The sequence below is a fragment of the Andrena cerasifolii genome, chromosome 10 (genome assembly GCF_050908995.1).
Source record: "Andrena cerasifolii isolate SP2316 chromosome 10, iyAndCera1_principal, whole genome shotgun sequence".
In the NCBI taxonomy this organism is placed as follows: Eukaryota; Metazoa; Arthropoda; class Insecta; order Hymenoptera; family Andrenidae; genus Andrena; species Andrena cerasifolii.
In genome coordinates this window covers 216,012-271,601 of record NC_135127.1, presented here as the reverse complement: position 1 = coordinate 271,601, position 55,590 = coordinate 216,012, and the positions used below count along the sequence as shown (strand labels likewise).

The 55,590-nt window shown below is 33.2% G+C and overlaps 1 protein-coding gene across 1 annotated transcript; it reads left to right on the top strand.

Moving 5' to 3' along the window:
• Positions 1 to 14,710: 14,710 nt before the first annotated feature.
• On the top strand, positions 14,711 to 18,375 carry LOC143374166 (uncharacterized). The gene is made up of 7 exons (XM_076822096.1): positions 14,711 to 14,759; positions 14,852 to 15,171; positions 15,599 to 15,745; positions 15,822 to 16,221; positions 16,401 to 16,904; positions 17,123 to 17,653; positions 18,305 to 18,375. Exons 1-7 carry the CDS (start codon positions 14,711 to 14,713, stop codon positions 18,373 to 18,375), a joined length of 2,022 nt encoding a protein of 673 aa, XP_076678211.1.
• Positions 18,376 to 55,590: the final 37,215 nt, after the last annotated feature.

Genomic DNA, 55,590 nt, shown 5'->3' with positions numbered 1-55,590 from the left:
CCACTTTTTCTAAAAAGTGGCCGGGCGACGCGCCGCTTGCCGCAGAGACCGTTGTGAGTCGCAAGCGCGAACATCGGAATTTATACTACTCTCCATTCTTCACTTACCTCATTCAATAAATATACATATACACCTTGCTATTAAACCAGTGATTATTATTCCTCCTACAAATGTTTATATTACTTTTGCTAGCTATCACTATTCTTCCACCTGTTCTATTTCTACTCCTATCCTTTCTCAATATATTATACCCATCGATATTAAAGCCGTCTTTAGTTGTTAGCCATGTTTCAGTAATTCAGATTAGATCATATGCCTTGATTTTTTCTTTCAATTCTATTATTTTCCCTTTAATACTTCTAGCATTCCATGTCGCAAATACACTTGAATCGTTTTTATCCCCCATCCCCGATTTTGGTCTTGACCGTTTTATCTCCTATATCTAAATAACGCTATACAGGGTGTCCCAAAAATGTCGGAGTTCCTTGAAAGGGGTGACTCAGGGGGTGATTTGAAACAACTTTTTCCTTAGCGAAAATATTGTCCGAAGCTTCGTTAACGAGATATTAACAAAAAACCCCGACCAATCAGAGCGCGCGCCTTCCGCCCGAGCTCCCGTTGTAGCGTTGGCTACACGGTAGGCAGCTGCGCTTGTACTACGAAGGTACGAACAAGCAAGTCGGCATGCATCGAAGGAAACCGCGTTACACAGTTTTTATAAAAGCAGAATGTTAAATAATAATTGTTTGAAGTGAGAGAACAAGAAATACGTAAATTTCATTTTCAAATAAGGCATAAACGAAAAGGTAATGTAACAGAAAATGTACGACAAGTGATCGTAATTCGTTACTGAGGTAAAAATCCGTAGTTTAATTACGGCCAACATAACTAAATTTAAAAAATAATATTAGGTGTATGAATAAAGTCTTTCCGATTGGATTTACATAGTCTGTATAAAGCAACTGAATTTCTATCGCAGTGATATTCGTAAGCTACCAGAAAAATGGCAAAAGGTAATTAACAATAATGGAAATTATTTCGATGGTTGAGTTGTTTTCATATTTTTTAAATCAAACTGTTATTGAACCCTAAAATCGAACAGAATTTATTTCTACACCTAATAATCACTTTCCTTCTTTTTCGGAAACCTGTGTCACTATGTAGGTCACTGTGTCGATCCTGGTCATCGGTGGACGAAAAGATTTATGGTAGGGTTGCGCCCAGTGCTCAGCTGATCGCAGGTATACGACACCACGCGAAGGTAAGGATCGCAACGTCAAGTGCGTCCGGGTTAATGTACCGAATATTCACTCCACTGCACGACCACTAACACTGATCACTTAATTTAGTTTTCATGGAACGTGTTGTTCCTACGTTACAAAATTGGTGACCCCGAAAGGGGCCGATTACTGTTAGTTGAGTAGTTGCTCGATGTGACCACTCTCAGCGTCTATGCACGCCTTGCGGCATCATTGACTCCGTTGAGAATAATCTTGACGCCAAACGCCGAATCGTACCCTCGCTGGGGGGTTTGGATGTGCAGGTATTCCCGTGCAAACGCTCGCACAGTAGCAATTGCGTTCCCGTTGTTCCCGGCATATACCCAGAACATCGCGTAATATTCTTGAGCGATGAACATTTCTGGGACGAGATTGCTAGCTGACTGACAGGATTTTTTCCAACCAACTTCCTCTACCTCCAAGTAGTTTCTCTCGTTCCATTATGAGTTAACTCCCACCAGGACAAGAGGCTTTAGGTAAGAAGAAGCCAGCACATTTTCGAAACACACGTGCTTTGCAGAAGTGCAACGAACGACCCATCCTACACTTTCACAAAAGCCCACGCTCCGTCCTTTTACTGCCAATGCTTGAAGAACATTTCGCTCACTCTAGAGGCGCGAAGGTTGAATCGGATGTCAGAAAATGACATTGATTGGTTGATTCTTATAGACCTATCTTCGTTTCTATCAGAAACAACCAATCCAATTCATTTTCTGGCACCAGTGCGGAGTCAGTGCGAGATACCGAATTCACTATAAGAACATTTGGGAATGTTTAGAGACAAATTGGGGTTATGTGACGCGTGCAAAGAACAGTTATGCTCTCCACCAATTAGAAGCGATCACGAAAAATCACGGATCACTGTGAAAAATTACCATGATTGAGAACGAACGTGACCGAATTTACCATCGTGCCCAACGTTTGTAGGAAATGAGTTACCGCGTGTAAGCCAAATAATACTAAAACAAAAAAAAACAGAAAACTGCCAAATATGTTTGAAAAATATTCATAGTAATTAAATCACAATAAAAGTTCGAGATCCAGATTCACTTCGCTGCAATGATAAACATTTTTCGTCGTTAAATTTTGAAGCGTTTGTTGACATACACTTTTTAGTGTAAAATATCCTACACTTGGCTACACTGCAGTCTGCTCTGACTGCACTGCCAAAATTGCAGTGCCATAAAGGTTGCACTTGTGCAATTCATTCCGTTGATACGAATGCGAAGTTTGCACTACACCAGGGCAATTCTTGGTCGCTGTTTGGGACGCGACCAATCTGAGCACGTGCGCACTGCCGCGAGGAGCGCGTAGTTTGAACGCGCTACCGTCACCGGTACCGCGGCTGGGCGATCGCGGCGATGGCCTGGTCGGGCCATCTTGGGGCTGACACCTAAATTAATTCGCATTGTTTCGCGACATCTACACCGAGACTAATTAGCTTGTCTCGTGACACCGACGTGGACCGCGTGGATTGGCTGGGTGACGTCGGTGCCCGAATCAGTGGCCCGGCTCGTGCCATTTCCGCAATCGCTCTCTTGCTTGTGAACCGCGTAACGGTAAACACCTCTATTGTTCACGACGCGAAAACAAAGAGCTATCGGTGCTCCGATAAGACAAAAAATTAAGTACGTTCTCGTCCTTTTTCTACAATGCGTACTCGCGAGCATATTTCTTAGTTAAATATGTGTATGTGACTTTAGCCTTTAGTATAAACTTGTTCGTTTCGTTATCGGTGTGCTCTTTTATTGTGAATGTATTTCTTTACATATTAAAACTACTAATAACCGTTAACTACATTGCGCCGCGTGAGTTAATCTTCTCGCGTGTTAAAAACAAGAACGTAGGTGCTCCAAGTTCTTGTGCGAACAGTCGCCGAATAAAATACAAGATTGCTCGCATGTAAATCCAATGTAATAGGTGCTAGACAAATCTAGAGAACATGCTGCACTGGTACTGTGCTGGGGAAGCACCGGCATAGCACCAAACGGCGCCAGTGCAGTGCCAGTGCGTGTCTGCTGAATCCGTTATTAGTGGACACGAGATAGCCGCTACTCTGGAGAACTGCCAACGTGAAATAATAGCAAAACTGAAGCGTCAGCTTGATACTGTTACGCGATCTCGTGTGGATTTTTATAGCGAATTCGGCACCGTGCACTAGTGCGCACTGAGTGTGTTGCGTGACCACGCGAACGTAGCCACAGAAATGTATACAATCGATAGGTAAATCAGGGGCGAAATTTAAAAGCAGATGTTTGCATGTGATTGAGAAAGTTGTTGCGCTATTCACTGGTTAAATTTGTGTATTGAGAGAAGTTAGCTATAAGACATCGAGATATTATTATTCGATGCAGGGCGATATTTGAAACGGGTATCTGCGTATGTCCTGCGAGTATGTAGGATTCTCTAGGCCAAACGACCCGGGTGACACGTGCAGAAGAGGTTTTGGGTGAAACTCGAAAACAGAAGCCGATAACTGTTATTTTCCCCATAAATTTCTTCGGGAGAGGACTTTATTTATATTAGCAGGCCTCTTCTCGGAACCCCCAACCGTTACTTCCCCGTTCGGGACACGTGCATCGACCACCTGCAACCGCCAACAACCACTATCCCAAAAGTAGAGGGGGGATGGCTAAGGTACAGCCCCAAAGACGTAGAGGGAAGCGCGAGAGACCAACCACCGACGAGGATAGGAGACCATCACCATCTTGATTGAAAATCAAGGGATATAAAAGGGGCACGCGCGGCGTCCCAGGGCATAAGACATTGTGACGAGTCAATTAGTAAAGCGGTCAACTTTACCCTTGTAAAAAATATATATTTATATATCCAGCATTTTCAGTATATTTCAATCCTTTGAAATCCCAGCGCTACTTCGCGAGCAGAGCGGTTCTGCGATCCACGGGCACCAACCCGCGTTCGCAAAATCCCCGCTAAAATACGCAACAAGTGCGAACTTTTTCGGTGCTAAGATCACTAGCGCATTCGGCAGGCACGCATTGACTCTGTGCTTTTCGGGTGCTGCCCCTGCGTGCATTGAGTGTATGGACTGCGGGCAATACACTGCACGCATTCATACCGTTCCGTTTTGTTACTGCGGTTCATGCACTGTTGGAAACGGAACAGTTTTCGATGCGTTTGATGCTTGTGAGTTTGCACGGGAATGTTCAAACTTACTTAGGATTTGCTATGTAGCTATGGATTACTTTAAATTTAATTCGTAGACTTTTGGACGTTGGTCGAAGCACGCGTCCTAACTACATCGGTTACTTCGTTCTTAGGATCGGGAACCGACTCCTAACGAAATTTTATAGTTTTATTGGTTCCTGGATTCTCTGCACCCGAATTTTTCTATTCTCCTTGAGCAGTGGCAATTATTAAAAGCGAAGACCATATTTTATGAGTTTTATAGAATGAACTGCTGCTTACTCAGCGCAATTTGGTAAGCAAATGTGTAAAGAGAAATTAAGTGTTAAAATGCACTATTGTGGTTAAATATAAATACTGAGAAAACGAATCTTTCTTCTGCCAATAAAAAATAAACTCAATATTGAATGATTGATTAGAAAATTCACAGATTAGAAAATGCATGTAACTGAACACACTTTGAAACTAACTCGCATGGACACCGGAAACGTAATGACAACCGCCGATGTAAAACCGTCCGTCAGTAATGCAGGTACGTTTATGTAAAACGATTCTCAACACTCCCTCTCGTAACGACGAGACGAGTGATGAGAATCGATGTAAAGACATAACACACTGGCAATTCGCATACTCTCTGTAACAAAAAAACATTTTACATATTTTGCAGTATTGATACATTCCATAGCATAAACGGAAACCCTGGAATTTAGCTCTTTCCAGTTTAGTCAACGTATCAGCCAGTTGCTCATTCGTAAAAACATACTTCACATCCACTTCTCCAAATTCTTGTTTTTCACACGTAAAGTAAAATTGCACTTCTATGTGCTTCGTAGCTTTCATTGACTCAGGTGTAACGATTCCACGAATAGAGCGGTTTATCCGTGGAATTGTGGGGTTGGTTCCGGTGGCGTGCGATAAAGAAATGAATTTCACGAAACGAGAGTCCTTCTTTTAACAATAAATAACAAATAGTTTATTCAAAAATAGGTTTTTGACTCTAGGTCGAAATTGAACATATAATACGACACTGAGTCTTGTGAACTATGACGATAAATTAATATAATTGAACATAAGATAATTACGTAATTCCGTATCGGTCAGTAAAAAAGTATATCGATTTGGTTTCGACGCTAAGTCGGTACTAAAGAATATCGTTTAGTTTCGGTTTCTACGCTAGTTCGGTAATTAAGGATATCGTTTTGATTTCGGTTTAGAATAAGTATAACGAAACATAAAACTAACTACGAAAATAACGCGTTCGTTGATAGGATTTTTAATATAACGCTTAATTGAAGAAACGAACTTAGAATTACGACGCTTGATCGAGAGAATAGTATTTTGATGCTAGGTTGGTACGAAGAAAGTAGTTCAACGCTTTCAGTTGGTAACATAAATTGGATTTGATACTTTGATCGATATAGAAATTATACTAATGAGTTATATCTCCAGATTAATTGATTAAATATAAGGGTGCCACGCTAAGTCGGTTGTGACGGCCATCTGCGTGGGCGTCACTCGAGATCGGGGAGACTCGGCCGGTAGTTCAGTCGAGTCGCAGGGTTCGGTTCTTCTCGAGTCTCTATCTCGACTTGTAGTTTCGAAAGCCTTTATTCCCCCTTATGTACAGTTTCACTTATCCTAGGTTTATGTACTGTTACATGGGCCCTTCAGGTCCAGCCCGTGCTTGCTGTTGACGCGTCGCTTTTGTTTCGCAAAAGGCGATCCAGCGGAATCGCCTCGCGTGTAGCAATCGCGTGGTGCTGAGCCCGTGGCAGCAGCGATAGGGACAACGACCGCGCTCGGCCCGGGCCCCCGATTATTTCTCAATAATCGGGGAATTAGTGAAGCAAGCGACAGCTGCCGACGAGGCAGTTTTCCCCATTCGTGGGGATCGTTCGAGGTTCGGCCCGCGATCGAGAGCCGCGAAAACGGGATTCTTATTCGGGAGCTCGAGCTAGGAAGTCGCGACGGACCAGAGGACCGTCTAGATACCGCGATCACGTCTCCGCGTAGATTCCGCGAAGCGCGCTCGGCCGATAGTAATTCGTAAGAAGGGTAAGTCCGACATACTGGAAACGGCCTCGCCGGGAGAGCCCTTGCGCGTCAATCGAGACCGACGTAGGACCGTGTAGAAATACAACGTTTAGAGATAGTGCGGTACGACGGGCACTAGGCCACCGACATCCGAGAGTACAGCGAGCGACCACGACCGACCCTCGGGTCAGCGACACTGCGAGCGACCGAAACGCGAGACGGCAAGCGTGCCGCGCGACACCCGAGCGACACAGCGAGCGACAGCCGAGACGAAGCGCTGTCTCGAGGTAGAGTAATCTTATTTCTGTAACAATATATTTAGCCTTATCGTTTCTCCATTATATCCCCTGAACTTTATTCTTTCAACCCCTTATCACCTTCCATATTCCCGGTAAGTCAAGGTGGGCCTCAGCCCTTCGATAGAGCAAGAACCCGGTAAATCATTCCAACCGCTCGGGGTGATTTACAGGAAGTCCTATTGGGACGTAACAGTACATTGGTTATTAAATCTATTCGTTCGTATATACAGTTATGAGTAATTTCCGACGCGGGCATCCAACGATGCGTCGTTGTCGACGGAGCGGGGTATCTGATTATAAGAGGGGAGAGGTTGCGTGTCTCCAGATAGCCCGGGCAATGTCCAGCCGCTCTACGGGAGGCAGTACGGAGGTACGGTCGACCGAGGCCTGCGCAATATCCAGCCAGCTCGCCTACAGTACGGGAAGGTCGGAGTGCTTCTCGGAGAGTCCGGGCAGTGTCCAGTCGCTCTGCTGAGAAGCGGTGTGGAGGCACGGTCAGCCAAGGTCCGGGCAATATTCAGCTACCTGGACTACGGTACGGGACGTATTCGGAGAGCCTGGGCAATGTCCAGCCACTCTAGCGATACGTTATGGTCCATAGGAGTCACGCCGAAGCGTCCACAATGGTTTGAATCCGGGCAATTTCCAGTTATTCGCTCCTGTGGTGAGAGGGCTCCTTAATTCCCAATCAACTGCCCCTCTTCGGCTGCCGCGGGGCTTATATGCTACTCCGCGGTAATTGTAACTGCGGAAAGAGACCCGATCTAGGGGGACGGCGCGTACTAGTTTTCGGAATCGTGGGTCGCGGGGTGGGGGATCCGCTGCGGCGCATCGTGCCTCGGCCCGGCTCGGATCGGATCGGCGCGCCTCGTGACGCTTCGTCACACGGTGTTATATATAATACAGGAATTGACGTCCTGGTTGATTTAAAATGTTAAGTTGAGAAATTAAGAGGATTCCTTCTCTTGGAGTTGAATGGCTTCCTGTTGCCTATAAGCTGGTCCACGCTTTCTAGGATGGAAACCAAGGTGCCTGTTTAAGCTGCCTCAGTTGTAGATACCGCGTTGCCTAGGTGCTGGTTAAAGCGGCCCAGGATGGAAGCCAAGGTGCTTGTTTGAGCGGCCTTAGATGAGAGCCAGGTACCCGGTTTAATGGTGTACCCAGATGGGAGCCGTGGTGCCTGCTTGAGCGGCCTCAGATGAAAGGCGAGGTCCCTGTTCGGATACCTCGGAGTTGGTAGAAACGACTGACTGAATGTAGAGTGAGAGTCAAATATGAATTTAATGTTGAGGTGAATTAGTCGAGGTGTGTGTTCAAGCGCCTCGGGGAGAATGTGATTTGGAATGTCGAATGATCTCTCAATGATCTCCGAATATTCTCTGGGCAAGGTGCCGGTTCAAGCGCCTTGGAGAAAGTCCACTTGTCTCTGCTGGTGGCCTTATATTTATATCCATTGGCGGTACTTGGCCCGCGCCAGTCGCACTTTACGCGCACCAATCGGATTTTATATCCGGTTCCCGCCACTCACGCACTACACTCGGTTTATTCAGCGTCCGGTTGATCGTGCGGTCTGCGCACGCGCGCTCGAATCGTTCGCGGCACTGAGTTCGCAGTTTGAATGGGCGGTTATGCGCATGCGTTTGGGTCACTTGGTTCTCTCACTCGCCGACGGATCGCACTCCGTTCGTACGTAAGCTTGAGTGTATTTATACTAACTTATTGCTAACACTTGAACCATATTAGTATATTACTTCCTTAGTTACAGAATAGAGTGCAATAAATTCTGCTTCAGTGGTCGATATCGCTGTTACAGTCCGCCTTTTCGAACTCCATGAAACAGGTCCATCGTTCAAAAAACATACCCAACCAATCGTACTCAGTCTTTTGTCAATGTCCACGGCAAAATCAGCATCACTGCACGCTTTGAGTGTCACGTTTTGCGACTCCATACTGTAACTAAGTCCATAATTGTTTGTGACTTTCAAATATTTGAGCACTTTTAACACACCCTGCCAATGTTCTATGCACGGATTTTCCATAAATCTGCTCAAAGTCACTACACTAAAAGCGATGTCTGGTTTGGTTCCAACCACTAGGTACATGAGAGAACCTATCGCTGGTCTATACTGATATCTATTCTGATCACATTTATCATTTTCACTAAATTTTGAAAATTTGACTCCTGGATCAGCAGCGATAGAGACTGGAAAGCAATTGTCGTGATTACTTTAAGTTTTCCTTCATCTCTATCTTTCTCGATTTGGAGTCCCACGTAAAACTCTGCAGGTGAGTAAGTAATTTTAAAATTTTCATGCAGTGCACTCAACAATAAGTAAGCAGGCAGTCACGCATCATTTTGATTGTACGGAGTTTTCACTGTAAGTGCAGTATTCGGAGCCGGGTAACGTCGCATGCAGTGTTTAACATTTTATTGTTCAGTGCGGCTACATCTGTGCTAATATTCGTGTGGCGCGGTGTTGCGTCTGGCCTATTTAGCCCAATTCTGCGAAATTCCTAATTGCAGAAGTTAGGATATATTTGGGTGTTGTTACGGCGCATGTAATCATAAGGCCATCTATTGACATTCTTGCGTAAGTATATTTATTATCCAAACATTGTGGAAGATGCCGCCAAAGTCTGTATGTTCTGGCTGTGGGAGTCTAGTCGTGCATTCACTGACTTGCCCTGGGTGTGATATCATCTCGCATCCAAGCAAAACCTGTCTCGCTCGCTCTAAGCATCCTTGGTGCCTTGGTAAATTGCTAGAGTGCCGTTCTGATTTCTCGAGTTTGTCACAAGGGGACTTCGCGAGTTCACTATCTGATGCTTTCATAAACTCGCTAACGGACGCTACTCAACATATGGCAATTCAGAAAATTGTTTCTGACGCGATCGAAGTCGAATTCACAAAATTTAGCAAAATTCTGCTTGGTAAGTGTAGGAATGGTTGTTGAATTACTGAACACAGAGTCACTACTAGTAATAAAACAAAGTAAAATATTGTTGCGCCGGGGCGTTTTCACCGCAGGCCACCCCGACGCAAAGGAGTAGAATAATAGACACGGACGCACACACGACTGAACTATATTGTTACATAGACCAATAGTTTACAAAGGTGCGACCCGTACGTCCGAACGCAATGGCGTTCGGTACAAGATCTCCTTCTCGTCGGCCTCTCCGATCGTCCTCTTGAAGGGGGGCCGACCTTTTTCTATCTTCAGCTGCGAGCACCAGCAGGCTATGCACGGGCCTGTACCCGGTGCTCGCAACAATATATTAGAGCAAAAGCCTAATAGGCAATACGTTCGATATCGTTACAGTCTTGTGTATATGAATAGTCGCTCTCAACTAAATTCAGGTCGCTGTACAAATTCGCTGTCGAACAATAGATGGAGCGACAAGTATCAAGATTATAGTTACTTACTATATTACAACACGCCTCCTTAAGTTTATAATCTTTACATTAATATTGTTAATAAATTTGCTTTACTTAGTAGACAATAGTTTTCATTATTTTTAAATCAGTCTTAATGCTTTTCTGTTTTTAAAAAATTTAGTCTTATTTAGACTTTTAGTTAACATGTCTGCTAAATTTAATTTAGAATCTATTTTTGTAATATCAATTATTCCATTTTCATAATTTTCATTTATATAATGATATTGTACTTCAATGTGCCTTGAGTTTTTAGTAAAGTTACCATATTTCGCAATCGCAATCGCACCTGAATTATCTTCATACATTTTTATTGCCTTTTCGAAGTTTACATCAAAAGATTCGCATAATAAATCTTTAATAAACAATATTTCTGTCACTGCTTCTGACATGGCAGTATATTCTGCAAAGGTTGAACATTTAGTTACTGTACTTTGTTTGCGTGTTTTCCAAAAGATTAAATTACCATAGAGTCTTATTAGAAAGCCTGTTGTAGATTTTCTATCTACAGTATCTCCTGCAAAGTCAGAATCTACCATACAGTCTAGTGTTTCACTATTTATAGTATCGTAGTATGTTAGTTTTAAGTCTTTAGTCTTATACAAGTACTTTAGAATTCTCATGGCATATTTATAATGCGTTTGGTCATAGCAACTTTGGTATCGACTTAAATAGTTTACGCTATACGCTATATCTGGCCTAGTGCCTGTGCTTATATATAGTAATTCGCCAATCAAATTTTTATATTTTATATTCTCATCTGTTTCACTAGCTTGTTCTAGTTTTAGTTTGGACTCCATTGGGGTATCGTACAGTTTTGCATTTTCTAGATTATATTTTGCAGCTAACGATTCAATATACTTTGTTTGACTTAAGGTCATTTTCTTTCTATCATCATTATATTCGATATCAATTCCAATATACTAACTAATCTTGCCTAAATCTTTCATTACAAATCTTTCGGTTAGACTAGCTTTTACTTCGTTTATTTTATTTTTGTCTTTGCAACAAATTAAAAGATCATCAACGAACACTAATATATATATTGGATCGTTGCTTTCATTATTCACATAAAGACAGCAATCGTAGTTACTTCTGACAAAGTTCAAACTTTCAATAAACTTGTTGAAACAATCGTACCAAGCTCTACGACTTTCTTTTAGACCATACAGTGCTTTTAGCAATTTGCAAACTTTATTGTCTCCAGTTTCATAACCTTTCGATTAATTAATGTATACTTCAGTTCTAACCTCGCCGTTTAAGAAAGCTGTCTCAACGTCCATTTGTTCGATAAGTAAATTATTTTTACAACTGTAGGACAATAAAATTTTCAAGGTTTGCATTTTCCTTACTGGTGAATAAACATTTTCGATATATTCTTTCTGTTGAAATCCTCTTACAACTAGTCTACCCTTATAAACATTATTATTTTTCCTTTTATAGACCCACTTGACATCGATGACCCTTTTATCTTTTGGCCTATCCACTATTTGCCATGTATTATTTTTCTTTAAACTATTAATCTCTGAGTCCATGGCAGTTTTCCATTATTTACATTCGTTGGAGTTTATCGCCTCCTCGAATGTATTTGGTGTATTCGCATCAATGTAGTTTATATAGATAAAATGAGATATAGGATTTCCGAATCTATTTACTGGATTTTTCTTTCTTTCCGAGGTTTTTTTTTTGTCATTGGACTGTCTTTATTTTCATTTTCTTCATTATTCGAATCATTATTATTTTCATGATTGTTTACAGTATTATCAGAAGCAATTTCTTTATCTCTACTTGATTCGAAAATCGAAGTAGATGATAATTGATCAGTTTTATTTTCATATAACTCATTTTCATCATTTCTTTCTAAACAAATCAGTTGAGTATTATCTTCAACTACCTGTACATGTCTAGCGTTAATTACTCTACCATTGACTAAAACTCTATAACCGTTCTCAACATAACCTACTAATACACCTATTCGTGCTTTATCATCCCATTTGCTTTTTCTTAAAACTTCTGGAACTCTAACAAAGACTCGACTTCCATAAATTTTTAAATGATTTACATTTGGTTTTTTACCAAAAAATATTTCATAAGGAGTTTTATTTTCTGCTGCGTTCGCAATTGTACGGTTCTTTAAGTACGCTACTGTTTTCATGATTTCAGGCCAATAGCGTCTGTGAATTTTGGCTTCTCGCATTAAACATCTACCTATGTCCATTGCAGACCTGTTGTATCTCTCCGCTACTCCATTTAATTCATGCACGTAGGGTGGACATGGCAATAATTCAATTCCTTTAGATTTTACAAAATCATACATTTCGCGATTTAAGTATTCTTTACCATTATCGCATCGCAATTTCTTTACTCTTTTGGTGAATTTAGTTTCAACCAAATTTACAAATTCTTTGAAGCAACTCGAAGTTTCAGCTTTACTTTTAATGCAAAAAATTCTTGCACATTTACTATAATCATCGACAAATGTTAGGAAATATTTTTCTCCACCATAACCAGTTGTGCTTGTGGTCCATTCAAATCAGTATGAATTAATTCTAGAATTTCAGTAGTTTTTTATCTATTGTTTTCAAAAGGTACATTAGCCATTTTACTCTCTATACAATTTGCACATTTCATGTCAATGCTTTCGATATTTTCTGGTAATCCTTCTACTAATCTATTTTTTACTAACCTATATAAATATTGGAAGTTTATGTGACCAAGCGCTCTACGCCACTTTTCTTTTTTAGTCAATTTCATTGAATTTATATACATCTCTTTACAATCCTTTTCTAACATGAAACTTTGCATAGTGTACAGGTTATCTACTTGATTTGCAACAGCTAATAACTCTCTGTCCTGATTATAGATTTTTGCATTTCCTTGTTTTGCTATTATAGTACAATTTTTAGTTATCTTTGAAAAACTCAATAGATTTTGTCTAATGCCTGCAACATAATAAACATTTTTTAACTCGACGTGTTTCTGGCTGTAATAGTTATTGAAATAGATTTTTACCTTACCGATTTTTGTAGCTTTCAAAGTTTTGCCATCCGGCAATTTCACATCGACAGGAATTTTTAAATTTACATACTCATCGTAATACTTATCGCTTTTTATAATGTGGTCTGTACACCCACTATCCAATAACCAATTAATCTCATTCTGTTTTTCGCTATTTTCGGTACACCCCGTTACCTGATTTGCCCTCGGATTGCACACCTGTGTTGTCCACGACGCGGTGTTGTTTTGTTGATCAGCGGAAGATTCTCCTTTCTGAGGGCCTGAATTTCGTCCTCGCCCTCTGCCTCTGTAGACTCCTCCTCTGCTGTAGCCTCGCTGGTGACCTCGTTGACCGTGTGTAGGATGAGCCTCTGCCACGCCTGCTCTGTTGTTGTGGCCTCGTGCATTCATTTTTGTAATGTCCAGCTTTTCCGCAGTTGAAACATTGCCCCTTCGTTTGTGACGCAAAGGTACTGACATTGCTTTTATTTTGTGATTCTTCTTTAGTCATATTTTTTTCTTTAATTTTTTACTCTACGTAATCAACTGTTCTTTGATCTTCTGGGATGACATCTATGAAATCTCCGATGTAACTGTAGCTTGGTGGCAAAGCTCTGAGTAAATATCTCACCCTTTCGGTTTCATCCAGCTTTCCACCTGCTTCTTTGAAATCATTCGTACTTTTTTCAAATTCAGCGAAAAATTCTTCTACTGTATTGTAGTTTGTTAATTTTGTTTCTTCAATTTTCCCTCTGCATATTATTTGCAGGGCCGTAGACTTAATCTTATACATCGTATCGAATTTTGTTATCATCTACAAGGCTGTTGTGCATTCATTAACGTATTCTAATTGTTTATCAGAAATTGAGCTCATGATCATGATTCTAGCCTTCAGGTCCATTTTCTTCCAATCTGTTTCTCTGTTTCTATAAGCTTCAGTTATTTTACTGACTGCTGGCTCATTACATTCTTTGTATTCTAATAAAGTCATTAATCTTATTCTCCAACTGGAATAATTTACTCCATCAAAAATAGGCATCATGATATCTTCTATCTTCGCTTGTTTAGCCATGTTAGCTTCTTCAGTCCTTATATTTTCGAATATTGGAGTCTTGAGTACAATAGATTTCTTAAATTCTTATTCAATTTATCTTCTTTAGTTACAATTGTATTAATTTATTTAACTTATTCTCATCACACATCTGAACATGTGCTTAACTTAAAAAATTGTCACGTGCTCTGTACTAGCACGTTATCACGTGTTTCATTTGCCGACCTCAATCCGTTAACATCGCACAAATATTTTTTAATATATTACGAAATCTTCTGATTCTTCAGTAACTTACAATTTTATCTTCGTCTTAGAATATATATTTTTCAACTTGACTATTCTTCTTCACCCTTTCTTCAACTCTGTCTTGCGACGAATTCAGTGACCAAAACTTAAACCGGTTTACTTGTAAAACCAACAAATTAATTAACCAATTAATTAATCAACCACGCTCTGCTACCATGTAGGAATGGTTGTTGAATTACTGAACACAGAGTCACTAGTAGTAATAAAACAAAGTAAAATATATTAGAGCAAAAGCCTAATAGGCAATACGTTCGATATCGTTACAGTCTTGTGTATATGAATAGTCGCTCTCAACTAAATTCAGGTCGCTGTACAAATTCGCTGTCGAACAATAGATGGAGCGACAAGTATCAAGATTATAGTTACTTACTATATTACAACAGTAAGCTTTCGTCGGAATTGCAGCAAGTCAAAAATGCAGTCAGTAAGCTGGATGATCGAGTCAGGTTATTAGAAAACAATACGCAGTCAACTAACGCTGGGAGCGTGAGCACCCAGCTCTATGACATAATCAATGAGACTGAAGAATTGAAGAAAAAGGCCAAAACATTATTCTATTTGGCGTTGAAGAAGACCCTGAGCATTCCAGCTCCTCTACTCGGGCTAGTGAGCATGCAACGAATGGTAATCGTACGAAAGCTCATTCTATTTTGTCCAACATCACGCCGTTGAGTTCCGTTGACATCACTGTCCGCAGGATTGGACCCAAAGTTCTTAACAAATGCAGGCCTCTTAGAGTTACCCTCCCTACGTCAGAGGATGTAATTAAGATTTTCAAAAATAAAGGCAAATATTGCGGGGCAATCACATTTGCGCGAGATCGTACCTTGAATGAACGCAAACATCTTAATACTTTTAGGGAACAGTTAAAGTCTATTGATCCCGAGGGCACGTCCAACACGATTAAATATATTAATGGTATTCCACGTATTGTCAGTATAAAGCAAAAATCGGGAAACGTGCAAAGTACCCTTTAGTATACTTTCAAAATGTACGTGACCTGCGCACGAAGCTTAATGATTTATTACTATCTTTGTTAACTATTTCTCAGTGCTATGACATCATAATACTTGTCCAAACGTGGTTAACCGGGGATATTGGTACAGCTGAACTCAACCTTCATGGTTATAATGTTTATCGCAAAGATCGGAATCCTACCACTAGCCTACACCTCAGAGGAGGAGGTGTTTTAATTGCAGTAAGCAATAAGTAGGTCAGCTATGTTAGTCAATATTCCGGATACTATTGTTGAGGAAGTGATTGTTGTTGTGAAGTCTCAAGATCACCAGATACTAATGGGTGCGGTATATTTCGCGCCTAGCTCTTCTATTGCAAGTTACGAGGAGTATTCACATAATCTTCTCGAAGTTTTAAATACTTTACAGCCGAATGGTATTGTGTTAACTGGTGATTTCAATTTGCCGCATATTGAATGGACGAATCGTGCCGATATGCCTTTCTTATCACACGTCGGAGCGTCTACCAACGAGATTTCAGCTGCTACAGCGATCGCAGATGCCATTTCTCATCTTGGTCTTATTCAATACAATCAAGAAAGGAACTACCGTGGATCTTTACTCGATCTGGTTTTTACAGATCGTTATGAAATCTCTGTCACATGCGCAGAGGAAATACTCTTGAATGCCGACGTATATCATCCTGTTATCACATTTAGTATTAACTATAATGTAAAGTTTAATTGTCTATCTCATGATGAATATCGTTACAACTTTAGAAGAGGAGACTACGCAAGCATTAACTCATACTTGGGCGCGATTAACTGGGACTTATTTTGGATTTACTGTATTATCACGTCAACTACGCCATTTCTATGTGGATTCCATTGTTCAAAGCCAAAAGCTCCAAATTTCCGGTATGGTTCTTACATGAGCTTGAACTGCTAATAAGGCGCAAGAAGTCTGTGCACCGCAATTTCAAACTATCTAATATGCTAGAAGACTATCTGGCGTTCTCTCACCTGAGAAGAGCATGCAAGTCTCTTGCTGCCCGCTGCTACACTAAGTACATCAACAACACCGAGAACCTTATTACGCTCGACAGCAAGGCATTCTGGAAGTTTATTAAATCAAAAAATGGTGACCTCAACATGCCTGCTACAATGATGCTGAACGGGCGGACAGTTTCAGGAGAGTCCAATATAGCCAATTCCTTTGCGAACGTTTTTGCTTCGACTACCACGCTGCCGTTGCGTACTACACCTACTTCGTCTCAGTCTACTAACAATAGGCTCAAAATTAATGGCTCTTTATTTCCATGTACTGACATAGTCATTACCCAGGGTGAAATTTTCAACCTCATAAATGAATTACCTATCAACAAAGGGCCTGGTGAGGATGGTATACCGCCTCTGTTTTTTAAATCATGCACCTATGCTTTAACTCGGCCTCTTCGGCTGATATTTAACCATTCGCTTGTCTCAGGATGCTTTCCTGCTAGATTGAAGTACGGCCTAATTACGCCTATTCCGAAAAAAGGTTCGGCGGCAGACATGTCAAATTATAGGCCGATCACCATCCTTAATACCATCTCAAAATTTTCGAGCGTATTGTTGCAGACAGACTATCGGCTGCCTTTTGTAACCTAATAGTTGAGCAACAACATGGTTTTATGCCAAAACGGTCAACGGTCACCAATTTATGTGCGTTCACTCAGTTTGTTGCGAAGTCGCTCGAGGACTCTATTCAAGTTGATGTAGTGTATCTGGACTTTCATGAAGCCTTCGACTCGATTGATCATGGCATATTATGCAATAAACTTAGGGAACTAGGCATGAGCGATAATCTTCTACGCTGGATGAGCAGCTATTTGCACCGGCGCTTTTATTCAGTAAAAGTTGGCAGTTCGACTTCAACTAGTTTCTGCTCTACATCCGGGGTTCCACAAGGATCTCACCTCGGTCCACTGTTATTTTTACTTTTTGTTAACGACATCGCTAATGTTATTCTAAATGCCAAATTTTTACTCTACGCCGATGATATTAAATTATTTATAGCTGTTTCATCTTTGCATGATGCGCAGAACTTGCAGGCGGATTTGAGTCGCATTGAAAGCTGGTGTATAGGTAACAATTTAGGTCTTAACACCAGTAAGTGTTATGTCATGCGCTATTATCGTGGCTCTCGTCCACTTGTTGTTGATTACAGTCTTAGTAACTTAACTTTGCAATCGGTAGACACTATCGACGATTTAGGTGTCCGCTTCGATAGAAAATTAACCTTCTCTTCACACGTCTCATACGCTTGTGCCAAAGCATCAAGAGCTCCTTACTTTATTAAACGCGCAGCTTCCGATTTCAAGCGTATTTTCACGCTTAAAACATTGTATCAGACTATTGTACTACCGCATCTAACCTACTGTTCCGTAATATTCTATCCCTTATATGCGAAAAATTTCAGGCATCTAGAAAGGATTCATCATCTATTTCTACGTTTTGTTGCATTTAAAAGGGGTACTCCTATGAGCCGTGCTGAGCATGATTACGGGGCTATACGCGCTGAGCTTGGGTTGCTTAACATTTGTGATCATTTTAAGTTAGCTGACATCTGTTTTCTATACAACGTCTTAAATTGCCGAATCGATTGTAAGGATTTATTGGGGTCTATCAATTTGTGTGCGATGTCGCGTAACATACGTCGCAAGTTATATTTTCGGATAGGCTGCCCCAAGTATCATTACGGTGCGCGTGATCCCATTCATAAATGCTGCGAAACGGCGAACTCTTTCTTCTCTTGTTTAGACCTTTTTAATGGGTCGCCTCAACAACTCAAGGCGCAAGTTATTTCTGAGCTAGAGCGTAGAATACCATAGTGTTATTGTTATCTTTACCTTTGCGATTACTATTATTTTTGCTTTCTCTTTTTCTGAATCTGTGTATATATGTTTTTTGTCCGGTATACAGGCTAACTATAGCTGACTGTCTCTTACTTAGTTATAAGCTTCTTTGTGTCAAAAGGGTACGTCCCGTTAAATTAATAAATAAATAAACAATGAATTCATTTCACACTTATTCTTTCCACACATTATCCCATCGTCCACATATATCGCTATGTAAATCTGTATTTTGATTTCCATGTACGCGCACGGCTCTCGACTGCACAAAACCATGATTCAGTAGAAATGTCTTCAATTTCTTATTCCACTCCCTAGAGGCTTGTTTTAACCTGTACAAACCGTTTAGTAAATGGCACACTTTATCACCTCGCTAATAACCTATTGGTTGTTCCATGTAGATTTCTTCTCTCAAGTTGCCGCGTAGAAACGCCGTTTTGACATAAAATTGAAGAATTTCCAGATCCTTGACTGCTGCGATTGCTAACATGTTGCGGACTCAACTTTTCTTACCACTGGTGCGTAGGTATCGTGGTAATCTATGCCCTGCTGCTGCGAGCATCTTCTGGCCACCAAACGTGCCTTATATTTATCAATTTCTCCATTTGCCTTTAGTTTCCTTTCTTCCAATGCTCTGCGTCATCAGCTGTCAATGCCTCAGTTAAATTTCCTGGTTCCGTGTTGGCCATGAAGGTTTCAGCAATCACTATTTGTGCTTCTTCTTCATCAACATTGGTGTTGAGTCTCCTTCTACTCGGATGAGGCGCATTTTGATCTGTGGATTGGGCATCTTTGTTACTTGCCCCTCTTCGAATGGGGTACGGTGATCTTGGTATCGGTATTCGTGGATTTCTGTACTTTATATTTGTTGTCTCAGGTTCTGACTCGTCTTGGGTCTCAAAATCCCTCACAGATTCATCTTGTTCAACGTCTCGTTCTGGAGTTTCATTGGTCCTGTTCATTACTGGTTCTGTCACGATTTGTATGTTGGGCTTCTCTCTGAATTTCACATCTCGTCGAATCAGAACCTTTCTTGTTTTCCTGTTGTACACTTTGTATGCTTTATTTTCTTCACTATAACCAATCATGATGCACATGACTGAGTTGTACTCCCACTTTGTTCGTTGGTCTTTGGGCACATGGACGAAACAGTCGCTGCCAAAAACCTTAAGATGTTCCACCGATGGTTTCACGTCAAACCATATTTCAAATGGTGTTCTGCCTCCTAGTGTCTCCGATGATGTCCTGTTCTTCAAGTACACGGCTACATTTGCCGCCTCAGTCCAGAGATTGCGTGGTAGATTTTTTGCATGTAACATTGACTTGGCACATTCTATAACTATGCGATTCTGACGTTCAATGAAGCCATTTTGTTCTGGAGCCCTTGGCGTCGATTTTTGATGTATTATTCTTTTTTTTGTAGCAGGAACCTCTTTACTGCTTCATTACAAAATTCCTTGCCGCAATCTGTTCTCAACCGTTTTATTTGGTGTCCATCGGTTTGGACCTCAGCACACAATTTTTGCAGGGATTCTAAACTACCAGTCTTTTGTTTAAAAAAAAAGTAAATAAAACAATACCTTGAACAATCGTCATCTAACAATAGGAAATAGTTAGAACCATCAAGTTACGATTGGCTCATTTTCCCACACAGATCGGGGTGAATAATCTCACCTGGTGAGGTTGATCGGGTACCTGTGCTTGTGAACGGTTGTCGATGTTGCTTGCCATAGATGCAGTCTTCACAAAATGGATTATCTTCTTTTGGATCGAAATTGAGTCCGTCCACAGCCCCTCTGTCGTGCATTTGTCACAGCGTTTTGAAGTTCAGGTGTCCTAACCGCCCATGCCAAAGCTGGATTGACTCAGTCGTTGCTACGTGCGCTTCTCCCGCTGTCAAAGTTTATATATTTAACTTATAAAGATTGTTGCATTTCACGCCATGAGGTGATTGTTTTTCTCGAAGGTGACATGATTTCCACCTTCTTCAAAAATAATCCTTGTTCCCCTCTCTGATGATTGAAAAATGGAGAACAAATTCTTCTCTATTTCAAGCACGTATAATACGTCCTTCATGTTATAGATAATCTTCTTATTGGGCACATGGGTAACTGCAATATCGACGCCGCCTCTCCCTCTGTCATCAATTCGCGTTCCTTCACCAACTCAGACTGTAGAGCAGTTTGCAGGATATGCAATAAAATTTCTAAATCATTCCTTTCTAAACGATATATGCTGCGTCGCCCCGGAATCGGCAAACCACGTGTCCTCTACTGGAGCAATCATTGCTTCAGCATTTTCTGCAACGAGTAAGTCATTCTTATTAGTGATGACCTTGTTATCGGATTGCTCAAGCAGGTACGAGCTCTTTTGAGGTTGCTTTCTTGCGACACTCTCGTGCCCAATGTCTTGGAAGTTTACAAAAATTGCACTTTCCAGGTTTTCGTGCAGTCTGAAACTTTTATTTTATATTTGCGTTGTGGTTACGCTTACGTGCTGTCCTATGAACGCTTAATGCCTCTGAAGACTGTCCTTGACTTCCACTGGATCTGAGATTTAATAGGGCTTCCTCATTCACAAGGTGTCCCGTAAGTCTTTCTACCATCTGCTCCGCTATTGGCACCGCTTACCATGCCGCTCTAATATTGTCGTATTTTGGTGGTAGACTTCCCATTATCTTTGTCACGATTACAGCCTCTTTCTGTTGCAGATCCATCTCTTTTAGCCGCTGGGTCAGTGACGTCATTCTAGCTATGAAATCTGACACATTTTCTTCATTTTCCATTTTGGTATTTATAAATCGGTCCAATAATACTTGTGTGGATTGATCCGTTTTTTTCTGCGTGAACCGTCTTCAGCCTCGACCACATGATTGTCGCGGTCGTACAGTCTGACATATATTTCAACTGTTCTAATTCTAGAGCACGCATTAAGAAGGCTTTAGCCTCTCTATCCTTTTTGTCCCAGGCTGCTGAGTTTGCTGCTGGTCGTGGAATTGTACCAAGAACATACGATTAGAGTTCATTCTCACCCATGAAAATTTCCATTTGCATTCTCCATAACTGAGAGTTTTGTCTATTAAATTTATGTATATGATAAGTTTTTATTTCTGCCATTTCTACTGCAGGACCTTCACCCTGTGATGCAACAAGTTGTCCTTCAACCACGTGGCAAACTAGGTTAGGTTGCTGAATCCCTTGATCGCGTACACTCTCTTCAATATCTGGACCGTTGCTATCCAAGGTCTCTTTAAGAGCATAATCGTCCAGGCGAATTAATGGGACGTTTTTCGCATGTTCCACTAACACCTTTATTAATTTTCAAGCATACACGATGCAACGCGGTCTGGGCCCATAACCTGTTAAAATGCACTATTGTGGTTGAATATAAATACCTTTATTGTAACAGAGAAGACGAATCTTTCTTCTGACAATAAAAAATAAACTCAATATTGACTAATTGATTCGAAAATTCACAGATTAGAAAATGCATGCAACTGAACACACTTTGAAACTAACTCTCATGGACACCGGAAACGTAATGACAACCGCGAATGTAAAACTAATTGAAAACATAAATAATACCGTCCGTCGGTAATGCAGGTACGCTTATGTAAAACGATTCTCAACACTAAGGGGGTAGACACGTCACGTGACCTGGTCGATTTGGCAGGTCGGTATTACAGCAGGTTTTTTCTGCACTGAAATGGTATTACCCATAGATACGCCGCTACCTGGTGCACGCGAGAGGGAACTGTTTGCTATTTCCGTATTTTATTCTGAATAAGGAAATAAATTCTCAACTGTTGCGTTGTACTTATAAAAATTTAAACGGATAGTCGGCTGGTACTGCAAACGTAGAAAATTCATTGTACATTTTAATTACTTAAAATGTGCTTATGCTACAATATTCTACGTTAGCAGTAAGGAATTATAAGTGAAAAGGAAAAATAGATGAGGAGATGTCCCCAGAAAATGAAGTTTGTTAGTTTAGACATTTTTTTATTAGTAAAGCATCGAAACAAAACATGAAATACACTTATTACACGCCCTATGCAGAAAGCAGTTATGAACAAACATTATATATAAAATATGTTGGATGTTGAATTGGACTAGTGAAAATGCGCTGGCTGGATGCGCGTGATTATTATGTGGTCGGCTCCTCGAAATGACAGAAAATATAACCTAACTATAAGCTATATGACAACAAATGTTTAGTGACTATTTCGTTCCTTTACGAAACATTTGTGAACTTTTTAGCATCCTTCCAAAACATTATTATTACGCCGCAACAGCATCTTTAAGAAAACCAGTATAGCATATATTCAAAAACCGATATTGGAGAACAAATATTGAAAAACTGATATTGAAAAATCGATATTGAAAAACCGATATTGAATCCGATATTAGAACCGATATTCAAAAACCAATATTGGAGAACAAATATTGAAAAACTGATATTGAAAAAACCGATATTGAAAAACAAATATTGAAAAACCGATATTGAAAAACCGATATTGAAAAACCGATATTGAAAAACCGATATTGAAAAACCGATATTGAAAAACTTATATCGAAAAACTGATATTGCAAAACCGATATTGAAAAACCGATATTGAAAAACAAATATTGAAAAACTGATATCGAAAAACTGATATTGAGAAACTGATATTGCAAAACCGATATTGTTCTAAACCGATATTGAAAAACCGATATTGTAAAGCAAATATTGAAAAACTGATATCGAAAAACTGATATTGAAAAACCGATATTGAAAAACCGATATTGAAAAACCGATATTGAAACCGATATTAGAACCGATATTGAAAAACCGATATTGAAAAACAAATATTGAAAAACTGATATCGAAAAACTGATATTGATAAACCGATATTGAAAAACCGATATTGCAAAACCGATATTGAAACCGATATTAGAACCGATATTGAAAAACCGATATTGAAAAACTTATATCGAAAAACTGATATTGCAAAACCGATATTGAAACCGATATTAGAACCGATATTGAAAAACCGATATTGAAAAACAAATATTGAAAAACTGATATCGAAAAACTGATATTGAAAAACCGATATTGAAACCGATATTAGAACCGATATTGCAAAACCGATATTGAAAAACCGATATTGAATCCGATATTAGAACCGCTATTGAAAAACCGATATTGAAAAACCTATATCGAAAAACTGATATTGCAAAACCGATATTGAAAAACCGATATTGAATCCGATATTCAAAAACCGATATTGGAGAACAAATATTGAAAAACTGGTATTGATAAACCGATATTGAAAAACCGATATTGAAAAACCTATATAGAAAAACTGATATTGAAAAACCGATATTTAAACCGATATTAGAACCGATATTGAAAAACCGATATTGAAAAACAAATATTGAAAAACTGATATCGAAAAACTAATATTGAAAAACCGATATTGCAAAACCGATATTGAAAAACCGATATTGAATCCGATATTAGAACCGATATTCAAAAACCAATATTGGAGAACAAATATTGAAAAACTGATATTGAAAAAACCGATATTGAAAAACAAATATTGAAAAACCGATATTGAAAAACCGATATTGAAAAACCGATATTGAAAAACTTATATCGAAAAACTGATATTGCAAAACCGACATTGAAACCGATATTAGAACCGATATTGAAAAACCAATATTGGAGAACAAATATTGAAAAACTGATATTGAAAAAACCGATATTGAAAAACAAATATTGAAAAACCGATATTGAAAAACCGATATTGAAAAACCGATATTGAAAAACCGATATTGAAAAACTTATATCGAAAAACTGATATTGAAAAACCGATATTGAAAAACCGATATTGAAAAACCGATATTGAAACCGATATTAGAACCGATATTGAAAAACCGATATTGAAAAACAATTATTGAAAAACTGATATTGAAAAACCGATATTGAAAAACCGATATTGAATCCGATATTAGAACCGATATTCAAAAACCGATATTGGAGAACAAATATTGAAAAACTGATATTGAAAAACCGATATTGAAAAACCGATATTGAAAAACCGATATTGTAAAGCAAATATTGAAAAACTGATATCGAAAAACTGATATTGAAAAACCGATATTGAAAAACCGATATTGAAAAACCGATATTGAATCCGATATTAGAACCGATATTCAAAAACCGATATTGGAGAACAAATATTGAAAAACTGGTATTGATAAACCGATATTGAAAAACCGATATTGAAAAATCTATATCGAAAAACTGATATTGAAAAACCGATATTTAAACCGATATTAGAACCGATATTGAAAAACCGATATTGAAAAACAAATATTGAAAAACTGATATCGAAAAACTGATATTGAAAAACCGATATTGCAAAACCGATATTGAAAAACCGATATTGAATCCTATATTAGAACCGATATTCAAAAACCGATATTGGAGAACAAATATTGAAAAACTGATATTGAAAAATCGATATTGAAAAACCGATATTGAATCCGATATTAGAACCGATATTCAAAAACCAATATTGGAGAACAAATATTGAAAAACTGATATTGAAAAAACCGATATTGAAAAACAAATATTGAAAAACCGATATTGAAAAACCGATATTGAAAAACCGATATTGAAAAACTTATATCGAAAAACTGATATTGCAAAACCGATATTGAAACCGATATTAGAACCGATATTGAAAAACCGATATTGAAAAACAAATATTGAAAAACTGATATCGAAAAACTGATATTGAAAAACCGATATTGAAACCGATATTAGAACCGATATTGAAAAACCGATATTGAAAAACCGATATTGAAAAACTGATATTGAAACCGATATTAGAACCGATATTGAAAAACCGATATTGAAAAACCGATATTGAAAAACAAATATTGAAAAACTGATATCGAAAAACTGATATTGAGAAACTGATATTGCAAAACCGATATTGTTCTAAACCGATATTGAAAAACCGATATTGTAAAGCAAATATTGAAAAACTGATATTGAAAAACCGATATTGAAAAACTTATATCGAAAAACTGATATTGCAAAACCGATATTGAAAAACAATTATTGAAAAACTGATATCGAAAAACTGATATTGAAAAACCGATATTGAAAAACCGATATTGAATCCGATATTAGAACCGATATTCAAAAACCGATATTGGAGAACAAACATTGAAAAACTGATATTGAAAAACCGATATTGAAAAACCGATATTGAAAAACCGATATTGAAAAACCGATATTGTAAAGCAAATATTGAAAAACTGATATCGAAAAACTGATATTGAAAACCCGATATTGAAAAACCGATATTGAAACCGATATTAGAACCGATATTGAAAAACCGATATTGAAAAACCGATATTGAAAAACAAATATTGAAAAACTGATATCGAATAACTGATATTGAAAAACCGATATTGAAACCGATATTAGAACCGATATTGAAAACCCGATATTGAAAAACCGATATTGAAAAACTGATATTGAAAAACTGATATTGAAACCGATATTGAAAAACCGATATTGAAAAACCGATATTGAAAAACAAATATTGAAAAACTGATATCGAAAAACTGATATCGAGAAACTGATATTGCAAAACCGATATTGTTCTAAACCGATATTGAAAAACCGATATTGTAAAGCAAATATTGAAAAACTGATATTGAAAAACCGATATTGAAAAACCGATATTGAATCCGATATTAGGAACCGATATTCAAAAACCGATATTGGAGAACAAATATTGAAAAACTGATATTGAAAAACCGATATTGAAAAACAAATATTGAAAAACCGATTTTGAAAAACCGATATTGAAAAACCGATATTGAAAAACCGATATTGAAAAACCGATATTGAAAAACCGATATTGAAAAACTTATATCGAAAAACTGATATTGCAAAACCGATATTGAAACCGATATTAGAACCGATATTGAAAAACCGATATTGAAAAACAAATATTGAAAAACTGATATCGAAAAACTGATATTGAAAAACCGATATTGAAACCGATATTAGAACCGATATTGCAAAACCGATATTGAAAAACCGATATTGAATCCGATGTTAGAACCGCTATTGAAAAACCGATATTGAAAAACCTATATCGAAAAACTGATATTGCAAAACCGATATTGAAAAACCGATATTGAATCCGATATTCAAAAACCGACATTGGAGAACAAATATTGAAAAACTGGTATTGATAAACCGATATTGAAAAACCGATATTGAAAAACCTATATCGAAAAACTGATATTGAAAAACCGATATTTAAACCGATATTAGAACCGATATTGAAAAACAAATATTGAAAAACTGATATCGAAAAACTGATATTGAAAAACCGATATTGCAAAACCGATATTGAAAAACCGATATTGAATCCGATATTAGAACCGATATTCAAAAACCGATATTGGAGAACAAATATTGAAAAACTGATATTGAAAAATCGATATTGAAAAACCGATATTGAATCCGATATTAGAACCGATATTCAAAAACCAATATTGGAGAACAAATATTGAAAAACCGATATTGAAAAACTGATATTGAAACTGATATTAGAACCGATATTGAAAAACCGATATTGAAAAACCTATATCGAAAAACTGATATTGCAAAACCGATATTGAAAAACCGATATTGAATCCGATATTAGAACCGATATTCAAAAACCGATATTGGAGAACAAATATTGAAAAACTGGTATTGATAAACCGATATTGAAAAACCGATATTGAAAAACCTATATCGAAAAACTGATATTGAAAAACCGATATTTAAACCGATATTAGAACCGATATTGAAAAACCGATATTGAAAAACAAATATTGAAAAACTGATATCGAAAAACTGATATTGAAAAACCGATATTGCAAAACCGATATTGAAAAACCGATATTGAATCCGATATTAGAACCGATATTCAAAAACCGATATTGGAGAACAAATATTGAAAAACTGATATTGAAAAATCGATATTGAAAAACCGATATTGAATCCGATATTAGAACCGATATTCAAAAACCAATATTGGAGAACAAATATTGAAAAACTGATATTGAAAAAACCGATATTGAAAAACAAATATTGAAAAACCGATATTGAAAAACCGATATTGAAAAACCGATATTGAAAAACCGATATTGAAAAACTTATATCGAAAAACTGATATTGCAAAACCGATATTGAAAAACCGATATTGAAAAACAAATATTGAAAAACTGATATCGAAAAACTGATATTGAGAAACTGATATTGCAAAACCGATATTGTTCTAAACCGATATTGAAAAACCGATATTGAAAAACCGATATTGAAAAACAAATATTGAAAAACTGATATCGAAAAACTGATATTGAGAAACTGATATTGCAAAACCGATATTGTTCTAAACCGATATTGAAAAACCGATATTGTAAAGCAAATATTGAAAAACTGATATCGAAAAACTGATATTGAAAAACCGATATTGAAAAACCGATATTGAAAAACCGATATTGAAACCGATATTAGAACCGATATTGAAAAACCGATATTGAAAAACAAATATTGAAAAACTGATATCGAAAAACTGATATTGAAAAACCGATATTGAAAAACCGATATTGCAAAACCGATATTGAAACCGATATTAGAACCGATATTGAAAAACCGATATTGAAAAACTTATATCGAAAAACTGATATTGCAAAACCGATATTGAAACCGATATTAGAACCGATATTGAAAAACCGATATTGAAAAACAAATATTGAAAAACTGATATCGAAAAACTGATATTGAAAAACCGATATTGAAACCGATATTAGAACCGATATTGCAAAACCGATATTGAAAAACCGATATTGAATCCGATATTAGAACCGCTATTGAAAAACCGATATTGAAAAACCTATATCGAAAAACTGATATTGCAAAACCGATATTGAAAAACCGATATTGAATCCGATATTCAAAAACCGATATTGGAGAACAAATATTGAAAAACTGGTATTGATAAACCGATATTGAAAAACCGATATTGAAAAACTGATATTGAAAAACTGATATTGAAACCGATATTGAAAAACCGATATTGAAAAACCGATATTGAAAAACAAATATTGAAAAACTGATATCGAAAAACTGATATCGAGAAACTGATATTGCAAAACCGATATTGTTCTAAACCGATATTGAAAAACCGATATTGTAAAGCAAATATTGAAAAACTGATATTGAAAAACCGATATTGAAAAACCGATATTGAATCCGATATTAGGAACCGATATTCAAAAACCGATATTGGAGAACAAATATTGAAAAACTGATATTGAAAAACCGATATTGAAAAACAAATATTGAAAAACCGATTTTGAAAAACCGATATTGAAAAACCGATATTGAAAAACCGATATTGAAAAACCGATATTGAAAAACCGATATTGAAAAACTTATATCGAAAAACTGATATTGCAAAACCGATATTGAAACCGATATTAGAACCGATATTGAAAAACCGATATTGAAAAACAAATATTGAAAAACTGATATCGAAAAACTGATATTGAAAAACCGATATTGAAACCGATATTAGAACCGATATTGCAAAACCGATATTGAAAAACCGATATTGAATCCGATGTTAGAACCGCTATTGAAAAACCGATATTGAAAAACCTATATCGAAAAACTGATATTGCAAAACCGATATTGAAAAACCGATATTGAATCCGATATTCAAAAACCGACATTGGAGAACAAATATTGAAAAACTGGTATTGATAAACCGATATTGAAAAACCGATATTGAAAAACCTATATCGAAAAACTGATATTGAAAAACCGATATTTAAACCGATATTAGAACCGATATTGAAAAACAAATATTGAAAAACTGATATCGAAAAACTGATATTGAAAAACCGATATTGCAAAACCGATATTGAAAAACCGATATTGAATCCGATATTAGAACCGATATTCAAAAACCGATATTGGAGAACAAATATTGAAAAACTGATATTGAAAAATCGATATTGAAAAACCGATATTGAATCCGATATTAGAACCGATATTCAAAAACCAATATTGGAGAACAAATATTGAAAAACCGATATTGAAAAACTGATATTGAAACTGATATTAGAACCGATATTGAAAAACCGATATTGAAAAACCTATATCGAAAAACTGATATTGCAAAACCGATATTGAAAAACCGATATTGAATCCGATATTAGAACCGATATTCAAAAACCGATATTGGAGAACAAATATTGAAAAACTGGTATTGATAAACCGATATTGAAAAACCGATATTGAAAAACCTATATCGAAAAACTGATATTGAAAAACCGATATTTAAACCGATATTAGAACCGATATTGAAAAACCGATATTGAAAAACAAATATTGAAAAACTGATATCGAAAAACTGATATTGAAAAACCGATATTGCAAAACCGATATTGAAAAACCGATATTGAATCCGATATTAGAACCGATATTCAAAAACCGATATTGGAGAACAAATATTGAAAAACTGATATTGAAAAATCGATATTGAAAAACCGATATTGAATCCGATATTAGAACCGATATTCAAAAACCAATATTGGAGAACAAATATTGAAAAACTGATATTGAAAAAACCGATATTGAAAAACAAATATTGAAAAACCGATATTGAAAAACCGATATTGAAAAACCGATATTGAAAAACTTATATCGAAAAACTGATATTGCAAAACCGATATTGAAACCGATATTAGAACCGATATTGAAAAACCGATATTGAAAAACAAATATTGAAAACTGATATCGAAAAACTGATATTGAAAAACCGATATTGAAACCGATATTAGAACCGATATTGAAAAACCGATATTGAAAAACCGATATTGAAAAACTGATATTGAAACCGATATTAGAACCGATATTGAAAAACCGATATTGAAAAACCGATATTGAAAAACAAATATTGAAAAACTGATATCGAAAAACTGATATTGAGAAACTGATATTGCAAAACCGATATTGTTCTAAACCGATATTGAAAAACCGATATTGTAAAGCAAATATTGAAAAACTGATATTGAAAAACCGATATTGAAAAACTTATATCGAAAAACTGATATTGCAAAACCGATATTGAAAAACAATTATTGAAAAACTGATATCGAAAAACTGATATTGAAAAACCGATATTGAAAAACCGATATTGAATCCGATATTAGAACCGATATTCAAAAACCGATATTGGAGAACAAACATTGAAAAACTGATATTGAAAAACCGATATTGAAAAACCGATAATGAAAAACCGATATTGAAAAACCGATATTGTAAAGCAAATATTGAAAAACTGATATCGAAAAACTGATATTGAAAACCCGATATTGAAAAACCGATATTGAAACCGATATTAGAACCGATATTGAAAAACCGATATTGAAAAACAAATATTGAAAAACTGATATCGAAAAACTGATATTGAAAAACCGATATTGAAACCGATATTAGAACCGATATTGAAAACCCGATATTGAAAAACCGATATTGAAAAACTGATATTGAAAAACTGATATTGAAACCGATATTGAAAAACCGATATTGAAAAACCGATATTGAAAAACAAATATTGAAAAACTGATATCGAAAAACTGATATCGAGAAACTGATATTGCAAAACCGATATTGTTCTAAACCGATATTGAAAAACCGATATTGTAAAGCAAATATTGAAAAACTGATATTGAAAAACCGATATTGAAAAACCGATATTGAATCCGATATTAGGAACCGATATTCAAAAACCGATATTGGAGAACAAATATTGAAAAACTGATATTGAAAAACCGATATTGAAAAACCGATATTGAATCCGATATTAGGAACCGATATTCAAAAACCGATATTGGAGAACAAATATCGAAAAACTGATATTGCAAAACCGATATTAAAACCGATATTAGAACCGCTATTGAAAAACCGATATTGAAAAACCTATATCGAAAAACTGATATTGCAAAACCGATATTGAAAAACCGATATTGAATCCGATATTCAAAAACCGATATTGAAAAACCGATATTGTAAAGCAAATATTGAAAAACTGATATCGAAAAACTGATATTGAAAAACCGATATTGAAAAACCGATATTGAAAAACCGATATTGAATCCGATATTAGAACCGATATTCAAAAACCGATATTGGAGAACAAATATTGAAAAACTGGTATTGATAAACCGATATTGAAAAACCGATATTGAAAAACCTATATCGAAAAACTGATATTGAAAAACCGATATTTAAACCGATATTAGAACCGATATTGAAAAACCGATATTGAAAAACAAATATTGAAAAACTGATATCGAAAAACTGATATTGAGAAACTGATATTGCAAAACCGATATTGTTCGAAACCGATATTGAAAAACCGATATTGTAAAGCAAATATTGAAAAACTGATATCGAAAAACTGATATTGAAAAACCGATATTGAAAAACCGATATTGAAAAACCGATATTGAAACCGATATTAGAACCGATATTGAAAAACCGATATTGAAAAACAATTATTGAAAAACTGATATCGAAAAACTGATATTGAAAAACCGATATTGAAAAACCGATATTGAATCCGATATTACAACCGATATTCAAAAACCGATATTGGAGAACAAATATTGAAAAACTGATATTGAAAAACCGATATTGAAAAACCGATATTGAAAAACCGATATTGTAAAGCAAATATTGAAAAACTGATATCGAAAAACTGATATTGAAAAACCGATATTGAAAAACCGATATTGAAAAACCGATATTGAATCCGATATTAGAACCGATATTCAAAAACCGATATTGGAGAACAAATATTGAAAAACTGGTATTGATAAACCGATATTGAAAAACCGATATTGAAAAACCTATATCGAAAAACTGATATTGAAAAACCGATATTTAAACCGATATTAGAACCGATATTGAAAAACCGATATTGAAAAACAAATATTGAAAAACTGATATCGAAAAACTGATATTGAAAAACCGATATTGCAAAACCGATATTGAAAAACCGATATTGAATCCTATATTAGAACCGATATTCAAAAACCGATATTGGAGAACAAATATTGAAAAACTGATATTGAAAAATCGATATTGAAAAACCGATATTGAATCCGATATTAGAACCGATATTCAAAAACCAATATTGGAGAACAAATATTGAAAAACTGATATTGAAAAAACCGATATTGAAAAACAAATATTGAAAAACCGATATTGAAAAACCGATATTGAAAAACCGATATTGAAAAACTTATATCGAAAAACTGATATTGCAAAACCGATATTCAAACCGATATTAGAACCGATATTGAAAAACCGATATTGAAAAACAAATATTGAAAAACTGATATCGAAAAACTGATATTGAGAAACTGATATTGCAAAACCGATATTGTTCTAAACCGATATTGAAAAACCGATATTGTAAAGCAAATATTGAAAAACTGATAATGAAAAACTGATATTGAAAAACCGATATTGAAAAACCGATATTGAAAAACCGATATTGAAACCGATATTAGAACCGATATTGAAGAACCGATATTGAAAAACAATTATTGAAAAACTGATATCGAAAAACTGATATTGAAAAACCGATATTGAAAAACCGATATTGAATCCGATATTAGAACCGATATTCAAAAACCGATATTGGAGAACAAATATTGAAAAACTGATATTGAAAAACCGATATTGAAAAACCGATATTGAAAAACCGATATTGAAACCGATATTAGAACCGATATTGAAAAACCGATATTGAAAAACAAATATTGAAAAATTGATATCGAAAAACTGATATTGAAAAACCGATATTGAAACCGATATTAGAACCGATATTGAAAAACCGATATTGAAAAACCGATATTGAAAAACTGATATTGAAACCGATATTAGAACCGATATTGAAAAACCGATATTGAAAAACCGATATTGAAAACAAATATTAAAAAACTGATATCGAAAAACTGATTTTGAGAAACTGATATTGCAAAACCGATATTGTTCTAAACCGATATTGAAAAACCGATATTGTAAAGCAAATATTGAAAAACTGATATTGAAAAACCGATATTGAAAAACCGATATTGAATCCGATATTAGGAACCGATATTCAAAAACCGATATTGGAGAACAAATATTGAAAAACTGATATTGAAAAACCGATATTGAAAAACAAATATTGAAAAACCGATTTTGAAAAACCGATACTGAAAAACCGATATTGAAAAACAAATATTGAAAAACCGATATTGAAAAACTGATATTGAAACTGATATTAGAACCGATATTGAAAAACCGATATTGAAAAACCTATATCGAAAAACTGATATTGCAAAACCGATATTGAAAAACCGATATTGAATCCGATATTAGAACCGATATTGAAAAACCTATATCGAAAAACTGATATTGCAAAACCGATATTCAAAAACCGATATTGAAAAACCGATATTGAAACCGATATTAGAACCGATATTGAAAAACCGATATTGAAAAACAAATATTGAAAAACTGATATCGAAAAACTGATATTGAATCCGATATTAGAACCGATATTCAAAAACCGATATTGGAGAACAAATATTGAAAAACTGATATTGAAAAACCGATATTGAAAAACAAATATTGAAAAACCGATTTTGAAAAACCGATACTGAAAAACCGATATTGAAAAACAAATATTGAAAAACCGATATTGAAAAACTGATATTGAAACTGATATTAGAACCGATATTGAAAAACCGATATTGAAAAACCTATATCGAAAAACTGATATTGCAAAACCGATATTGAAAAACCGATATTGAATCCGATATTAGAACCGATATTGAAAAACCTATATCGAAAAACAAATATTGAAAAACTGATATCGAAAAACTGATATTGAAAAACCGATATTGAAAAACCGATATTGCAAAACCGATATTGAAACCGATATTAGAACCGATATTGAAAAACCGATATTGAAAAACTTATATCGAAAAACTGATATTGCAAAACCGATATTGAAACCGATATTAGAACCGATATTGAAAAACCGATATTGAAAAACAAATATTGAAAAACTGATATCGAAAAACTGATATTGAAAAACCGATATTGAAACCGATATTAGAACCGATATTGCAAAACCGATATTGAAAAACCGATATTGAATCCGATATTAGAACCGCTATTGAAAAACCGATATTGAAAAACCTATATCGAAAAACTGATATTGCAAAACCAATATTGAAAAACCGATATTGAATCCGATATTCAAAAACCGATATTGGAGAACAAATATTGAAAAACTGGTATTGATAAACCGATATTGAAAAACCGATATTGAAAAACCTATATCGAAAAACTGATATTGAAAAACCGATATTTAAACCGATATTAGAACCGATATTGAAAAACCGATATTGAAAAACAAATATTGAAAAACTGATATCGAAAAACTGATATTGAAAAACCGATATTGCAAAACCGATATTGAAAAACCGATATTGAATCCGATATTAGAACCGATATTCAAAAACCGATATTAGAGAACAAATATTGAAAAACTGATATTGAAAAATCGATATTGAAAAACCGATATTGAATCCGATATTAGAACCGATATTCAAAAACCATTATTGGAGAACAAATATTGAAAAACCGATATTGAAAAACCGATATTGAAAAACCGATATTGAAAAACTTATATCGAAAAACTGATATTGCAAAACCGATATTGAAACCGATATTAGAACCGATATTGAAAAACCGATATTGAAAAACAAATATTGAAAAACTGATATCGAAAAACTGATATTGAGAAACTGATATTGCAAAACCGATATTGTTCTAAACCGATATTGAAAAACCGATATTGTAAAGCAAATATTGAAAAACTGATATCGAAAAACTGATATTGAAAAACCGATATTGAAAAACCGATATTGAAAAACCGATATTGAAACCGATATTAGAACCGATATTGAAAAACCGATATTGAAAAACAATTATTGAAAAACTGATATCGAAAAACTGATATTGAAAAACCGATATTGAAAAACCGATATTGAATCCGATATTACAACCGATATTCAAAAACCGATATTGGAGAACAAATATTGAAAAACTGATATTGAAAAACCGATATTGAAAAACCGATATTGAAAAACCGATATTGTAAAGCAAATATTGAAAAACTGATATCGAAAAACTGATATTGAAAAACCGATATTGAAAAACCGATATTGAAAAACCGATATTGAATCCGATATTAGAACCGATATTCAAAAACCGATATTGGAGAACAAATATTGAAAAACTGGTATTGATAAACCGATATTGAAAAACCGATATTGAAAAACCTATATCGAAATACTGATATTGAAAAACCGATATTTAAACCGATATTAGAACCGATATTGAAAAACAGATATTGAAAAACAAATATTGAAAAACTGATATCGAAAAACTGATATTGAAAAACCGATATTGCAAAACCGATATTGAAAAACCGATATTGAATCCTATATTAGAACCGATATTCAAAAACCGATATTGGAGAACAAATATTGAAAAACTGATATTGAAAAACCGATATTGAAAAACCGATATTGAATCCGATATTAGAACCGATATTCAAAAACCAATATTGGAGAACAAATATTGAAAAACTGATATTGAAAAAACCGATATTGAAAAACAAATATTGAAAAACCGATATTGAAAAACCGATATTGAAAAACCGATATTGAAAAACTTATATCGAAAAACTGATATTGCAAAACCGATATTCAAACCGATATTAGAACCGATATTGAAAAACCGATATTGAAAAACAAATATTGAAAAACTGATATCGAAAAACTGATATTGAGAAACTGATATTGCAAAACCGATATTGTTCTAAACCGATATTGAAAAACCGATATTGTAAAGCAAATATTGAAAAACTGATATCGAAAAACTGATATTGAAAAACCGATATTGAAAAACCGATATTGAAAAACCGATATTGAAACCGATATTAGAACCGATATTGAAGAACCGATATTGAAAAACAATTATTGAAAAACTGATATCGAAAAACTGATATTGAAAAACCGATATTGAAAAACCGATATTGAATCCGATATTAGAACCGATATTCAAAAACCGATATTGGAGAACAAATATTGAAAAACTGATATTGAAAAACCGATATTGAAAAACTGATATTGAAAAACCGATATTGAAAAACCGATATTGAAAAACCGATATTGAAACCGATATTAGAACCGATATTGAAGAACCGATATTGAAAAACAATTATTGAAAAACTGATATCGAAAAACTGATATTGAAAAACCGATATTGAAAAACCGATATTGAATCCGATATTAGAACCGATATTCAAAAACCGATATTGGAGAACAAATATTGAAAAACTGATATTGAAAAACCGATATTGAAAAACCGATATTGAAACACCGATATTGAAACCGATATTAGAACCGATATTGAAAAACCGATATTGAAAAACAAATATTGAAAAATTGATATCGAAAAACTGATATTGAAAAACCGATATTGAAACCGATATTAGAACCGATATTGAAAAACCGATATTGTAAAACCGATATTGAAAAACTGATATTGAAACCGATATTAGAACCGATATTGAAAAACCGATATTGAAAAACCGATATTGAAAAACAAATATTAAAAAACTGATATCGAAAAACTGATATTGAGAAACTGATATTGCAAAACCGATATTGTTCTAAACCGATATTGAAAAACCGATATTGTAAAGCAAATATTGAAAAACTGATATTGAAAAACCGATATTGAAAAACCGATATTGAATCCGATATTAGGAACCGATATTCAAAAACCGATATTGGAGAACAAATATTGAAAAACTGATATTGAAAAACCGATATTGAAAAACAAATATTGAAAAACCGATTTTGAAAAACCGATACTGAAAAACCGATATTGAAAAACAAATATTGAAAAACCGATATTGAAAAACTGATATTGAAACTGATATTAGAACCGATATTGAAAAACCGATATTGAAAAACCTATATCGAAAAACTGATATTGCAAAACCGATATTGAAAAACCGATATTGAATCCGATATTAGAACCGATATTGAAAAACCTATATCGAAAAACTGATATTGCAAAACCGATATTCAAAAACCGATATTGAAAAACCGATATTGAAACCGATATTAGAACCGATATTGAAAAACCGATATTGAAAAACAAATATTGAAAAACTGATATCGAAAAACTGATATTGAATCCGATATTAGAACCGATATTCAAAAACCGATATTGGAGAACAAATATTGAAAAACTGATATTGAAAAACCGATATTGAAAAACCGATATTGAAAAACCGATATTGAAATCAATATTAGAACCGATATTGAAAAACCGATATTGAAAAACAAATATTGAAAAACTGATATCGAAAAACTGATATTGAAAAACCGATATTGGATAACCGATATTGAATCCGATATTAGAACCGATATTCAAAAACCGATATTGGAGAACAAATATTGAAAAACTGATATTGAAAAAACCGATATTGAAAAACAAATATTGAAAAACCGATATTGAAAAACCGATATTGAAACCGATATTAGAACCGATATTGAAAAACAAATATTGAAAAACTGATATCGAAAAACTGATATTGAGAAACTGATATTGCAAAACCGATATTGTTATAAACCGATATTGAAAAACCGATATTGTAAAGCAAATATTGAAAATCTGATATCGAAAAACTGATATTGAAAAACCGATATTGAAAAACCGATATTGAAAAACCGATATTGAAAAACCGATATTGAAACCGATATTAGAACCGATATTGAAAAACCGATATTGAAAAACAAATATTGAAAAACTGATATCGAAAAACTGATATCGAAAAACTGATATTGAAAAACCGATATTGCAAAACCGATATTGAAAAACCGATATTGAATCCGATATTAGAACCGATATTGAAAAACCGATATTGAAAAACAAATATTGAAAAACCGATTTTGAAAAACCGATATTGAAAAACCGATATTGAAAAACAAATATTGAAAAACCGATATTGAAAAACTGATATTGAAACTGATATTAGAACCGATATTGAAAAACCGATATTGAAACACCTATATCGAAAAACTGATATTGCAAAACCGATATTGAAAAACCGATATTGAATCCGATATTAGAACCGATATTGAAAAACCGATATTGAAAAACAAATATTGAAAAACTGATATCGAAAAACTGATATTGAGAAACTGATATTGCAAAACCGATATTGTTCTAAACCGATATTGAAAAACCGATATTGTAAAGCAAATATTGAAAATCTGATATCGAAAAACTGATATTGAAAAACCGATATTGAAAAACCGATATTGAAAAACCGATATTGAAACCGATATTAGAACCGATATTGAAAAACCGATATTGAAAAACAAATATTGAAAAACTGATATCGAAAAACTGATATCGAAAAACTGATATTGAAAAACCGATATTGCAAAACCGATATTGAAACCGATATTAGAACCGATATTGAAAAACCGATATTGAAAAACCGATATTGAAAAACTGATATTGAAACCGATATTAGAACCGATATTGAAAAACCGATATTGAAAAACAAATATTGAAAAACTGATATCGAAAAACTGATATTGAGAAACTGATATTGAAAAACCGATATTGAAAAACAAATATTGAAAAACTGATATCGAAAAACTGATATTGAAAAACCGATATTGCAAAACCGATATTGAAAAACCGATATTGAATCCTATATTAGAACCGATATTCAAAAACCGATATTGGAGAACAAATATTGAAAAACTGATATTGAAAAATCGATATTGAAAAACCGATATTGAATCCGATATTAGAACCGATATTCAAAAACCAATATTGGAGAACAAATATTGAAAAACTGATATTGAAAAAACCGATATTGAAAAACAAATATTGAAAAACCGATATTGAAAAACCGATATTGAAAAACCGATATTGAAAAACTTATTTCGAAAAACTGATATTGCAAAACCGATATTCAAACCGATATTAGAACCGATATTGAAAAACCGATATTGAAAAACAAATATTGAAAAACTGATATCGAAAAACTGATATTGAGAAACTGATATTGCAAAACCGATATTGTTCTAAACCGATATTGAAAAACCGATATTGTAAAGCAAATATTGAAAAACTGATATCGAAAAACTGATATTGAAAAACCGATATTGAAAAACCGATATTGAAAAACCGATATTGAAACCGATATTAGAACCGATATTGAAGAACCGATATTGATAAACAATTATTGAAAAACTGATATCGAAAAACTGATATTGCAAAACCGATATTGAAACCGATATTAGAACCGATATTGAAAAACCGATATTGAAAAACAAATATTGAAAAACTGATATCGAAAAACTGATATTGAGAAACTGATATTGCAAAACCGATATTGTTCTAAACCGATATTGAAAAACCGATATTGTAAAGCAAATATTGAAAATCTGATATCGAAAAACTGATATTGAAAAACCGATATTGAAAAACCGATATTGAAAAACCGATATTGAAAAACCGATATTGAAACCGATATTAGAACCGATATTGAAAAACCGATATTGAAAAACAAATATTGAAAAACTGATATCGAAAAACTGATATCGAAAAACTGATATTGAAAAACCGATATTGCAAAACCGATATTGAAAAACCGATATTGAATCCGATATTAGAACCGATATTGAAAAACAAATATTGAAAAACCGATTTTGAAAAACCGATATTGAAAAACAAATATTGAAAAACCGATATTGAAAAACTGATATTGAAACTGATATTAGAACCGATATTGAAAAACCGATATTGAAAAACCTATATCGAAAAACTGATATTGCAAAACCGATATTGAAAAACCGATATTGAATCCGATATTAGAACCGATATTGAAAAACCTATATCGAAAAACTGATATTGAAAAACTGATATTGAAAAAACCGATATTGAAAAACAAATATTGAAAAACCGATATTGAAAAACCGATATTGAAAAACTTATATCGAAAAACTGATATTGCAAAACCGATATTGAAACCGATATTAGAACCGATATTGAAAAACCGATATTGAAAAACAAATATTGAAAAACTGATATCGAAAAACTGATATTGAGAAACTGATATTGCAAAACCGATATTGTTCTAAACCGATATTGAAAAACCGATATTGTAAAGCAAATATTGAAAATCTGATATCGAAAAACTGATATTGAAAAACCGATATTGAAAAACCGATATTGAAAAACCGATATTGAAACCGATATTAGAACCGATATTGAAAAACCGATATTGAAAAACAAATATTGAAAAACTGATATCGAAAAACTGATATTGAAAAACCGATATTGAAATCGATATTAGAACCGATATTGAAAAACCGATATTGAAAAACCGATATTGAAAAACCGATATTGAAAAACTGATATTGAAACCGATATTAGAACCGATATTGAAAAACCGATATTGAAAAACAGATATTGAATCCGATATTAGAACCGATATTCAAAAACCGATATTGGAGAACAAATATTGAAAAACCGATATTGAATCCGATATTAGAACCGATATTCAAAAACCGATATTGGAGAACAAATATTGAAAAACTGATATCGAAAAACTGATATTGAAAAACCGATATTGAAAAACCGGTATTGAATCCGATATTAGAACCGATATTGAAAAACCGGTATTGAATCCGATATTAGAACCGATATTGAAAAACTGATATTGAAAAACCGATATTGAAAAACCTATATCGAAAAACTGATATTGCAAAACCGATATTGAAAACCGATATTGAAAAACTGATATCGAAAAACTGATATTGAAAAACCGATATTGAAAAGCCGATATTGAATCCGATATTAGAACCGATATTGAAAAACCGATATTGGAAAACAAATATTGAAAAACCGATATTGAAAAACTGATATTGAAACCGATATTAGAACAGATATTGAAAAACCGATATTGAAAAACCGATATTGAAAAACCTATATCGAAAAACTGATATTGCAAAACCGATATTGAAAAACCGATATTGAAAAACCTATATCGAAAAACTGATATTGCAAAACCGGTATTGAAAAACCGATATTGAAAAACCTATATCGAAAAACTGATATTGCAAAACCGATATTGAAAAACCGATATTGAATCCGATATTAGAACCGATATTCAAAAACCGATATTGGAGAACAAATATTCAAAAACCGATATTGAAAAACTGATATTGAAAAACTGATATTGAAAAACTGATATTGAAAAACTAATATTGCAAAACCGATATTGAATCCGATATTAGAACCGATATTGAAAAACTGATATTGAAAAAACCGATATTGTAAAACCGATATTGAATCCGATATTAGAACCGATATTCAAAAACCGATATTGGAGAACAAATATTGAAAAACCGATATTGAAAAACCTATATCGAAAAACTGATATTGAAACCGATATTAGAACCGATATTGAAAAACCTATATCGAAAAACTGATATTGCAAAACCGATATTGAAAACCCGATATTGAATCCGATATTAGAACCGATATTGAAAAACCGATATTGAATCCGATATTAGAACCGATATTGAAAAACCGATATTGAAAAACAAATATTGAAAAACTGATATCGAAAATCTGATATTGAAAAAACCGATATTGAAAAACCGATATTGAATCCGATATTAGAACCGATATTCAAAAACCGATATTGGAGAACAAATATTGAAAAACCGATATTGAAAAACTGATATTGAAAAACCGATATTGAAAAACTTATATCGAAAAACTGATATTGCAAAACCGATATTGAAACCGATGTTAGAACCGATATTGAAAAACCGATATTGAAAAACCGATATTGAAACCGATATTAGAACCGATATTGAAAAACCGATATTGAAAAACTGATATTGAAACCGATATTAGAACCGATATTGAAAAACTGATATCGAAAAACTGATATTGAAAAAACCGATATTGAAAAACCGATATTGAATCCGATATTAGAACCGATATTCAAAAACCGATATTGGAGAACAAATATTGAAAAACCGATATTGAAAAACCTATATCGAAAAACTGATATTGAAAAACCGATATTGAAACCGATATTAGAACCGATATTGAAAAACAAATATTGAAAAACTGATATCGAAAAACTGATATTGAGAAACTGATATTGCAAAACCGATATTGTTCTAAACCGATATTGAAAAACAAATATTGAAAAACTGATATTGAAAAACTGATATTGAAAAACCGATATTGAAAAACCGATATTGAAACCGATATTAGAACCGATATTGAAAAACCGATATTGAAAAACCGATATTGAAAAACCGATATTGAAAAACCTATATCGAAAAACTGATATTGAAAAACCGATATTGAAACCGATATTAGAACCGATATTGAAAAACAAATATTGAAAAACTGATTTCGAAAAACTGATATTGAAAAAACCGATATTGAAAAACCGATATTGAAACCGATATTAGAACCGATATTGAAAAACCGATATTGAAAAACAAATATTGAAAAACTGATATTGAAAAACTGATATTGAAAAACCGATATTGAAACCGATATTAGAACCGATATTGAAAAACCGATATTGAAAAACCGATATCGAAAAACTGATATTGAAAAACCGAGATTGAAACCGATATTAGAACCGATATTGAAAAACAAATATTGAAAAACTGATATCGAAAAACTGATATTGAAAAACCGATATTGAAAAACCGATATTGAATCCGATATTAGAACCGATATTGAAAAACCGATATTGGGGAACAAATATTGAAAAACTGATATTGAAAAACCGATATTGAAAAACAAATATTGAAAAACCGATATTGGAGAACAAATATTGAAAAACTGATATTGAAAAACCGATATTGAATCCGATGTTAGAACCGATATTGAAAAACCGATATTGAAAAACAAATATTGAAAAACTGATATCGAAAAACTGATATTGAAAAACCGATATTGAAAAACTTATATCGAAAAACTGATATTGCAAAACCGATATTGAAACCGATGTTAGAACCGATATTGAAAAACCGATATTGAAAAACCGATATTGAAACCGATATTAGAACCGATATTGAAAAACCGATATTGAAAAACTGATATTGAAACCGATATTAGAACCGATATTGAAAAACTGATATCGAAAAACTGATATTGAAAAAACCGATATTGAAAAACCGATATTGAAACCGATATTAGAACCGATATTGAAAAACCGATATTGAAAAACAAATATTGAAAAACTGATATTGAAAAACTGATATTGAAAAACCGATATTGAAACCGATATTAGAACCGATATTGAAAAACCGATATTGAAAAACCGATATTGCAAAACCGATATTGAAACCGATGTTAGAACCGATATTGAAAAACCGATATTGAAAAACAAATATTGAAAAACTGATATCGAAAAACTGATATTGCAAAACCGATATTGAAACCGATGTTAGAACCGATATTGAAAAACCGATATTGAAAAACAAATATTGAAAAACTGATATCGAAAAACTGATATTGCAAAACCGATATTGAAAAACCGATATTGAATCCGATATTAGAACCGATATTGAAAAACCGATATTGAAAAACTGATATTGAAACCGATATTAGAACCGATATTGAAAAACCTATATCGAAAAACTGATATTGCAAAACCGATATTGAATCCGATGTTAGAACCGATATTGAAAAACCGATATTGGAGAACAAATATTGAAAAACTGATATTGAAAAACCGATATTGAAAAACCGATATTGAAAAACCGATATTGAAAAACCGATATTGAAAAACCGATATTGAAACCGATATTAGAACCGATATTGAAAAACCGATATTGAAAAACAAATATTGAAAAACTGATATTGAAAAACTGATATTGAAAAACCGATATTGAAACCGATATTAGAACCGATATTGAAAAACCGATATTGAAAAACCGATATTGCAAAACCGATATTGAAACCGATGTTAGAACCGATATTGAAAAACCGATATTGAAAAACAAATATTGAAAAACTGATATCGAAAAACTGATATTGCAAAACCGATATTGAAACCGATGTTAGAACCGATATTGAAAAACCGATATTGAAAAACAAATATTGAAAAACTGATATCGAAAAACTGATATTGCAAAACCGATATTGAAAAACCGATATTGAATCCGATATTAGAACCGATATTGAAAAACCGATATTGAAAAACTGATATTGAAACCGATATTAGAACCGATATTGAAAAACCTATATCGAAAAACTGATATTGCAAAACCGATATTGAATCCGATGTTAGAACCGATATTGAAAAACCGATATTGGAGAACAAATATTGAAAAACTGATATTGAAAAACCGATATTGAAAAACCGATATTGAAAAACCGATATTGAAAAACCGATATTGAAAAACCGATATTGAAACCGATATTAGAACCGATATTGAAAAACCGATATTGAAAAACCGATATCGAAAAACTGATATTGAAAAACCGAGATTGAAACCGATATTAGAACCGATATTGAAAAACAAATATTGAAAAACTGATATCGAAAAACTGATATTGAAAAACCGATATTGAAAAACCGATATTGAATCCGATATTAGAACCGATATTCAAAAACCGATATTGGGGAACAAATATTGAAAAACTGATATTGAAAAACCGATATTGAAAAACAAATATTGAAAAACCGATATTGGAGAACAAATATTGAAAAACTGATATTGAAAAACCGATATTGAATCCGATGTTAGAACCGATATTGAAAAACCGATATTGAAAAACAAATATTGAAAAACTGATATCGAAAAACTGATATTGAAAAACCGATATTGAAAAACTTATATCGAAAAACTGATATTGCAAAACCGATATTGAAACCGATGTTAGAACCGATATTGAAAAACCGATATTGAAAAACCGATATTGAAACCGATATTAGAACCGATATTGAAAAACCGATATTGAAAAACTGATATTGAAACCGATATTAGAACCGATATTGAAAAACTGATATCGAAAAACTGATATTGAAAAAACCGATATTGAAAAACCGATATTGAAACCGATATTAGAACCGATATTGAAAAACCGATATTGAAAAACAAATATTGAAAAACTGATATTGAAAAACTGATATTGAAAAACCGATATTGAAACCGATATTAGAACCGATATTGAAAAACCGATATTGAAAAACCGATATTGCAAAACCGATATTGAAACCGATGTTAGAACCGATATTGAAAAACCGATATTGAAAAACAAATATTGAAAAACTGATATCGAAAAACTGATATTGCAAAACCGATATTGAAACCGATGTTAGAACCGATATTGAAAAACCGATATTGAAAAACAAATATTGAAAAACTGATATCGAAAAACTGATATTGCAAAACCGATATTGAAAAACCGATATTGAATCCGATATTAGAACCGATATTGAAAAACCGATATTGAAAAACTGATATTGAAACCGATATTAGAACCGATATTGAAAAACCTATATCGAAAAACTGATATTGCAAAACCGATATTGAATCCGATGTTAGAACCGATATTGAAAAACCGATATTGGAGAACAAATATTGAAAAACTGATATTGAAAAACCGATATTGAAAAACCGATATTGAAAAACCGATATTGAAAAACCGATATTGAAAAACCGATATTGAAACCGATATTAGAACCGATATTGAAAAACCGATATTGAAAAACTGATATTGAAACCGATATTAGAACCGATATTGAAAAACCTATATCGAAAAACTGATATTGAAAAACTGATATTGAAAAACCGATATTGAAAAACAAATATTGAAAAACCGATATTGGAGAACAAATATTGAAAAACTGATATTGAAAAACCGATATTGAAAAACTGATATTGAAAAACCTATATTGAAACCGATATTAGAACCGATATTGAAAAACCGATATTGAAAAACAAATATTGAAAAACTGATATCGAAAAACTGATATTGAAAAAACCGATATTGAAAAACCGATATTGAATCCGATATTGGAACCGATATTCAAAAACCGATATTGGAGAACAAATATTGAAAAACCGATATTGAAAAACCGATATTGAAAAACCGATATTGAAAAACCGATATTGAAACCGATATTAGAACCGATATTGAAAAACCGATATTGAAAAACAAATATTGAAAAACTGATATCGAAAAACTGATATTGAAAAAACCGATATTGAAAAACCGATATTGAATCCGATATTAGAACCGATATTGAAAAACCGATATTGAAAAACTGATATTGAAACCGATATTAGAACCGATATTGAAAAACTGATATCGAAAAACTGATATTGAGAAACTGATATTGCAAAACCGATATTGTTCTAAACCGATATTGAAAAACCGATATTGTAAAGCAAATATTGAGAAACTGATATTGAAAAACCGATATTGAAAAACCGATATTGAAAAACCGATATTGAAAAACTTATATCGAAAAACTGATATTGCAAAACCGATATTGAAACCGATGTTAGAACCGATATTGAAAAACAAATATTGAAAAACTGATATCGAAAAACTGATATTGCAAAACCGATATTGAAACCGATGTTAGAACCGATATTGAAAAACCGATATTGAAAAACAAATATTGAAAAACTGATATCGAAAAACTGATATTGAAAAAACCGATATTGAAAAACCGATATTGAATCCGATATTAGAACCGATATTCAAAAACCGACATTGGAGAACAAATATTGAAAAACCGATATTGAAAAACCGATATTGAAAAACCGATATTGAAACCGATATTAGAACCGATATTGAAAAACCGATATTGAAAAACCGATATTGAAAAACCTATATCGAAAAACTGATATTGCAAAACCGATATTGAAAAACCGATATTGAAAAACCGATATTGGAGAACAAATATTGAAAAACTGATATTGAAAAACCGATATTGAAAAACCGATATTGAAACCGATATTAGAACCGATATTGAAAAACCGATATTGAAAAACAAATATTGAAAAACTGATATCGAAAAACTGATATTGAAAAAACCGATATTGAAAAACCGATATTGAATCCGATATTAGAACCGATATTCAAAATCCGATATTGGAGAACAAATATTGAAAAACCGATATTGAAAAACCGGTATTGCATCCGATATTAGAACCGATATTGAAAAACCGGTATTGAATCCGATATTAGAACCGATATTGAAAAACTGATATTGAAAAACCGATATTGAAAAACCTATATCGAAAAACTGATATTGCAAAACCGATATTGAAAAACCGATATTGAAAAACTGATATCGAAAAACTGATATTGAAAAACCGATATTGAAAAGCCGATATTGAATCCGATATTAGAACCGATATTGAAAAACCGATATTGGAAAACAAATATTGAAAAACCGATATTGAAAAACTGATATTGAAACCGATATTAGAACCGATATTGAAAAACCGATATTGAAAAACCGATATTGAAAAACCTATATCGAAAAACTGATATTGCAAAACCGATATTGAAAAACCGATATTGAAAAACCTATATCGAAAAACTGATATTGCAAAACCGATATTGAAAAACCGATATTGAATCCGATATTAGAACCGATATTCAAAAACCGATATTGGAGAACAAATATTCAAAAACTGATATTGAAAAACTGATATTGAACCGATATTAGAACCGATATTCAAAAACCGATATTGAAAACCAAATATTGAAAAACTGATATTGAAAAACCGATATTGAAAAATCGATATTGAAAAACCTATATCGAAAAACTGATATTGAAAAACCGATATTGAAACCGATATTAGAACCGATATTGAAAAACCGATATTGTAAAGCAAATATTGAAAAACTGATATCGAAAAACTGATATTGAAAACCCGATATTGAAAAACCGATATTGAATCCGATATTAGAACCGATATTGAAAAACCGATATTGAATCCGATATTGGAGAACAAATATTGAAAAACTGATATTGAATAACCGATATTGAAAAACCGATATTGAATCCGATATTAGAACCGATATTGAAAAACCGATATTGAAAAACCTATATCGAAAAACTGATATTGCAAAAACGATATTGAAAAACCGATATTGAATCCGATATTAGAACCGATAATCAAAAACCGATATTGGAGATCAAATATTGAAAAACTGATATCGAAAAACTGATATTGAAAAACCGATATTGAAAAACCGGTATTGAATCCGATATTAGAACCGATATTGAAAAACCGGTATTGAATCTGATATTAGAACCGATATTGAAAAACCGATATTGGAAAACAAATATTGAAAAACCGATATTGAAAAACTGATATTGAAACCGATATTAGAACCGATATTGAAATACCGATATTGAAAAACCTATATCGAAAAACTGATATTGCAAAACCGATATTGAAAAACCGATATTGAAAAACCTATATAAAAAAACTGATATTGCAAAACCAATATTGAAAGACCGATATTGAAAAACCTATATCGAAAAACTGATATTGCAAAACCGATATTGAAAAACCGATATTGAATCCGATATTAGAACCGATATTCAAAAACCGATATTGGAGAACAAATATTCAAAAACCGATATTGAAAAACTGATATTGAAAAACTGATATTGAAAAACTGATATTGAAAAACTGATATTGCAAAACCGATATTGAATCCGATATTAGAACCGATATTGAAAAACTGATATTGTAAAGCAAATATTGAAAAACTGATATCGAAAAACTGATATTGAAAAACCGATATTGAAAAACCGATATTGAAACCGATATTAGAACCGATATTGAAAAACAAATATTGAAAAACTGATATCGAAAAACTGATATTGAAAAAACCGATATTGAAAAACCGATATTGAATCCGATATTAGAACCGATATTCAAAAACCGATATTGGAGAACAAATATTGAAAAACCGATATTGAAAAACCTATATCGAAAAACTGATATTGAAACCGATATTAGAACCGATATTGAAAAACCGATATTGAAAAACTGATATTGAAACCGATATTAGAACCGATATTGAAAAACTGATATCGAAAAACTGATATTGAGAAACTGATATTGCAAAACCGATATTGTTCTAAACCGATATTGAAAAACCGATATTGTAAAGCAAATATTGAGAAACTGATATTGAAGAACCGATATTGAAAAACCGATATTGAAAAACTTATATCGAAAAACTGATATTGCAAAACCGATATTGAAACCGATGTTAGAACCGATATTGAAAAACCGATATTGAAAAACAAATATTGAAAAACTGATATCGAAAAACTGATATTGCAAAACCGATATTGAAACCGATGTTAGAACCGATATTGAAAAACCGATATTGAAAAACAAATATTGAAAAACTGATATCGAAAAACTGATATTGAAAAAACCGATATTGAAAAACCGATATTGAATCCGATATTAGAACCGATATTCAAAAACCGATATTGGAGAACAAATATTGAAAAACCGATATTGAAAAACCGATATTGAAAAACCGATATTGAAACCGATATTAGAACCGATATTGAAAAACCGATATTGAAAAACCGATATTGAAAAACCTATATCGAAAAACTGATATTGCAAAACCGATATTGAAAAACCGATATTGAAAAACCGATATTGGAGAACAAATATTGAAAAACTGATATTGAAAAACCGATATTGAAAAACCGATATTGAAACCGATATTAGAACCGATATTGAAAAACCGATATTGAAAAACAAATATTGAAAAACTGATATCGAAAAACTGATATTGAAAAAACCGATATTGAAAAACCGATATTGAATCCGATATTAGAACCGATATTCAAAAACCGATATTGGAGAACAAATATTGAAAAACCGATATTGAAAAACCGGTATTGCATCCGATATTAGAACCGATATTGAAAAACCGGTATTGAATCCGATATTAGAACCGATATTGAAAAACTGATATTGAAAAACCGATATTGAAAAACCTATATCGAAAAACTGATATTGCAAAACCGATATTGAAAAACCGATATTGAAAAACTGATATCGAAAAACTGATATTGAAAAACCGATATTGAAAAGCCGATATTGAATCCGATATTAGAACCGATATTGAAAAACCGATATTGGAAAACAAATATTGAAAAACCGATATTGAAAAACTGATATTGAAACCGATATTAGAACCGATATTGAAAAACCGATATTGAAAAACCGATATTGAAAAACCTATATCGAAAAACTGATATTGCAAAACCGATATTGAAAAACCGATATTGAAAAACCTATATCGAAAAACTGATATTGCAAAACCGATATTGAAAAACCGATATTGAATCCGATATTAGAACCGATATTCAAAAACCGATATTGGAGAACAAATATTCAAAAACTGATATTGAAAAACTGATATTGAACCGATATTAGAACCGATATTCAAAAACCGATATTGAAAACCAAATATTGAAAAACTGATATTGAAAAACCGATATTGAAAAATCGATATTGAAAAACCTATATCGAAAAACTGATATTGAAAAACCGATATTGAAACCGATATTAGAACCGATATTGAAAAACCGATATTGTAAAGCAAATATTGAAAAACTGATATCGAAAAACTGATATTGAAAACCCGATATTGAAAAACCGATATTGAATCCGATATTAGAACCGATATTGAAAAACCGATATTGAATCCGATATTGGAGAACAAATATTGAAAAACTGATATTGAATAACCGATATTGAAAAACCGATATTGAATCCGATATTAGAACCGATATTGAAAAACCGATATTGAAAAACCTATATCGAAAAACTGATATTGCAAAAACGATATTGAAAAACCGATATTGAATCCGATATTAGAACCGATAATCAAAAACCGATATTGGAGATCAAATATTGAAAAACTGATATCGAAAAACTGATATTGAAAAACCGGTATTGAATCCGATATTAGAACCGATATTGAAAAACCGGTATTGAATCTGATATTAGAACCGATATTGAAAAACCGATATTGGAAAACAAATATTGAAAAACCGATATTGAAAAACTGATATTGAAACCGATATTAGAACCGATATTGAAATACCGATATTGAAAAACCTATATCGAAAAACTGATATTGCAAAACCGATATTGAAAAACCGATATTGAAAAACCTATATCAAAAAACTGATATTGCAAAACCAATATTGAAAGACCGATATTGAAAAACCTATATCGAAAAAATGATATTGCAAAACCGATATTGAAAAACCGATATTGAATCCGATATTAGAACCGATATTCAAAAACCGATATTGGAGAACAAATATTCAAAAACCGATATTGAAAAACTGATATTGAAAAACTGATATTGAAAAACTGATATTGAAAAACTGATATTGCAAAACCGATATTGAATCCGATATTAGAACCGATATTGAAAAACTGATATTGTAAAGCAAATATTGAAAAACTGATATCGAAAAACTGATATTGAAAAACCGATATTGAAAAACCGATATTGAAACCGATATTAGAACCGATATTGAAAAACAAATATTGAAAAACTGATATCGAAAAACTGATATTGAAAAAACCGATATTGAAAAACCGATATTGAATCCGATATTAGAACCGATATTCAAAAACCGATATTGGAGAACAAATATTGAAAAACCGATATTGAAAAACCTATATCGAAAAACTGATATTGAAACCGATATTAGAACCGATATTGAAAAACCTATATCGAAAAACTGATATTGCAAAACCGATATTGAAAAACCGATATTGAATCCGATATTAGAACCGATATTGAAAAACCGATATTGAATCCGATATTGGAACCGATATTCAAAAACCGATATTGGAGAACAAATATTGAAAAACCGATATTGAAAAACCGATATTGAAACCGATATTAGAACCGATATTGAAAAACCGATATTGAAAAACAAATATTGAAAAACTGATATCGAAAAACTGATATTGAAAAAACCGATATTGAAAAACCGATATTGAATCCGATATTAGAACCGATATTCAAAAACCGATATTGGAGAACAAATATTGAAAAACCGATATTGAAAAACCTATATCGAAAAACTGATATTGAAACCGATATTAGAACCGATATTCAAAAACCGATATTGGAGAACAAATACTGAAAAACTGATATTGAAAAACCGATATTGAATCCGATATTAGAACCGATATTCAAAAACCGATATTGGAGAACAAATATTGAAAAACTGATATTGAAAAACCGATATTGAAAAACCGATATTGAAACCGATATTAGAACCGATATTGAAAAACCGATATTGAAAAACCGATATTGAAAAACAAATATTGAAAAACTGATATCGAAAAACTGATATTGAAAAACCGATATTGAAAAACAGATATTGAATCCGATATTAGAACCGATATTCAAAAACCGATATTGGAGAACAAATATTGAAAAACTGATATTGAATAACCGATATTGAAAAACCGATATTGAATCCGATATTAGAACCGATATTGAAAAACCGATATTGAAAAACCTATATCGAAAAACTGATATTGCAAAAACGATATTGAAAAACCGATATTGAATCCGATATTAGAACCGATATTCAAAAACCGATATTGGAGAACAAATATTGAAAAACTGATATCGAAAAACTGATATTGAAAAACCGATATTGAAAAACCGGTATTGAATCCGATATTAGAACCGATATTGAAAAACCGGTATTGAATCCGATATTAGAACCGATATTGAAAAACTGATATTGAATCCGATATTAGAACCGATATTCAAAAACCGATATTGGAGAACAAATCTTGAAAAACTGATATCGAAAAACTGATATTGAATAACCGATATTGAAACCGATATTAGAACCGATATTGAAAAACCGATATTGAAAAACAAATATTGAAAAACTGATATCGAAAAACTGATATTGAAAAACCGATATTGAAAAGCCGATATTGAATCCGATATTAGAACCGATATTGAAAAACCGATATTGGAAAACAAATATTGAAAAACCGATATTGAAAAACTGATATTGATACCGATATTAGAACCGATATTGAAAAACCGATATTGAAAAACCGATATAGAAAAACCTATATCGAAAAACTGATATTGCAAAACCGATATTGAAAAACCGATATTGAAAAACCTATATCGAAAAACTGATATTGCAAAACCGATATTGAAAAACCGATATTGAATCCGATATTAGAACCGATATTCAAAAACCGATATTGGAGAACAAATATTGAAAAACTGATATCGAAAAACTGATATTGAAAAACCGATATTGAAAACCCGATATTGAATCCGATATTAGAACCGATATTCAAAAACCGATATTGGAGAACAAATATTGAAAAACTGATATCGAAAAACTGATATTGAAAACCCGATATTGAAAAACCGATATTAAATCCGATATTAGAACCGATATTGAATCCGATATTGGAACCGATATTCAAAAACCGATATTGGAGAACAAATATTGAAAAACTGATATTGAAAAACCGATATTGAATCCGATATTAGAACCAATATTCAAAAACCGATATTGGAGAACAAATATTGAAAAACTGATATTGAAAAACCGATATTCAAAAACCGATATTGAAACCGATATTAGAACCGATATTCAAAAACCGATATTGGAGAACAAATATTGAAAAACTGATATCGAAAAACTCATATTGAAAAACCGATATTCAAAAACCGGTATTGAATCCGATATTAGAACCGATATTCAAAAACCGATATTGGAGAACAAATATTGAAAAACTGATATCGAAAAACTGATATTGAAAAACCGATATTGAAAAACCGATATTGAAACCGATATTAGAACCGATATTGAAAAACCGATATTGAAAAACAAATATTGAAAAACTGATATCGAAAAACTGATATTGCAAAACCGATATTGAATCCGATATTAGAACCGATATTGAAAAACCGATATTGAAAAACAAATATTGAAAAACTGATATCGAAAAACTGATATTGAAAAACCGATATTGAAAACCCGATATTGAATCCGATATTAGAACCGATATTCAAAAACCGATATTGGAGAACAAATATTGAAAAACTGATATTGAAAAACCGATATTGAATCCGATATTAGAACCGATATTCAAAAACCGATATTGGAGAACAAATATTGAAAAACTGATATTGAAAAACCGATATTCAAAAACCGATATTGAATCCGATATTAGAACCGATATTGAAAAACCGATATTGGAAAACAAATATTGAAAAACCGATATTGAAAAACTGATATTGAAACCGATATTAGAACCGATATTGAAAAACCGATATTGAAAAACCGATATTGAAAAACCTATATCGAAAAACTGATATTGCAAAACCGATATTGAAAAACCGATATTGAAAAACCTATATCGAAAAACTGATATTGCAAAACCGATATTGAAAAACCGATATTGAAAAACCGATATTGAAAAACCTATATCGAAAAACTGATATTGCAAAACCGATATTGAAAAACCGATATTGAAAAACCTATATCGAAAAACTGATATTGCAAAACCGATATTGAAAAACCGATATTGAATCCGATATTAGAACCGATATTCAAAAACCGATATTGGAGAACAAATATTCAAAAACCGATATTGAAAAACTGATATTGAAAAACTGATATTGAAAAACTGATATTGAAAAACTGATATTGCAAAACCGATATTGAATCCGATATTAGAACCGATATTGAAAAACTGATATTGAAAAAACCGATATTGAAAAACCGATATTGAATCCGATATTAGAACCGATATTCAAAAACCGATATTGGAGAACAAATATTGAAAAACCGATATTGAAAAACCTATATCGAAAAAC

Bases quoted from the DNA above. Each gene is read 5' to 3' on its own strand.
- LOC143374166 (XM_076822096.1), top strand. From the start codon at position 14,711: ATGGTTGTTGAATTACTGAACACAGAGTCACTAGTAGTAATAAAACAA. The intron at 15,172-15,598 runs GTAATCGTACGA...ACTATTTCTCAG, and splicing joins TAGTGAGCATGCAACGAATG to TGCTATGACATCATAATACT. The intron at 15,746-15,821 runs GTAAGCAATAAG...GTTGTTGTGAAG, and splicing joins GAGGAGGTGTTTTAATTGCA to TCTCAAGATCACCAGATACT.